This window comes from Carya illinoinensis, chromosome 7, assembly GCF_018687715.1.
Source record: "Carya illinoinensis cultivar Pawnee chromosome 7, C.illinoinensisPawnee_v1, whole genome shotgun sequence".
Classification (NCBI taxonomy): domain Eukaryota; kingdom Viridiplantae; phylum Streptophyta; class Magnoliopsida; order Fagales; family Juglandaceae; genus Carya; species Carya illinoinensis.
The window spans coordinates 12,110,299-12,182,387 of NC_056758.1; the positions used below are offsets into that span (position 1 = coordinate 12,110,299).

A 72,089-nucleotide genomic window follows, 5' to 3' on the forward strand; every position below is an offset into this window, starting at 1 on the left:
CGTTTTCCCAGCCTAGATCGGATCGAACTCCTTAAGGACCGAGCCAATCCGGTCTAGTTAGCCAACCCTAAGTTTTTTTTTTATTATTTTTTATTTTTTTTAATTTCATCCAATGACATTTTTTTAATACTTATGTAATTATATTGTAATATATTTAATATATATACATATAGTATATTATATATATTAGTAATATGCTAATACTATTAGTCTACTAGTATATAGTAAATTAGTAATAGTTATTAACTTATTTACTATAACTAATAATACACTAGTACTAATACTATAACTATATGTAATAATAGTAATACTATAAGTAATATACTAGTTTTACTATATCTCTTCAAACTCCACACATTTATTAATACTCTATGTAATATTATATTAAATAATAGTAATACTTTTAATCTACATTATTAGTATTAATATAGATATTAGTATTAGTTATAGTTATATAGCCTATATTAGAATTGAGAGTCTTAGACTATAAAATAGACTAATAGTATTAGTACAACTGTATAAGTATACTGTATAGCTATATATTAGTATTAGTTATACTATTATAGTGATTTAGTATATTATAATTTATACTATAACTCTTATAATATATTAATACATTCTAGTACTATATATTATAGTTGTACATTAAATAATATAATAATACATTCATACTAAATATATATAGTTATATTTCTAGTGATTTAGTTATTAACTTATTATGATTAGTACAACGATATAAATTATAATAGTATTAGACAATTAATATAACTATACGTTAGTAATATTAGTTATAGTGAATCGGTGATTTAGTATAACTATATAAGTATTAATTATAGTGATTAGTATAATTATATAAATTATAGTATAGTGATAATTAAATTATATTAATTATAGTGATAAGTATACTATATAGCTATACATAGTATTAATTATAGTTATTAATATAACTATATAAATTATATAATAGTATATTAGCATTCATAGTAGACTATTAGTATAGTTATTGTTGAAGTATATGGTTTATACAGTGAAAGTAGGTAGATGTTGGAGCGAGAGGAGCTTCATGGCATTTGCCTTTCTGGGATGCTGATTAAGTTAGGGGTGCGAGGGCAACTCCCTTGCGGTTTGGTACTGGGGTATTTTTGTAATTTTTTTTAAATAAGTCCATACATTTCACAAAAACTATATATTAGTATTAATTATAGTAGAACTATATTAGTATAAGTATAACTACAGTTTATATTAGACTATTAGTATTTTTTTATACCATATATAATTGTATAATTAATTATTATATATAACTATTATATAAATAATATATATAAATAATAAATTATTTTTTTTTAATTTCCATTCTATCTGGTCCGTGATGAAAACCCCTAGACCGGGACCAGACCGAATGGGTTTAGTCCCTTGAAAATTGGACCGGTCTAGACCAGTCGATTCTCAGCCCTAATATGGATATCCCAAATGTGAGAGATGATGAAAAAGTAATGTTGGGGAATGATGATGATAATGTGGTTTTAGAGCCAACACAGGAAAATGATGATGATAGGGTTTCAGAGCCAACGCCAAGAAATGATGATGATGGGGTTTCAGAGCCAACGCTAGAGATATTTTTTAAAATTAAGATAGAACTCATTTATTATTACAAGCAATATGGGAGATAGACTAGATTCGGCATGATGGCCTAAAGAAGTAAAAGGGAAGAAGATGAGAGTGTTAGATATGTAACACTTGGTTGTGCTTGTGGTGGTAAGACAAGAAAACATATTACCAACCTTTCTAAACCATGCCTGACAACGAAAACTAATTGTAAGGTGAGAATTAATGCAATTTTCATTGATAGTGTCTTACGCATAACTATTGTCCATAATGCGCATAACCATGGGTTAAGTCTACAAAAGGCAAGATTTTTTAAATGTAATCGCGCAATTGATGATTCTATGAAGAGGAAGTTAGATATTAACAACAAGGTAGGCATAGGTATGACCAAAAGTTTTAATGCATTAGTTGTTGAGGGTTGTGGCTGAGAAACTTCCATTTATTGAAAAAGATGTAAGGAATTATATTCACAAGGCTCGGCACTTTAGACTTAGCCAAGGAGGTGTTGATGCACTTTGTGGTTATTTTGAGAGGATGCAGTATAAGAATGATGGGTTTTACTCATCGATAGATTTGGATGATGATGGTCGATTAAAAAATGTCTTTTAGGCCGATGCACACAGCAGAGCGGCATATGAGTATTTTAGAAATGTTGTAACATTTGATACAATATATCTAACAAATAAATGTAGCATGCCATTTGCCTCATTTGTTGGTGTTAACCACCATGAACAGTTAATACTTTTGGGAGCCGGCTTCATATCAAGTGAAAATACTAAAATATTTGTTTGGTTATTTGACACTTGGTTGAAATGTATGGATGGGAGCGTGCCAAAAGCTATCATCATTGATCAAGATAGAGCCATGAAAAATGCTATTACAACAGTCTTTCCAAATTCTCGGCATAGATACTGTTTGTGGCACATAATGACAAAACTGCCAGAGAAGTTGGGCTCACATGCTAAATTTAAGTGTGGTTTGAAAAGTGCATTGCAGCGATGTGTTTATGATTCTCAGACTTCTGACGAGTTTGAGAAGTCTTGGGAGGTATTTATTGACACTTACAATTTGCATAAAAATGCATGGCTTGAGAGTCTCTATAGCGAGCACAGGCATTAGGTTCCTGTATACTTGAAAAATACATTTTGGACTGGGATAAGCACAACTCAGAGAAGTGAGAGTATGAATGCCTTTTTTTTTTTTTTTTTTTTTTTTTTTTTTTTTTTTTATGGATATGTACATTCAGGGACTACGTTAAAAGAATTCATCGATCAATTTAATAATGCATTGAGGAAGAAAGTAGAGGATGAGATGGCAGCAAATTTTCACTCATTTAATTGCACAATCCATTGTATATCTCATTTACCCATGGAGAAAAAATTTCAAGCAGTATACACGAATGTTAAATTTAAGGAAGTGCAGTCAAAAGTAATTGGGTTTATCTATTCTCATTATGTTATCATAAAAGCAGAAGGGGCAATTACCACATATCAAGTTAATGACCAAAGGGAAGTTGAAAATGACATCAAGAAGTCAACTTTCCAAGCGTACTTCAGTGAAGATGAGTGTGAGGCAAAGTGCATGTGTGGACTATTTGAGATGAGAGGAATTATATGTAGGCACATTCTTTCAATTTTCACCACAAGCGATGTCCAAGTGTTGCTAAAAAAGTACATTATGGAGAGATGGAGTAAGGACGTTAAATGTAGATATGCTCTCATTCAAAGAAGTTACGATAACTTGAGTGGTAAACCAGATGTTAGTCGGTACTTTGGTTTGAGAAAATTATGTTACGAAGTAGCTACAAATCCATGTAAAAAAGAAGGTAATTCCCTGAACATGACACAAAAGCTAAAGGCAATGAATTTGATTTACACTAAATCAATACCCCAGGCCACAGTTGCAAGCATACATACTTCCATTAATGCCTAAACTAGAAGTTCCAAAAAATTGTTGAGTCTTCATGTTGTTAAGGCAAAGGGAGGCCCCCATCAAAGAGGAGACAACCTATAATAGAGAAATTGTAAACCAAAAATAAAAAGGCTAGTGGCAAGTAGCAAAAAAACAATGTTGGAATATTTAAATAATGTGATTTTGATATAGTTCTAATACATTTATTTTTAAGTTATGTAATTTGTTTATATATTCAAATGTATGTAACATCACGTACGGAAGATGTATTAAACTCTCGAGAATAGGTAATACTACATGGCATACCAGAAGGTGTTGTTTCGCAACTACCTGGTACACAACAAAGCTTTATTTCTCAGGTAAATGTTAAATAATATTCCCTTTTCTCTATATTTTGAACAACTAATGCCAAGTTTGCATGAGTTTCACAAAATATTTCAAACTACTTGTAGGTGAACTTCACATGTCATGGCCCTCTCGATGATTGATGAAAGACATGGTAGATTGCTACATTTCAAACTATTTGAGATTTGAAGACGTTGTAGACTGTTCATGATGACTATATTCATAACTTTAGTTGTATAACTGTATTTTGTATTCTTGCAAACTTGGTGTATTATTGTGACGTTGGATATTTTAACCATTTTATGGGTATGGAGTTATGTTATGGTTATGAGATATGTTTCCTCATTCTCAAATTTTTATAGGTTGGTCATGTTAGTATTGAAAACATAGCATATCAAATTGTCTGAAAGTATAACAACATTTACAACGCAGATTCAAAGAGTTTCATACACAACTATTGGGTTTGAATATTACAATACTAATAAAGGTTGTAAATCTATCTATTACAACCTACTTAACAACATTACACAGTTTGATACACATTTGCTTAATTTGTAATTGTACTTAATCTTATCCAACAACAAAATATTAGAATTGTAAGTCTCAAATACATGCAGGGTTGCATGCATGTATGATCAATATCTTTCATTATACCATGAAGCTCATTCTGATTATTTTGGATGTCATCTTCCAATTTCTGAACCTATACCCTTGCACATTGGAGTCTTCCTCCCTCTTTTGGAGCAGTTAAGGCCTTCTTGCAACAAACATCTAATTAGTGTGGAAAATTACAATTAATACAAAAATATCTAAAAGTTTTGCACAAACAGGACTAATTAATGTTTGCCTCTCTATTGTAATTTGGACAGGAATAAAAATGTTGGATTGGATTTCTTGGTGTTTTCGATAATTTTAAACGTGTCATCTCTCTACATAAACATTTTGGAGCATGATTCGAGGAACGATTAACCAAAGAAGATGAAGAATGAAATGAAGACATTGCATTTCAAAAATAGAAACAATTTTTGAGACTGTGTTATGCCTACAACGAATAAGAAAACGTGACTCTAAATCATTAAAACAAGCAGGTGAAAAGCAAGCAAATGAGAAGAAAAAAAAACATGTAGTTTAATATATTTGTACATAAAGGCATTAAAACAAGGAAAAAAAAATTAGGATACAAGGAAAATTTCATTCTGGGTTAATATTTTCTAGATTCTATCAAGTTTTTTGTTCTAACTAGGTAGTTTATAATAGATTTGTATATAAGTGCATAAACGGATGAAGGGTAACCCATTAAATAGAAGAAGATAGCCAACAAATCATACAAATGCAATGCAATATTGTATCTTACAAACTTGTCAAAAAAAATATATATATTGTATCATACAAATCATACATAAACTTCAAGCCTGTATATATTTAAAAATTAAATATATATTTTATTCTATATAAATTAATTCTTTTACTTATCAAAAATAAAAATCGATAGTTGCATGTGCATAAACATAACACTCGAGAGATATCTTGGGATATATTCAACTCTTTACATTTATTGTTTTGAATGTTCTATTTTTCCTAGTGTAGGTTGACAAGAAGCTTTTGAAGAAATATTCTATAGAGCATCCTTACCAGAACCTTCCAGATTTTGCTGATAAGGTATTGTTTTAAATTTACCAAAGAAGATTGCAAGCTATTGGAAGATGAGTGTAAGGCAATGACTTGCAAAATTTCATATTGCAGATTTATAAGATCGCTCGAGCTGAGGCTTTTGGCCGCTCGAGCGAATTCAGGCAGATTCAAATGCTTGACTGCCGCTCGATAGTGAGCTCGAGCGGGTTGTGGGAAAACAAAGATCGCTCGAGTGGAGGCTTTTGGCTACTCAAGCGAAGTCAGGTAGAGTTGAACGCTTGATGTGCGCTCGACAAGCCGCTCGAGCGAATTTAGGTAGAGTCGAATGCTCGATGCTCGCTCGACACATCGCTTGAGCGAATACCGTATTTTTCCAGATCTAAGGTTTTCCGCCGTCAGAACATATAAAAGAGATTTTTCACCATTTGGCCGAACTTTTGGACTGGAGAACACTTTTGGGACAGAAAAACACAGCTAGAAGGATTCAAATTATCTGTTTTGGTTAGGGAATTCCATATATTGCACGTACGTTGGAATCATACACGAGCACAGACAGGAGAAAAGTATTGAAATATTTCCTTGAGTTTTTGAAGACGAGTTGCGGCTGCGAGGAGTATTTTTCAGCGTTTATTTTCTTCCAATATTTTCAAAACAATTATGATGAATTCGTTTATGTTGAATTCCCTTTCTAGCATGAGCTAAATTTTATTTATTTTAGGAAAACGATGTAACCTAGTTCCGAACTATGCTTGATCGTTTATGCTAATTTAAGGCAATTCTCTCTTTGTTTATCTGATTTATTCTGAGTTTATTGCTTCTAATTAACTGGCCATTAATTAGATGATGTTTAATCTTGTGATTTGCTATCGAAAGAGAGAATCATAGGGTAGATCTTGGATATTTCAGCATAGGTAAGTATAGAGATCGAAAGACTTGTATGAACCTATGTAGTAATTAAATCATTGGTCTTATTGCTTTCTTGATTATTTAATTTGAATATTCTTGTGCGAATTGATAAACAAGAATAATTTCCAATTGACTATTGAAAGAGGCTTTTGGATGAATTAGAGATTTGCTAATAGATAAAAAGAATTAAATTAAATTAGTTGGATGAGTAAAGCATAGTGAATAATTAGGTAAAATCGATTTCCTAGAAGTTTTCTTTCCCATTAATTTGATCTTCGAACATCAGTTTTATTTCCTTTGCGTATTTCTCTTTGAGTCGATTTTAATTTAAATTGCAACTACAAAAATCTTAGTGATTCCTCTAGATAAAATCAAGATTAGTATAATTTTGGTATTTGACAAAAGTAAGGTACCAATCCTTGAGGACGATACTCTTCTTATCACTTTATTATAAAACTATGATACTGTGCACTTGCAGTTTTGCATCGGTCAAGTTTTTGGCGGCGTTGCCGGGGATTGGTTTATTCTTATTCTTTTTGTCAATATCGATACTAAGTAATCTTGGTTTTAATTTAGAATTTTATTTTAAGTTGTTCTTATATTTTATTGTTCTACAGGTGTGTTTTTTATGTTGGATGCGCCGTGCTAAATCTCGTGATATTATTCCTTTTGATCTAGAGATTGAAAGAACTCTTAGATCATGAAGAAAAAATAAGATACTAGCCATGGCTGAAGAAGAAAATGAGGCACTGCCACGCACCTTGAAGGGCTATGTACGTCCAGTTGTGAATGGAAATTACTCGAGTATAAGGCGCCAGACTATCAATGCCAACAACTTTGAGCTCAAACCAGCTTTGATTAGCATGGTGCAGCAGGCTCAATTCAGCGGATCACCACTTGATGATCCCAATATTCATTTGGCAATGTTCCTGAAGATTTGCGACACTGTAAAGATTAATGGTGTTACTGAAGACACCATTAGATTGGGATTGTTTCCTTTGTCTTTGAGGGACAAGGCTAGAGGTTGGCTACAATCTCTACAATCAAGAAGCATCACTAGTTGGCAAGACATGGTTGAGAAGTTTCTTGATAAATTCTTTCCTCCTGCAAAAACAGCCCAACTCAGGAGTGAGATTGGTCAATTCAAGCAAAATGATTTTGAGTCACTCTATGAAGCGTGGGAAAGGTATAAAGACTTGGTTCGACGTTGCCCACAACATGGATTGCCAGATTGGTTACAAGTTCAGATGTTCTATAATGGGTTAAATGGGCAAACTCAAACTATAGTTGATGCTGCTTCTGGTGGAACTTTAATTTCAAAGACAGCTGAGGGTGCTACTGCCCTTTTGGAAGAAATGGCCTCAAACAACTATCAATGGCTAACTGAGAGGATTTTGGCTAAGAAAGTTGCTGGAATTCATGACTTGGAGCCGATAGCAGCCCTTTCAGCTCAAGTTGCTACTCTATCTCATCAGATTTCAGCCTTGACAACACAAAGGATACCACAAAATACCAAATATGTTGCATCTACAAGTATGATAGTTCCAAGTAATGAAGTGAGTCAAGAACAAGTTCAATACGTCAACAATCGGAACTACAACTATCGTGGTAATCATATGCCAAATTACTATCATCCAGGGCTTCGAAATCATAAGAATTTGTCATATGGAAATATAAAGAACGTGTTGCAACCTCAACCTCCTCCAGGATTTGATAGCCAACCAAGCGAGAAGAAGATGTCACTTGAGGATGCCATGGTTTCCTTTGTTCAGGAGACCAATGCAAGATTTAAAAAGACTGATTCACGGTTGGATAACATTGAGAATCATTGTAGCAATATGGGAGCTACTATGAAGAATCTTGAAGTGTAAATTGGGCAACTAGCCACTACCATTAATGCCCAATAAAGAGGAGCTTTTCCTAGCAACACTGAAGTGAATCCAAAGGAACAATGCAAAGTCATCACACTTAGGAGTGAAAAAGAAATTGAGAGGTCACCATTAAAGGAGAGCAAGTCCACCCCTACCGCTGCGAACAATGGCCAAATCAAAGATCAAGTAGAAGAAGAGGAGATTGTCAATGATACACTAAGAGAAACAGACTTGCCTCTAGCAATTTCATTTCCTGACAATCCTCATATTCTTGCTCCTCCACTTCCTTATCCTCAGCGTTTTCAAAAGCAAAAATTAGATAAGCAATTTTTTAAGTTTTTGGATATTTTTAAGAAAATTCACATAAATATTCCTTTTGCAGATGCCTTGGAACAAATGCTAAATTATGTCAAATTTCTAAAGGACATCATTTTCAAGAAGAGAAGGTTGGAGGAGTTTGAAATAGTAAAACTTTCTGATAAATGCAATGCCATTCTTCAAAAGAAATTACCTCAAAAATTAAAAGATCTGGGCAGTTTCACTTTGCCTTGCACTATTGAAAATTCATTTTTTGATAGAGTTTTATATGATCTTAGTGCTAGCATTAATCTTATGTCACTTTCTGTTTGCAGGAAATTAGGACTTGGAGAGATAAAGCAAACAACAATTTTTTTGCAACTAGAGGATCGGTCCATCAAGTATCCACGTGGAATCATAGAAGACGTATTGGTAAAGGTGGATAAATTTATCTTCCCTGCTGATTTTGTGGTGTTAGACATGGAAGAAGATGAAGAAGTCCCTCTAATTCTTGGCCGACCATTCTTGGCTACGGGAAGAGCTTTGATTGATGTTCAAAATGGTGAATTAACATTGAGAGTTAATAAGGAAGAAGTTATGTTCAATATCTACCAAGCCATGAAATTTCCAGAAGATTCAAGTACTTGCTTCCAGGTTGATGTCATTAAGCAATGTGTAGAAGAGGCCTTTCAAGAAGATATGCCATCCGATCACTTAGAACGATCATTACAGCAGGTTACATCACTTAATAATGAAGTGGGGAAGTTAGAGCCGGTGGTACCAAAAATTGATTCTATGAAGCGGAAGAAAAGATTCAGCAAAATACAACTCCGGAGTTGAAGCAATTACCTGAGCATCTTCGTTATGCATTCTTAGGTGATAGTAATATATTTTCACTGATTGTTGCTACATCACTCACACCCGAAGAAAAGGAAAAGTTGCTGCGTGTATTGAGGGAGCATAGAACAGCCTTGGGATAGACTATTTCTGACATAAAAGGAATAAGTCCCTCCATTTGCAAGCATAAAATTTTAATAAAGGAGCTTTACAAACCAATGATCGAGCACCAAAGAAGATTAAATCCAGCAATGAAGGAAGTCGTGAGAGCTGAAATTTTGAAACTCCTTAATGCTGGAATCATTTATGCTATTTCAGACAGCTCATAGGTAAGTTCAGTGCAAGTTGTACCAAAGAAGGGTGGAATGACGGTGGTGAAAAATGACAATAATGAGTTCATTCCTATAAGAACGGTCACGAGATGGTGTGTATGCATGGATTACTGCAAGTTGAATAAAGCAACAAGGAATGATCATTTTTCGCTTCCATTCATTGATCAAATGTTGGATCGATTGGCTGGGTACTCCTACTATTGCTTTGTAGATGGTTATCCGGGGTATAATCAAATTGTCATAGCTTCTAAAGATTAAGAGAAAACTACATTCACATGCCCCTATGGAACATTTGCTTTTAGGAGGATGCCCTTTGGATTGTGCAACGCCCCTGCGACATTTCAACGTTGCATGATGGCTATCTTTTCTGATATGGTGGAAGATATAATGGAAGTTTTTATGGATGACTTTTCAGTTTTTGGTACATCTTTTGATCATTGTTTGCATAACTTAGCACTTGTTTTGCAGAGATGTGAAGATAAAAATCTAGTCCTGAACTGGGAGAAGTGTCATTTCATAGTTCAAGAAGGGATCGTGCTTGGCCATAGAGTTTCATCTAAAGGAATTGAGGTGGATCGAGCCAAAATTGCAACCATAGAAAAACTACCACCTCCAAAGAATGTAAAGGGAATCAGAAGCTTTTTGGGACATGCGGGATTTTATAGAAGATTTATCAAGGATTTTTCTAAACTCTCTAAACCTTTATGTAATCTTCTTGAGAAAAATTCTGCATGTGACTTTGATGCTATTTGCGCAGGCATTTAATGCAATCAAGGAGAAACTAATTTCAGCACCAATTGTGATTGTGCCTGATTGGAGTCAGCCTTTTGAAATTATGTGCGATGTAAGTGACTATGCAATTGGAGCAGTGTTGGGACAAAGGCGAGACAAACTGTTTAGAGCCATCTATTATGCAAGCCGGACATTGAATGAAACTCAATTGAATTATATGACAACTGAGAAAGAGATGCTTGCTGTGGTGTTTGCCTGTGACAAATTTCGATCCTACCTCATTGGTACAAAAGTAATAGTGTTCACTGATTATGCAGCATTTCGTTATTTGTTTGGCAAGAAGGATGCTAAGCCGAGGCTAATTCGTTGGATCCTCCTTCTTCAAGAATTTGATTTGGAGATTCGAGATAAGAAAGAAAGTGAAAATTTAGTGGCTGACCATCTCTCTCGGTTAGAGCAAGAGGAAAAAAGACCAGATTCAATGGTCCAAGAGGCTTTCCCTGATGAGCAGTTGTTTGCATGTGAGATCAACCTTCCATGGTATGCTGATATTGTTAACTATCTAGCTTGTAAAGTTTTACCACCTGATCTTACTTACCATCAATGCAAGAAGTTTTTTCATGATGTGAATTATTATCTTTGGGATGAGTCTTTGTTGTTCAAAAGATGCCCAGATCAAATCATTCGAAGATGTGTGCCGAAGAAGAGATGCAAGACATCCTCCATCATTACCATTCCTCATCATATAGAGGACACTTTGGAGCCATCCGTACAACAGCTAAGGTACTTCAAAGTGGGTTATTTTGGCCTTCTATTTTTTGTGACAGTTACACTTTGGTGAAAACTTGTGACCAGTGCCAACGTATGGGAATATTTCAAAGCATCATGAATTACCACTGAAAGATATTTTAGAAGTTGAGTTGTTTAATGTTTGGGGAATAGATTTTATGGGGCCTTTTCCTCCTTCTTTTGGTTTTGCTTATATCTTATTAGCAGTTGACTATATGTCAAAATGAGTGAAAGCAATTGCTACAATAACAAATGATACAAAGGTAGTGCTCAAATTTCTGTACAAGAATATATTCACAAGATTTGGCACTCCACGAGCTATTATTAGTGATGAAGGGACTCACTTTTGCAACAAGTTGTTTGATAATCTTCTTTCTAAATATGGTGTAAAGCACAAGATAGCACTTGCTTATCATCATCAAACTAATGGCCAAGCTGAAATTTCAAACAGAGAAATCAAGAACATCCTTGAAAAGACAGTCAAAACCAATAGAAAGGATTGAGTGAAGAAGCTTGATGATGCTTTGTGGGCATACCTTACAGCCTTTAAAACACCTATCGGGATGTCTCCATACCGATTAGTGTTTGAAAAGGCATGTCATCTTTCTGTGGAGTTGGAGCATAGAGCTTATTGGGCTGTGAAAAAATTTAACTTTGATTTGAAGGCAGCAGGTGAAAAGCGATTTCTTTAATTGAATGAGATGGAGGAGTTTCGGAATGATGCATATGAAAATGCAAAGATCTATAAAGAAAGGACGAAGAAGTGGCATGACAAACAGATTCTTAGGCTAGAGTTTGCACCAGGACAACAAGTTTTACTCTTCAATTCATGACTCAAACTCTTCCCAGGAAAGTTAAAATCAAGATGGACAAGTCCTTATACAATTCATGAAGTTTTCTCTTTTAGAGCAGTAGATTTGAAGGACAAGACAAGGAATATTTTCAAAGTTAATGGTCAGAGATTGAAGCACTACTATGGAGAACAAGTGGAGAGGAACTATGCATTTATTCCTCTTGGAGATCCTAATTGATGAAAATTGAAAAGTCTGGCTGTAGACTTTAAAACAAGCGCTTATGGGAGGCAACCCATAGATCTATCTTTCATTCTTTCATTTATTTTATTATCTTTACTTATTTAGTTTTAATAATTTGGTTTTTGATGCAGGTTTATTTAGCATGAATAAAGAGCTGAAAAATTTTAAACTACGGAAGATTCATCATGAAACCAGGGAAGTTCCTTTTATTTCTTCAATCCTTTTTACTTTTGCATTACAATGAGGACATTGTTTAGTTTAAGTTTGGGGGTGTAAACTCCTATAGTCATTTGATCCTTTTGTTTTCTAAGTCTTGGGTTGTTGATGGGTTATCTGATTCTCTTACCAAGCATGCTTGGAGTAAGATTTAATTCTCTATGACTCTGAAATTTGTGATTGAAGATGGTTTTGAGAAAAATTTTCAAAATTTACCAAAGAAGATTGCAAGCTATTGGAAGATGAGTGTAAGGCAATGACTGGTTTGTGTGTCAATTATATGTAGAGCAAAGGTTATCTATATGTGGGTTAGAAGAATAGAGGGCAAATGGGGAAGAATTTAATGGCTAATATGCTGATTTCAATATGCTATTATCCATTAAGAAAAAAAAAAAAAAAACTCATTTTTGGTCCCCCCCCCCATCCAATATTGTATCATACAAATCACTTAAACAGTTGGACTTAAATGCAGTGCAATTTACTGAAAATGAATACAACTACAAATACAAACCGGTTGCCCCTAACAAGAAAAACAAGTGAGTGAGTTGATAGCATTCAACTACAACTACAAATTATGGACAACACTTGTAATACGTAAATGATAGTATTCAAGTAATAAGTGAGTTGCAAGAAGACTATCAACAAGTCTGAAAGTTCAAACACATACACTGCAAGCATGAATTACATAGAATCAATTCACAAATTTTATCAAACAAGTAGAGTGCACATAATCAAAATTAGAAATTTTTTAAAAACAATTAAAGATCTAAACACAAATTCACAAAGGAATAATTCTTATTACAATCTCCATTCGGGGTCTGCAGCAAAAATAACAATTTTATCCAAGGTAATATTGAGCAACAATGCAAAACCAATTCAAGGTTCAAACTTAAATAGAATTACATGCACAAGAAGATACTGAAGGATCCTTAAAATCATTATCAGACTTTGGTACTCAGTTCATAACCCATATTGTTGGTTTACTAAGAATGCACCAATGGAATTCCACAGGGAACTTCATTCCCCTTCACTCAGAATTCGGACAATGAGTGGTTTCATCTATACAAGGTATACGATTGCCCACGTAACAAAGCAAAAGAAGAATACAACATTATAACAAAGAAACAACTACATGTCGACAATCTCGATTTATAATTGCACCCAACAAGAAAGGAAAAAAGTATCAGATTATTAGGGATTTCCTCACCAATCGCAAAGAAGGGATTTCCTCACCAAAAACAAAGGCTAGTGAATAGTTAATTAGTGACGACGTTAGACGTAGATTGCGATGGGAAGCAGTGATGGCGATGCTCAATGGGGCAAGCTCTGGGTATGGAAACTTCAATTGGTTTATGGGGCAAGGGCCAGAAGACCTCTAAGAGGTCTGTTTTGTTTCCTGCAATGCAGATCCTGAATGGAGACTGCAATAAGAATTATTCTAATTCAAATTATCTCAAGAAATGGAATTCTCACAAGACCAGAACTTTGCTTGTCTAACAACCCATGGCAAATTATGGTGATTGCAACTTTACGTCGCTTAGGATGTTACTAGAGAGGGAAAGATAGGAGAGTCTTTGTTTTGTATGTTCACTTTTCACTCTTTTTAAGAGTATGTAAAACTTTTATTTAAAGAGTTTTCTATTGGGGTAGTTAATTAATTTCCCTAAAGTTAAGTGATAATTGTGGGGAGTTAATTAACTCAAATGGTGGGGAGTTAATTAATAACTTCCCCATCCCATGTGGACACGACATAAATAATAGGGTACCCACTATTAACAGTTTCAAATCCCGAAATATATTTTATTATCCTAAGTATCATTCTAAGTTCTTCTTAAATAATATTTTTATTCTCGCGATATTTTTATACCCTCCCTTATCTTTTTGTTATGTTTTTGTTTATCTTTACTCTTATTTTCTCAATTCTTCATTACATTGTCCACATTTGGAGATGACACGTTACAATGACAGCTCCCCCCATCCAATTGCCATTTCGAGGGCATGTGATTGTACTGAAATATTACATATTTTTATACATTTAGAACTAATATATTTTAATTCTTTCATTACATTATTATTAATTTTAGATGGAAAAATGATTAATATGCATAAATCTGAGTTGTAATTTAAATTGATTAATAACACGATTTTATGCTTACTTTTATAACTTGTGATTTAATTGGGTAATATTGTTTTACATGCATAACACAATTTTGATATTCTATTCTTTCTTTTTTATTTTTTTTTCTTATTTCTATTTTTTTTAGGTCCAAGGACTATATAAATTAAAAATGAGAAAAGTCAAAAAAGTCAAAAAGCAAAAAAGCACGGGTACAATTTCAATTGGGATTTGAGTAGGACTTTAAGACTTGGACGGCAACCATTATCCTATGGAGACTTTGACGTAGGGGAAAAAGAGAATATTATCATTATTGAAAGCATTAGAACACTGTGGTCATCTTCAGCCACACACTACTATTCTATTTAACATTTTCACACCACACAGGAGAAAAAAAAATTGCTTTTTTTAGTTTCTGATTCAATTCACGCCGCACGTATTTTTTCTTTTGGAGATCCAATTCACGCCGCATGGCAACACACACTTTGAGGAATTGAAGTGTGTTGAAGAGCTCCTTGAGGGGTCTATTTTTGCTATAGTCCAGCATCTTCCACTGCTTTCAATCTCCATCCCCATTCATTTGACTTTCTCTTTCCATTATTTACTTTTTATTTAATTTCAATTTGGAATTTATGGTGTATTCTTGATATTTTTGGATTAAAAATAGGGCATTTTATTTTCTGTTTATTTTATTCTATGTCAGTTATTTTTCTTGTTTCTTTAAACTTCTATTAAATATGCATTACAATTACATTTTAGATTAATTTCAGTTTATTATTTAATTTTCAGACTAATTAAAATTGTTTAGTGTAGTTGAATTTTTAATTGTTAATTTCAATTTATTAGTCTTTTACGTTCCATTTTGATACTAAAAAAAATCTAAAAGTATGAATCTAATTTATGACTAGTGTCATTTTTATTTCCATTGCACTCTTGTATTCATTGCATATATCATCACTTTTGTTTGTGAAACTTTTCACCATTATATACCAGTTTGGATTTAAGCAACTTTCTCCGAGGAGATGATTTAGGAATTTTATTCCTAATTATTACATGACATCCTCCTGCACTTGGGATATCCTTTGTGTTACTCATTTTTTAGTGAGTCAAGTTTTTGGCGACGTTGCCGGGGATAGTTGTCTAACTTAAATTTAAACTCTTTATTTTTTATTTTCATTATCTTATCTCTGATTACATATTTCATTTGCCATCTACCACTTAATCACTTGGACCTTATATATGCTATTTAGACTAATATTTCATGTCATGGGTGAGAGACAATTCAAAAAGGTTGCTTAGAGTTGCATCGAGTATTGAAAGTAGTTTACACAGTTCAGTAATAGATAGCTCTTCTGTCACTTCTATGAGCGAGGATATTGAAATTGAACAAACTATGACTGCACCTGCACCATGCACTCTTAAGGATTATTTACAACCCATTCGCACCACTACACTTTCATGCATTGTTTTATCCGAAACTGCACCTAATTTTTCTATTAAGCATGGTATGATGTTGGTGATACCTAAGTTCTACAGGATGGATTCTGAGAGTTTTTACCAGCACCTAACAGATTTTGAGTTGGCTTGCACTACTTTTATTACTAGGGTCATTACTGATTAATTTATTATACTTCATTTAGTTTAATTCTTTAAGGCCTAATTCTATCTCTAGTTGGTATGATATGCAACGAGAATTCTTACAAAAAAATTTTCCTTTTCAGAGAACTTAGTTTTTACAAGAGCAAATCGGTCAATTCAATCATAAACCTGATGAGACTTTTCAGGGCAGTTGGGAAAAATTTAAAGATTCGGTAAACATCTGTACACATCATGGTTACGAATCTTGGAGGTTGGTGAACTATTTTTACACTGGTCATACTCCAGAATGCAAGCAGTTTGTTCAAATGATGTGCAATGGGAAATTCTTTAGTAAGGAACCTAATGAAGCATTATCATTTTTTGACTATCTTGCCGAGAGCGCACAACAGTGGAACACTCGTATTGATTGAGTGTCGTTAACAGCACAACCACTAAAGGCTATTTCTAGAGGGGGCATATATGAGATTAAGGAGGAAACTGATATTCAAGCCTGAATAGCACATTAACTGAAAGACTAGAGGTTATGGAAATGAAAAAAGTGAAAGCTGTGAAGGTAATAGAGGCATGTTCTATATGTGTTGATTTGAATCATAAGACCCAAGATTGCCCGATTATACCAATATTTCAAGAAAGTGGGTCTGAGTAGATGCAATTAGCTAATTGCGTTAACAAAACATAGAATCAGCTTTTTTTCAATACATAATCTGAGGTGGAGGAATCACCCAAAATTCTTATGGAGAAATGATTAGCCTGGCCGGTCTCCAACATCTTCGCAGCAGCCATTTCATCAATGTGCTCTTCAGCACCAGTATCAGCCATGTCAGAGTTCTCAGAGCTATCCTTATGTAGTGTCCCTTGGATTTTAGCCTCATGTAGCTGCACAGAGTTCTCAGCCTTTATCGTCTCCAAAGAAATCTCTAAACGACAGTATGGCACAATTGGCTAATATACTTCAGCAATTCATAAATATTCAGGCCACCACAAACAATCAGAACACTCAGGCCATAAATGAGTTGTGTGGCACTATTAATAAGATGAGCACAACATTGATCACTCTAGAGAAAGGAAAATTTACAGCACAACTTCAGCCTAATCCTCAAATATACAGGCAACAACAACAGCAAGTGCATAACGTCTCAAGGGACGTTATTGAAACAACAAAGATTGTTCTTACATGGATAGACAGGTAGTTAATTCTAAACCTGAAGATGTAACAGAGACTGATGAAGCTGAGATAGAACCAGATGAAGTGATTATAGAGTCAAAAAAGCCTGTGGGTGGAGAGGTCGAAACTAGTAGGGGGTACCAACTTGTGATTCCCTATCCTCAGAGATTGACAACTGGGCAAAAGAACAAATATCACACTGAGATTCAAAAGATCTTCAAGCAATTAAAGATTAATATTCCACTTTTAGATGCCATACAACAAGTGCCTTCATATGCAAAATTTTTTAAGGACTTATGCATAGTGAAGAGGAAGTTGAATGTGAAGAAGAAAACTTTCCTAACAGATCAAGTTAATGCATTGATATTGAGCGAGACTCCTCCAAAATTTGGAGATCCCGACTCTCCCCACATTTCCATTATGATTGGTGAGTCAAGCATTGGGAGAGCTCTACTTGATTTGGGGAGTAGTGTGAACTTGCTACCATTCTCAGTGTATGAGCAGTTAGGATTGACTGAGTTGAAAAAGACATCCATCATGCTACAGTTGGTTGACAGATCAGTTAAAGTGCCGAGAGGTATAGTTGAAGATGTTCTAGTCCAAGTGGACAAAGTTTATTACTCAGTGAATTTTGTAGTTCTTGACATGCAGCAGCCAGTCTCCACTAGTCACCAAGCGTCTGTCATCCTTGGTCGCCTATTCCTTGCGACTTCCAATGCACTTATCAATTGTCAAAGTGGAGTATTGAAGCTCACTTTTGGAAATATGACATTGGAGATGAATGTGTTCAATGCTTGCAAGATGCCTAGTGGATGCGACGATTTAGATATGCAAGTTGTTGATATGGTGTATGATTTTGACGTTTCGGAGTTGTTATCAGCATTTGATTCTGAGAGTTCATCTGAGAATGGCTTTCCTGAGTAGTATGAGGTTCTTTGTGAGACAATTCCTACGTCATTCAGAGTTGATATAATCAGATGGGCAGTTGACAGAGACAATTGGGTCTCTTCAGTTATCAGATATGAGTTACATAAGAAATTGGCGTAGGCCAGTCTTTGAAGCTCTTGATTTACCAGGAGCCATGAAGTCATCAAAAGAAGAAACCCCAATACTAGAGTTGAAGCCACTACCCAAGAACTTGAAGTATGTTTTTCTGGGCCCAATTGAGGATACATTTCTAGCGGTCATTTCTTTTTAGCTCACTTTGAAGTAGGATTAACAGTGTTGAGACATCATCGAGGAGTGATAGGCTGGAATATTGCAGATATCAAAGGTATTGACCCTTCAATTTGTACGCACAATATTTTTCTGGAAGGAGATGTGAGACCAATTCGTGATGCACAGCGAAGGTTAATCCTACCATGAAGGAGGTGGTGAAGAATGAAGTGCTGAAATTGTTAGTTGTGGGTATCATCTATCCTATCTCCGACAGCAAGTGGGTAAGTCTGACACAGGTAGTACAAAAAAAATCTGGTTTAACTATTATTGAAAATGCTAATGGTGAGTTGATCTTGACTAAGAAGGTAACGGGTTGGAGAATGTGTATTGACTACCGAAAGTTGAATTCGGTCAGTCGATAGATCACTTCCCATTACCTTTCCTAGATCAGATTTTAGAAAAAGTACATGGTAATGCTTTTTATTGTTTTTTGGATGGCTTATCTGGTTATTATCAGATTGCCATAGCACCAGAGGATCAAGAGAAAACCACATTCACTTGCCCCTTTGGTACTTTTGCTTTTAGAAGAATGTCATTTAATTTATGTAATGCACCTGTTACTTTTCAGCGCTGCATGATGAGCATTTTTTCTGATATACTTGATGATATGTGTGAGGTTTTTATGGATGATTTTTCTATGCTTGGTAAATCTTTTGATGTCTGTTTAAAAAATCTTGCTGTTGTGTTGAAGAGATGTGAAGAGAAGAATTTATTGCTGAATTGGGAGCAATGTCAGTTTATGGCTACTAGTAGTTTGGTACTTGGGAATTTAGTTTTTGAATGTGGTATAGAGGTTGACAGGGCCAAGATAAAATTAATATCTCAACTGTCTATTCTTAAGATAGTGAAGGATATTCGTTCTTTTCTTGGTAATGTTGGCTTCTATGGGCGTTTCATTCAAGCCTTTAGTAGTATTGCAAAACCATTATGTACTTTATTGCAAAATGATACTACTTTTGTTTGGACTGATGAGTGTCAGCATGCTTTTGAGACCCTAAAGGAACACTTAACAGTTGCACCTATTATGCAAACTTCTCGATGGGATTTGTCGTTTGAGATTATGACTGATGTTAGTGATTTTGCTCTTGGTGCCTTTCTTGGCCAAAGAGTAGACAATAAGCCTTCAGTCATTTATTATGTAAGTCAAACTTTGAATGATGCACAGAAAAATTACACCATCATCGAGAAGGAGTTATTAGCTGTTGTGTTTGCCTTGGATAAATTTCATTCTTATATTATTGGGTCTCATGTTATCATTTTTACTGATCATTCTGCTCTTAAGTATTTGTTAGCAAAGAATGATGCTAAACCCAAGTCGATATGTTGGATCCTTTTACTCCGAGAATTTGACATCACTATTCGGGATAAGAAGGGAGTTGAAAATGTGGTAGCTGATCACTTGTCACGACTGCAGCTACCTGATTTATCTATATCTATTCCTCCCTTAATAAAATTTCTCTGATGAGCATCTTTTTGCAGTGTCACGCACTCCATGGTTCGCAGACATTGTGAATTACTTGGTCACTGACCGGATGCCAGAGCATTAGACAGCCCAAGACAAGCGTAAGTTCCTTGCAAAGGTACGATTTTATTACTTTGACACTCCTTATCTTTTTAAGTATTGTGCTGATTAGTTGGTGCGTCGATGTATTCCTGATGATGAGTTTATCTCTATTTTTCTCTTTGTCATATTGGGGCTTATGGAGGCGCCATTTTGCAACTAAGAAAATTGTTGCCAAAATTTTGCAAAGTGGACTCTATTGGCCCACTATTTTTAGAGATGTGGAGTCTTTTTGTAAGGCATGTGAGCCTTGTCAGAAACTTGAAAAAATCACAGCACGTAATATGATGCCCCTTTCCCCTATTCTTACACTTGAGATATTTGATTGTTAGGGGATTAACTTTATGGAACCATTACGAAATTCATTTGGGAATTCTTATATTTTAGTTGTTGTGGATTATGTTTCAAAATAGGTAGAGGTCATACCTTGTAGAACAAATAATCATAAGGTTGTTATCCATTTCTTGAAAGAATTGTTTGCATGTTTTTGCATACCCAATGCGATTATTAGTGATGGGGGTTCATATTTTGTAACAAACATTTTTAAAAACATATGCAGAAATATGGAGTGACCCACAAAATCTCTACTCCATATCACCCCCAGACTAATGGTCAAGCTGAGTTGGCAAATAGAGAGATCAAACTTATTTTTGAAAAAACAGTCTGTCCCACTCAGAAGGAATGATCTAAAAAACTGGTTGATGCTCTCTGGGCTTATAGGACTGCATTCAAAACTAACTTAGGGATGTCACCTTATAGATTGGTTTATAGTCGGGCTTGTCATTTACCTATTGAGATTTAGTATCGTGCTTTATGGGCTATTAAGCAAATTAACTTTTCACTTGATGTTGCCAAAAGTTTAAGAAAGTTGTAGAGTTCAGAGCTTCATGAAGTAAGAAGGGAGGCCTACGATAATTCTCACTTGGCAAAGGAGCGAATGAAAGTCTTGCATGACAAGAAGATCCATGATAAACATCTTGTCCCTGATCAGAAAGTGCTCCTCTATAATTCAAGATTATATATTTTTTTCGGGAAGTTAAAATCCCGATGGAGTGGGCAGTACATTGTAAAGGAGGTTTATCCTCACGGGGTTGTAGATATTGTCAATCCGAAGAATGGCAATAGCTTCACTGTCAATGAACAACATTTAAAGCCGTTTATGACTGTCTTTTATCCAAACGAAGAGATCTTGCTTGTGCAAGATTCCAAGGAAGTTTTTTTTTTTTTATTTTGATTGATTGATTTATTTATTTCTTTAATTGTATTTTATCTTTTATTTATATTTGTTATTTTGCTCTCATTTATATCACATGATTGGTTGTCTGTGTTGCTTACTTATTCTTGTGCACTTTGTTTTCTTTCATTCGATTCATTGAAGACCATGTCTCTCACTAGTTGGGGATAGCGTGTGTGCACAGATTTAAAAAATAAATTGCATTAATATGATGTGCCTTGATACATATATGATTGACACACACTTCATTTCTAGTACTTTGTGAAATTTGAGTACTTTTGTGGAGTGGTTGAACAGAATTATTTTGTAAAGATTTATTTTCAAGCTTGAGCATAGAGCATGATTTCTGATGCATCATGTTTGTTGATATATGGTTTGAAACATCGGGCTGCTATACTTATTGAGATGAGATTCGGTAAGATTTATATAGAACAAAGTGAAAAGTTTGAAGGGCATTTTGCACATGCTTACATATGTAGTGTTCATCATTTACTATCCACTGATTTAACATAGGAGAAGTAAACTACAAGAGTATCAAGCCATGCTAAAAAAAATGAAAGAAAAAAAAAAGGAAAAAGAATAAAAAAAGGATTTGAAAAGAATCGAGAAAAAAGAAGAAGAAGAAAATAAATGCAGCTTAGTGAACTTTCCTAAGTAAAGGACTAGAAACAGTTACCCTAACTTTGGGGGTTGAGTGTTTAACCTTTAAACAGAATTGGCGTAAAAACTGTTAATCTCTTGGGTTTTGAGGTAGTTAGAATCAGTAATGATTAATCTTATTGTTGAAGAATCCTATGACAAATCCTGGCTATTACTGAAGAACACACAACCGTGTAGCTACACACAAATCTGAATTCTGAGACATTTTCCCCAATTTTATGTGAATGATTGTTGAGACTGTCTTAGTGGGTATAGCTCCTGGGGTTGAGTAGTCATGGATCACCTTTTGTGAGAATTAAGAATTATGTTTGATTGGTTTTGTTTGAATTTCAATCTTTATGCAATGTTTATCTCAACTAATTTTCATTATTTTGCTCGAGGATTAGCAAACTGCTAGTTGGGAGGTGTGATTGAGCTGAAATATTGCATATTTTTATACATTTATAACCAATATATTTTAATTCTTTCATTACATTATTATTAGTTTTAGATGAAAAGATGATTAAGATGCATAAATCCGAGTTGTGATTTAAATTGGTTAATAGTATGATTTTATGCTTAATTTTATAACTTGTAATTTAATTGGGTAATATTTTTTTACATGCATAACACAATTTTGATATTCTATTCTTTCTTTTTATTTTATTTTATTTTTTTTCTTATTTCTATTTTTTTTAGGTCTAAGGAATACACAAATTAGAAATGAGAAAAATCAAAAAAGTCAAAAAGCAAAAAAGGCACGGGTACAATTTCAATTGGGATTTGAGTAAGACTTTAAAACTTGGACAGCAACCATTATCCTATGGAGACTTTGACCTGGGGCAAAAAGAGAATATTATCATTATTGAGAGCATTAGAGCGACGTGGGCATCTTCAACCACACACTACTATTCTATTTAGCATTTTCATGCTGCGCAGGAAAAAAAAATTGCTTCTTTTAGTTTCTGATTAAATTCATGCCGCACGTATTTTTTCTTTTAGAGATTCAATTCACGCCACATGGCAACACACACTTTGAGGAATTGCAGTGTGTTGAAGAGCTCATTGAGGGGTCCAATTGTTGCTACATTCCAGACTCTTTCACTGTGTTAAACCCAAGGTTTCAAGATTTGTGTAATTATATATCTACACATGGATTTTGATGATAACAAATGAATTCAAAAAATAAAGAAGTCTCAAGCTCAAGTTATCTACACAATGGAGTCAAGCATAGAAGGAAACAAGCATGAGCAAAAAGGGAACAAGTTCACATTAAAGTCATAGAGTAATGTTGTAAATCTCTTAAAAATTTGAAATTAGGATTAAGGCTCAAAATTAATATTTTATCATAAAGTATTAAAATACATTTTCTACATTTGTATGAATATTTTGAAAATTAAAGTTGAAAATTTTGAAAGATGATTGATTATCATCTTTCACATATGCATACCTTGATTAAATGATTGAACTTTGAAAATATTGAAGATGATTGATTGTCATCTTTTACATGTGTATGTTTTATTTAAATATTTTTAAAAATGATTGATGCTTTTTTTGACTTATGCAAAAGGTAGATGATTTTGTTTGAAAAATTTAAAAAGTCAAGTGTGCTCCTTTTATCGTATGTCAAAAGTAAAAGATTAGGTTTGAAGTATTTGAAAAATGAATGATGTTGCCTTTGACAATTGAAAAAGAAGAACATTTTATTTGATTTTTTTGAAAAAGTGAATGATATTGTCTTTGACATGTGAATCTTTTTAAATTTGAATATGAAGTCTTATATGCCTATAAATAGATCATTTGAGAGCTTCACATTTACTACACCAAGAGTATACAATATTCATTCAAAACTTTCATTCTCTATTCTCTAAGCATTGAGCCTTAATTCTTGTTCATTTTGAGAGATATAGTTTGCACTGTATTATTCTTATTCCACTCATTGAATAGTGTTTTCTGATAACCTACCCACTATCAGCTTTTATATCAGTAAAAGGGTGTGTATAACCCTTGTGTGTGTAGAAAGTGTTCTACACAGGGAATAGTTGAATCAACGTGTAAGGTGATTGTAAGTGTAGAAGGTGTTCTACACGGATCCTTTGTAGCGGTGTTGTTCAAAGGTGTAATAGATTTCTATCTCCACCTGAAAGAGGTTGAATAGTGAATTTGAGAATTCTCAAAGGGTAGCTTGAGGCGAGGACGTAGGCAGTGGAGCCGAACCTCGTTAACATATTGAGTTTGCTTCTCTCTTACCCTTACTCTTTATATTTATTACTATTTTGTATTTTGTTTATATTTTATATTATATATTTAATTTATAGTTGTTATTTTTTTTAATACAACTCAATTCACCTCCCCTCTTGTGTTAGTCATCTGGGTAACAATTGGTATTAGAGCTAAGAGCTCTATTATAAGATTAACTATCTTTTGAGTTAAGATCTTATGGCTAATATTGCAGCTTCATTTGATGAAGGTCAATCTAGTAGTCGACATCCACTCTTTTGTGGAGATAATTACTCATTCTGGAAAGTTAGAATGAGAATATTCATTCACGCTCAAGGTCGAGAAATATGAAAATGCATTGTAAATGGATCTTATATTCCAACAAAAGTGGTTGATGGAGTAAAGGTCAAAAAGGAAGAAGAAGAATTTGATCGTGAAAACGATAGACTTTATATTTTAAATTTAACTGCTATGAATTTAGTATTTAATGCTCTCAATGGAAATGAGTTTAATAGAATAATGACTTGTGCTACGGCAAAAGAAATTTGGAATAACTTGGAAGTTACTTATGAAATCAAAAATTTATATTTTTACTCATGAATATAAAATGTTTAAAAAAAATGATAATGAATCTATTTTTAGTATGCACACTCGTTTTACTAACATCATAAACAGCTTGACAGCTCTTGGCAAAGTTTATTTCAAAGTGGAGATAGTAAGAAAAATTCTCAACTCTTTACCAAAACACTGAGAATCAAAAGAGACAACGATTCTTGAAGCTAGAGACCTCAAGAAACTCGAAGTGAATGAATTCATCGGGTCACTTATCACCCATGAATACACATTGAAAAGAGGAGAAGAAGAAGGAAAGTCAAAGAAGAGCTTGGCACTTAAAACTGTTCCTCATAAAGTGAAAGTGATGAAGATGAGGAAGTTACGATGATAACAAGAAGAATTCAGAGGTTCTTAAAGAAAAATAAAACTCTTCTCAGGAAATCCTTCAAAAAGTTTTCCAAGAAATATTCAGGTAAAAATGACACTTTAATTTGTTATAAATGCAATAAGCCTGGTCATATCAATCCAGATTGTCCTATGCTAAAGAAAGATCGAAACAAGGACAAGAAAACAATGAAAACTACATGGGATGATGATTCAAGTAGCTCAGATAGTGAAACAAGTAATGGAGAATCAGCAAATTTTTGTCTTATGGCTAAAGATGACATTGAGTTAACAAATCTTGATAATATTGAAAATCTTTCATATGAAGAATTGCAAAATATTTTAGAAGAGGTACATGAGGAATTTGAAAAATTGGGTATCAAGTATACTATTTTGAAAAAGAAAAATTCTTCTTTAACAAACGAAATTGATATTTTAAGAAAAGAAAATATCATTTTGAAAGATGAAAATCTTGAGTTGAATAAGAAGAAAACCAATTTAGAAAATATTTTTGAAAACTTTACGAATGGAGAAAGAAATTTTGAAAAACTTCTTGGTAGTCAAAGATGTGTTTTTGACAAGGCAGGTTTGAGATATATGCCAAAACAAAAATACAAACCTTATAAAAATTTCTTTGATAATCCTTCTACATCAAAGACTAATATTCAAAATTCTTTTCATAAAAATAATTTTGTCAAAAAGAGATATTATTATAATCATTCAAGTTCTTCATATATGTCACATGCTATTTGCAATTTCTGTAATAGAAATGGTCATAATTATCATACTTGTCCTATTAGAAGAAATCATACAATGACTATTAGGGCCATATGGGTACCTAAAAATCTTGTTTTTTCTACTACTAATAAATAAAGGACCCAAAGAACTTGGGTACCAAGAAAAATCATTTTAATTGTTTTTATAGGTATGCATGAAGTCATTCACAAGAAAAAACAAATGGTTTTTAGATAGTGGATGTTCAAGACACATGGCGGGAGACAAGACTAAGTTCTTTGATCTTAGATCTAAAGTAAAAGGACAAGTGACATTTAGAGACAACTTGAAAGAGAAGATTGTGGGAATATGTAAAATTGGTAATGAATCTTCTCTTATAATTGAAGATGTTCTACTTGTTGAAGGTCTAAAACATAATCTTTTAAGTATAAGTCAATAATGTGACAAAAGATTTACAGTTACTTTCAAAATGGATAAGTGCATTATTTTGAATGATCATGATTGTAATATTTGTTTTATTGCTTTTAGAAACAATTATGTTTATACAATCGATTTTGAAGAAATTATCTTACAAGATGCTATTTACTTTTCAGTTCAAAATGAAACTAGTTGGCTATGGCATAGAAGATTAGGTTATGCCAATATGGAACTTATTTCAAAACTTTCAAAAAATAATCTTGTGAGAGATTTACCAAAAACAAATTTTTTTAAAGACAAAATTTGTGATGCATGCTAATTTGGTAAACAAACAAAAACTTCTTTTAAAACCAAGAAATATATTTTCACTACTAGACTATTGCAACTGATACACATGGATCTTTTTGGACCAAATAGAGTTGTAAGTCTAGGAGGAAAATATTATGCATTTTTTATTGTTGATGATTTTTCTAGATATACTTGGATCATCTTTCTTGCTCATAAAGATGAGGTAGTACCTTTACCAAGTTATCCAAGAGAATTCAAAATGAAAAGAATTATACTATTTCAAGTATCTGAAATGATAGGGGAAAAGAATTTGTTAATAAAAATATTGAAACATTTTGTGATGAAAATGGTTTTGTGCATAATTTTTCTGCTCCTCGAACTCCTCAACAAAATGGGATAGTAGGGAGGAAAAATAGATCTCTTCAAGAGATGGCAATAACAATGCTCAATGAGAATAACTTGACTAGTTATTTTTGGGCTGAGGCGGTAAGTACTGCATGTTATGTTATAAATAGAGTTATGCTAAGATCTAAGTTAGATAAAACCCCCTATGAGCTTTGGAATGAGAAAAAGCCCAACATTGGTTACTTTCATGTATTTAGATGCAAATGTTTTATTTTGAATGACAAGGATAATTTAGGCAAGTTTGATGCAAAATCTGATGAAGGTATCTTTTTCGGGTATTCTACTAATAGTAAAACTTATAAAGTATTCAATAAAAAGACTTTGACTGTACAAGAATCTATGCATGTAGTATTTGATGAATCTAATTCTCCACTCTCCAAGAAATCTATTGATGAAGAAACAGGAGGTATAAATAACATAGAAAATCTCCATCTCAATAAAGAGAACACAATAGAGGAAGTTCAACATAGAACCATCAGGAAAGATCATCAAAATTTAATACAAGATGCAACCAAACAGTGAAAATTTGTGAAAGATCATCCAGTGGAACAAATTTTGGGAGAACCTTCACGAGGTGTAAGTACTCGATCATCTCTTAGAAATATTTGCAATCATAGTGCTTTTCTATCTCAGATTGAACCCAATAATATTGATGAAGCACTTCTTGATGAATCTTGAATTCTAGCTATGCAAGAAGAGTTGAATCAATTTGAAAGAAATGATATTTGGACACTTATTTCTAAACCTAAAAATCATACTATTATTGGAACAAAATGGGTTTTTAAAAACAAGAAAGATGAGTCCGGAATCATTACTAGAAATAAATCTCGACTTGTAGCCCAAGGTTTTAATTAAGAAGAAGGAATCGATTATAATGAGACATATGCACTAGTCCCAAGATTAGAAGCTATTCGAATGCTACTTGCATATGCTTGTTATAAGGATTTCAAACTTTTTCAAATAGATGTTAAAAGTGTTTTCTTAAATGGTTTTATAAATGAAGAGATATATGTTGAGTAACCTTTAGATTTTGAAAATCATATTTCCCCAAATCATGTTTTCAAATTCACAAAAGCACTATATGGACTCAAATAAGCTCACAGAGCTTGGTACAAGAGACTCAGTGGTTTCTTGATTGAAAAAGGTTGATGTGAACCCCAATCGACTCTCTTTGAGACCCAACAACAATATTGGAAAACCAAACCCAAGAACGCAAAACTCAAGTCTATGGATGGAGAATTTAGACCCATTGAGATCTCGTTTCAAGAACCTAGATTATATTAAAATCTAGACCCAATGAAATCCTGTCTCAAGAACCCAAATTATAAGGAGGAACGCCACAAAGGTTGTGATTTACCTTTGATAAGTTCAAGAGTTCAATTAAGAAAAAGAGGAGAAAACTCACTCACAATGAAAATTCAATAAAAAATGTCTTACCTTGAAATGGCTGATTACATCCTTTAAATACCCTCCCCAAAACATGATAAAACCCTAGACTAAAATTTGAGACCCTTTTTCTCAAAAATGCCCTTAGCGAACAGTAGCCGCGGGTACTGTAGCATGAATAGTGTCATGCTACAGTACTTCTAAACCCTAGTTCAAATAAGTAAGACATATGTGGGTTAAGCATCCTCAAACCCACTTATTCAAAACTAATAATAAAAATCCTTTAAACAAATTGAAAATCTTAATATCTAAAGGCCATATTTCTAAGTCAAGTCTTCCACAACTTGGATCAAATGGATCAAAGCTGGTTCTTCTTCTTTCAAGCCCATCTTAAGTGTTGGGCTCTTACTAGCTTCTTCCCAAGTAGTTTGTATTAATCCTTGTATTGCTTCCTTGATCTTCTTGGCTCTCGATCTTATAATTGACTCATCTGGAACTTGCAAAAGATCTTTAAGAGTAGGCCTGCCTTGGTTCCCATCATTCCCCCTCTCCTTAAAAGGATTCGACTTCGAATCTTCACCTACATCAAAAGGAGAAAGATCAGAAATATTGAAGGTAGCAGACACATTATACTCACCTGGGAGATCCACTTTATAGGCATTGTCATTAATTTTCTCAAGGATTTGGAAAGGTCCATCTCCTCGAGGATGCAACTTAGCCCTCCAATGAGCTGGGAATCTTTCTTTGCGCATGTGAACTGATGAAACACTAAAACTGCATGATTAAGTTACTTAAGTGAATAAATTGTTTAATAAAAAATGATTTAAGTACTTAATTATGCAATAGATCACAATACTTGAGTCAATTGATAAATTCTAGTATTTTTGTGCTTAAAAAGATTTATAATACAATTGTTTCACATGACAATAAATATTTCATTTTTATTCCTCTCATAACAGGGGTAGTTTGGGCGATACACAGCAAAGATATCATTCAAGTGTGAATGTACACGTGCTGACCATTGCAAGACATGCAATACACGTGCAGCATGAGCTGCACATTTGCTGTGAATTGTATAAAATGACAGCACACACTCGGCATGCTGGAGCATATCACGTTGAGCAGCAGAGGAACGGAGGCTACAACAGGAGAAGAGAACTTACACATGCAGCAACAAACCCACTCGGGCAGCACGTTACAGTAGACTCACACATGCAGAAAAGTGCAAACACAGCAGACAGCAGCATTCGGACAGCACTCATTCGAAATGCACACATGTAGAAAACGTGGGACCAGCTCACACATGCAGACCAGCATGCAATACACATGCAAACCAACAAACTCATTCGGATTCACACATGCAGGGAGCACATCACACATGCAGAAAAGTGACACAGCCGGACTCACACATGCACACATGCAAACCAAACTCACATGGACAGCACACAACCTGCACGTTACAGAACAGAACTTACACATGCAGCAACACGACCACTCGGATGTGCAGCAGCTGGAACAGCAGGCCCTCAGTTTTGACAGAAGAGATCATGCTGGCACCAAATAGAGATCGGATGCTGACTGCTGAAGCATTGAGGATTCGGTTTTAGCTTTTGCATGGAAGCACGTTGAAGACAACAGGTTTTATTCCTTTTGATTGGTTCTACAAAAGCACATGGGTATGCGCTGGAACGTGGAAGATGCTGGGCGGAAGCTTTTATTGATGATTTTCTCTGTTTCTTTGGTGATGGATTCAGACAATAGAGTAGCTTTTGGAGTTATTTTTTTCTTTCTTTCCTTTTTCGTTTCAAACGTTGGGTTGTTTATTTAGTTTTCTTTCCTACTTCATTTGGGATTCATTCGGCTACAGCAGAACCTAGCTTAGCTTAGAGTTGTTAGTTTGTTCTTTCATTTTTGCTTTCTTTTTTCGTTTAAGCTGGAAAACAGCAGAGTGGAGTTTCAGTTTCTATTTTATTTTCTTTCTTTCATTCAGACAAAGAAGAGGGGCGGAAGCTCCCATTTTCGGATTTGTTTCTGTTGTTTTACGTTATTAGTGCAGATGGTAGACGGCTGGTGTTGTTTTTATTTTCATTCTTGCTTTGCTTTTAGATGGAGACCTAGCAGTAGAGTTTTAGTTTGAAGTTTATTTATTTTCTCTTCTTTAGTTAGACGGAAGCAGTAGTTTTTACTATCCTTTCTTTTTCGTTTGGTAGGATTGCCGGCTGGTTTTGTTCTTTTTCTTCTTTTATTTGTTTTGCTTTTCGTTTGAGACGCTGGCTGGATTATTTATTTTATTTCTTCTTCTTTTCGTTTTGGTTCGTCAGTAGTTAGTTCTTAAGAGTTTTTATTTTCTTTCTTTACATTGCAGAGTAGAAAGCGGCTTATTTATTTTATTTTCTTCTTCTTATCATTTCGTTCGGCGCAGCAGAGGCTTGAGATTTGTTTTATTTTTCCTGTGCTGCGATTCCTCATTCGTTTAGGCTCATCTTTATTTTGAGTTTATTTTTTTTGCTCTCAGATTTTGTTATGGCTTTAATTAGATTAATTTTTGTTGCTAGAAATATCATGAGTAGATAATTTTAGAAACTTGGGTTGTGGAATGAGATTTAATTTATTTTAGGTTCTAGTTTAATGCAATATTTTGTGATTGATTGTTGATTTCACTATATTACTAGTCGGATTTAAATTGAAAAATAGATTGTGGCTCTTGCTCTTGTTTTGTTGTTGACTTAAGGCACAACAAAAGCTTGAAAATTATCAAAGCCTCTCTCAGTTGTTTGTTAATGTGTGTTTAACTAGTAAAGTAGAGAATCCCTTAGGAAAATATTGCAAAACTTGAGCTTAGCTTTTTATCTTCCGATTAGCAATGCCTTGATTGGATTGTTAATCGAGAAAATTATCTAGAATCCGAAATAAAGAGAGTCTCATACCCAACCCAAGTATTCATTAATTTGTTTTTTTTTTAGAAACTCTAATTTCAACTTCGATTATCTTTTTTGCATTGCTATTGAATTTTATTTTCATCTCTCATACTAGATTCATTTGTTACTCACAAATCTCTTATACGCTTTGATAACCCATTGTCCCTGTGGAATATGATTCTGGACTTATCCTTGATACAACTTGACACTTCTACACTTTGAAGCACATTCGACCACGAGTCAAGTTTTGGCGCCGTTGCCGGGGACAACTGGTGCTTATTAGAGCATTCCTCTACTGCTGAGAGGACGTTGTGGAGCTGTGAACCTTTTTACAGCCTGGGTGACATCTATTTTTTTCCTTCTCTCTGTTTATTTTTCATGGTCTTTGATTATCTGCTCTTGTTTGTATGACTGGTTGGACTAGAGACCATACATCTCGACTGTTTAGGACAGAATCATTGACATCGTTTAGCTCTGCATCATCTTCTGTTGAATCATCATCAGACACTGATAGCATCATGGCTGAAAATGAGCATCATGATAGGGAAGTGGAGAATCCAAACAGGACTCTTAGAGAATATCTTCAGCCTGTTAGGACTAGCACACCTTCTTGCATCATTTTACCTATTAATGCAAATGCTTTTAATTTCAAACCCGGGATGATTCCATTATTACCACACTTTCATGGTATGGAATCTGAAAACCCCTATTTGCATATGAAAGAGTTTGAAGAAGTATGTTCCACATTCATGGATAGAACATGCACTGATGAGGTCATAAGATTGAAACTGTTTCCATTTTCCTTAAAAGACAAGGCTAAGACATGGTTGAATTCCTTAAGACCAAGATCCATTGGGACTTGGCAAGAAATGCAAACTGAATTTTTAAAGAAATTTTTTCCCATGCATAGAACCAATGCCTTGAAAAGACAGATCATGAATTTTGGCCAAAAGGATGTGGAAATATTTTATCATTGTTGGGAACGATTCAAAGACCTTTTAAATGCATGTCCTCATCATGGATATGAGAATTGGAGGGTCATTAGTTTTTTTTTATGAGGGGTTGCAACAAAAAATGAGACAATTTGTGGAGACCACGTGTAATGGAGCGTTTTTTAACAAAGAATCTGAGGAAGCTTTTGAATATTTTGATTATCTAGCTGAAAATGCACAATCATGGGATACATCTGATGTTCATGATAGGTCAGAAAGTTCAATGACAATTTCAGGGGGTGGGAAATATAATCTGAGAGAAGTAGATGATTTGAATGCTAGGTTGGCTATGATTTCTAAGAAATTAGAAACCATAGAACTGAAAAAAGTGAATGAAGTACAAGCTGTACCTCAGATTACCTTGAGCTGTAATATTTGTGAAGGCCAATGGCATTCAACTAATGATTGCCCAACCATTCCAGCTTTTAAAATAGTTCTTTTGGATCAATCTAATGCTGTTAATATGGTTGCTAAATCTTTTTCAGGTCCTTATTCCAACACCTACAATTCGGGATGGAGAAATCACCCTAATTTCAATTGGAGAGGTGATCAAGCTGCTTTACCTGCACCCAACATAGCTGGTCCTTCACAAATTGTACCCTACACTACTCCAGGAGGTCCAGGACCATCGCAATATGCCAACCACATGGTCCCAGCTCAGAAAAAGAACCTTGAAGAAAATTTCCAGCAATTATCCACCAACTTCCAGCAGTTGTTCACCAATTTTCAGCAATTCATGCAAAGCCAAGCTGCTATCAACAGTCAAAATTCACAAGCCATTGCTGAGATTCGTGGGTCAGTCACAAGGTTGACTACAACCATGAGTGCTCAAGAGAAAGGGAAGTTCCCTGCACAATTTCAGCCTAATCCCCAAGGTCAAAACCACCAATTTCAAAGTATGGCAGGAGATTCAAATGTCAAGCAAGTCAAGGCTATTACAACCTTGAGAAGTGGTAAGGTGATTGGCATCCCAACTCAAGAGGTAGAAAAGAATGGTAACACTTCTAAACCTCCTTCTGAAAATGAGGAACATGATCCTTTGGAATCTGAAAGTGTCCCAAGCACTACACTTGCACCTTTTCCTCAAAGGCTAGCCCCTTTACACAAAGATAAGCATCACGTTGAAATTCTTGAAATTTTTAAGCAAGTTAGGATTAATATACCATTGTTAGATGCTATTCAACAGATTCCTACCTATGCTAAATTTTTAAAGGATTTATGTACCGTAAAAAGAAAATTGAATGTGCAAAAGAAAGCTTTTCTTACTGAGCAGGTTAGTGCTATTATCCAAACCAACACTCCTCCCAAATACAAGGACCCAGGATCCCCTACCATAGCTTGCATGATAGGGAGCTCAAAAATAGGCCAAGCATTATTAGACTTAGGTTCAAGTGTGAACTTATTGCCTTATAATGTTTATGTTCAGCTTGGATTGGGTGAGTTGAAATCTACTTCTATCACATTATAGTTGGCTGATAGGTCTATTAAGATTCCAAGGGGTGTCGTGGAAGATGTTTTGGTTCAAGTAGACAAATTCTACTATCCAGTAGACTTTGTCGTACTCGACATGCAATTGACTAATCATTCTACTTTCCAAGCACCTGTTATCTTAGGAAGACCCTTTTTGGCTACTTCTAATGCACTCATAAATTGTAGAAGTGGAGTTTTAAAGTTGAGTTTTGGAAATATGACCTTGGAGCTAAATATTTTTAATCTTTGCAGGCAACCGCAAGAAGTTGAAGAAGTTCATGAAGTGAATTTGCTGGAAAATTTCATTGATGAAAATTCTGCACATTACTTTCAACTTATTGATTCTTTAGAGGAATTTGAAGAAGATTTGAAAATATTTGATAATGTTAATAACTTATCTCTTGTTTCCTCAATAGGTCAGCAAGTTACACCACCATGGAGGCCAAAATTTGAGCAACTTCTACCATTGACATCAACCCTCAAGCCTTCGGAGGAGCAATCCCCAACTTTGGACTTCAAACCTCTTCCATTGGAGTTGAAGTATGTTTTCTTAGGACCACAAAGCACCTTCCCTGTGGTAATTTCTTCTCACTTAACTAGTGAACAAGAAGATAAATTGCTAGAGGTCCTTAAGAAGCATAAAAAGTCTATTGGGTAGACAATGGCTGATATAAAAGGTATAAGTCCCTTGGAGTGTACCCATAGGATTTATTTAGAAGATGATGCAAAGCCTTCTAGGGAAATGCAAAGAAGGTTGAATCCCACAATGAAGGAAGTGGTTGAAGGTGAGGTGTTGAAATTGCTTGATGTGGGTATCATTTACCCCATCTCGGATAGCAAATGGGTAAGTCTTATTCATGTAGTTCCAAAAAAATCTGGGCTTACCATTGTTAAAAATGAGCAAAATGAATTGATTCCCACCAGAATTCCTACTGGTTGGCGCATGTGTATAGATTATAGGAAGTTGAATGCCGCCACTAGGAAAGATCATTTTCCTTTGCCTTTTCTTGATCAAGTGTTAGAAAAAGTTGCTAGACATGCCTTTTATTGTTTCTTAGATGGATTCTCCAGTTACTATCAATTAGAAATAGCACCAGAGGATCAAGAAAAGACCACCTTTACTTGTCCTTTTGGTACTTTTGCTTTTAGGAGAATGCCTTTTGGTTTATGCAATGCACCAGCAACTTTTCAAAGATGCATGCTTAGCATTTTTAGTGACATGATTGAGAACACCCTAGAAGTGTTTATGGACGATTTTTCTGTATTTAGTGATTCATTTGAGAGTTGTTTAACCAATTTACAAGCTGTTTTGGCCAGGTGTGAAGAGAAGCAATTGCTACTTAATTGGGAGAAGTGCCATTTCATGGTACAACAGGGCATTGTTCTGGGATATATTGTTTCATCTAGAGGACTTGAAGTAGATAGAGCAAAAATTGAGTTGATTTCTAAACTTCCTATACCTAAGTCAATAAAAGACATTAGATCTTTTCTTGGGCATGCGGGTTTTTATAGGAGATTTATCAAAGACTTTAGCTCTACTTCTAAGCCTCTATGTAAGCTATTGATGAATGATGTAAAATTTGATTGGACACCCGAGTGTCAAGAAGTTTTTTGTCGGCTTAAAACTTTGCTAACCACTGCTCCTATTCTTCAACCTCCTGATTGGTCACTTTCTTTTGAAATCATGTGTGATGCAAGTGATTTTGTTATAGGAGCTGTTCTTGGACAGCGTAGGAACAAACTTCCCTATGTCATTTACTATGCAAGTAAAACTTTGAATTTTGCTCAAAAAAATTATTCTACTACTGAAAAAGAATTACTTGCTGTGGTATTTGCTTTAGAGAAGTTTCGTGCATATATTCTTGGTTCTCCTATAGTCATCTTTACTGACCATGTAGCTCTCAAGTATTTATTGACAAAGAAAGATGCAAAACCAAGGTTGATTAGATGGATACTTTTACTCCAGGAGTTCAATATTATCATTAAGGACAAGAAAGGAGTAGAGAATGTGGTAGCCGACCATTTGTCTAGGCTCACAGTTGCTGAAACTGAACAACCGACACCTGTTCTTGATTCTTTTCCTGATGAACATCTTATTTTAGTTGAAAATTTGCCTTGGTTTGCTGATATAGTAAATTTCTTGGTGGCAGGACAAACACCACCTCATTGGAGCGCTCAAGATATACGGAAATTCATGCATGAGGTGAGATCGTTCTTCTATGATGATCCTTACCTTTTCAAGTATTGTTCATATCAAATCATTAGGAAGTGTGTGCCCAATGATGAAATTTCTGGTGTCTTAAATTTTTGCCATATGGAAGCTTGTGGTGGGCATTTTTTAGCCCACAAAACAGTGGCCAAAATTCTTCAAAGCGGATTTTATTGGCCAACCATGTTCAAGGATGCCTTTAGTTTTTGTAAAACTTGTGAACCTTGTCAAAAATTAGGAGGAATCACTAAGAGAAATATGATGCCTATGCAATCCATACTAGTGATTGAAATTTTTGATTGTTGGGGGATAGGTTTTATGGGACCATTTCCTTCTTCTTATGGCTATTTATACATTTTGCTTGCTGTTGACTATGTTTCTAAGTGGGTTGAGGCAATTCCTTGCAAATCTAATGATCATCAAGTTGTTTTAAAATTTTTGAAAGAAAATATTTTTGCAAGGTTTGGCATGCCTAAAGCCATAATCAGTGATAATGGCACCCACTTTTGTAACAAGCATTTCTCAGCCTTAATGAAGAAGTATGGTATCTATCACAAAATCTCTACTCCCTATCATCCTCAAACCAATGGACAAGCTGAACTAGCAAATAGGGAGATTAAAAACATTCTTGAAAAAACAGTTAACCCAAACAAGAAGGATTGGTCTTTGAGATTGTTTGATGCCTTGTGGGCTTATAGAACAGCCTTTAAAACCATTTTGGGCATGTCTCCATATAGACTAGTGTATGGTAAGGCTTTCCATTTGCCTGTAGAGTTGGAACATAGAGCGTATTGGGCCATTAAGCAATGCAATTTTAACATTAATAAAGCTGGTTGTGTGAGAAAATTGCAGTTGTCTGAGTTGGATGAGTTGAGGATGGATGCCTACAACAACTCTAAGTTGTCCAAAGAAAGAATGAAGAACTTCCATGACAAACACATCCAACGTAAGACTTTTGAGTCTAATAAAAAAGTGTTATTGTACAACTCTCGGTTACACTTGTTCCCTAGTAAGTTAAGGTCTCAATGGAATGGGCCTTATGTGGTACAAACTGTTTTTCCTCATGGTACTATAGAGATAATGAATCCTCTCAATGGTAACATTTTGAAGGTTAATGATCAAAGGCTCAAGCCTTTTATTTCTAATTTTGCACCTGAGGAATTTACTCTACATTTGCTTGATCCCAATTGATGGTTCTTGATCTATCCATTTCTTTTCATTGTTTTCTTTTGTTCTTCAGTTTTTATTTTTATTTTGGCTGCATTCCTTTCAAAGCTATCCAGGTACTTCCTTTTCCTCTTTCCTTCAGTTTTTCTTTGAATTTTCGGTTCTTCTTTTAGTTGTTTTACCCCTTAACTGCTCCCTTTGTGTAAATTCTTTCGTTTCTCTTGCATCATTGAGGACAATGCTACAATCTAGTTGGGGGGTGGAAGAGAATTTATTTCTCTGTTTGCATGCCTTAGACATATTTTGGTCCACTTTGGGGGAGTGTTAGTAATGAGTTGAAAGTAGATTAAATCCCTCATTCTTGAAGTTTACACGCTGGAAAGTGATTCAAAAAAAAAAAATTGTTGAGGTCATGGAACATGTGGAATGTAGTGCAAATATGAGTATATGTCAAAAGAGAGACTTATCCAGTTTATTTAGTTGTTAAACCAAGGGAAAGATGTTAAAAGTTTTGCTAAAACACACAACACATACCCGGAAGGCCTAGAAAGACTACATTGAGTCATTGTTGGTTGATTTACACTTCAATTGTTTGAGACTCTAATGAACCATATCCTAATGGCTTAGGAAGAAATTTGAAATGAATTAAATGAGAAAAGGGACAAGCCAGGGATCCATAAAAAAAACAAAAAACAAAAAATAATCCTTTAGGTAGACTAGTGGTAAGGGCTGACTTGTGAAAGTGTGGGTAGGCGCACATTCATAGGTCTGATTCCCCCACTAGGAAATCTAAAAACATAAATTACATCTGTGTAGTGGAAAAGGCTGCCTACTACCGGGGTCCTTACGAAAAAAAAAAAAAAAGTAGGCGCCTTTCAAAGTGTAATAGCGTGAAAGGCGCCACTACAATGGTTTTGAATTAGAGTAAGACCATGTGGTTTTCGCAGATTGGTTGTTGTGATTGAAACTGTTAATGTCTCTTGGTAGTCGATCTTGGAATTCTAACCCCATTTCCATGCACTTGAAAGAAAGCAAGCTTTGTTACATGTAATTCCCTTGGTTGATTAACTAAATTGTGTATAAATCTCTCAGTTGATACAAAATTCATATTAATCTATCTCCAGTGTTCTTAAACTCATCAAGTCTATTTCATGCCATGTGATACTCGAACTTCTTTGGAAATTGTAGTTGGAAATCTCACCTTCACATGAATTCATTCACTTTATTTGCTAGAGTCTAGCAAAAAGCTAGTTGGGGGCTGTGATGAAGCACTAAAACTGCATGATTAAGTTACTTAAGTGAATAAATTGTTTAATAAAAAATGATTTAAGTACTTAATTATGCAATAGATCACAATACTTGAGTCAATTGATAAATTCTGGTATTTTTGTGCTTAAAAAGATTTATAATACAATTGTTTCACATGACAATAAATATTTCATTTTTATTCCTCTCATAATAGGGGTAGTTTGGGCAATACACAGCAAAGATATCATTCAAGTGTGAATGTACACGTGGTGACCATTGCAAGACATGCAATACACGTGCAGCATGAGCTGCACATTTGCTGTGAATTGTATAAAATGACAGCACACACTCGGCATGCTGGAGCATATCACGTTGAGCAGAGGAACGGAGGCTACAGCAGGAGAAGAGAACTTACACATGCAGCAACAAACCCACTCGGGCAGCACGTTACAGTAGACTCACACATGCAAAAAAGTGCAAACACAACAGACAGCAGCATTCGGACAGCACTCATTCAAAATGCACACATGTAGAAAACGTGGGACCAGCTCACACATGCAGACCAGCATGCAATACACATGCAAACCAACAAACTCATTCGGATTCACACATGCAGGAGCACATCACACATGCAGAAAAGTGACACAGCCGGACTCACACATGCACACATGCAGACCAAACTCACATGGACAACACACAACCTGCACGTTACAGAACAGAACTTACACATGCAGCAACACGACCACTCGGATGTGCAGCAGCTGGAACAGCAGGCCCTCAATTTTGACAGAAGAGATCACGCTGGCACCAAATAGAGATCGGATGCTGACTGCTGAAGCATTGAGGATTCGGTTTTAGCTTTTGCATGGAAGCACGTTGAAGACAGCAGGTTTTATTCCTTTTGATTGGTTCTACAAAAGCACATGGGTATGCGCTGGAACGTGGAAGATGCTGGGCGGAAGCTTTTATTGATGATTTTCTCTGTTTATTTGGTGATGGATTCGGACAGCAGAGTAGCTTTTGGAGTTATTTTTTTCTTTCTTTCCTTTTTCGTTTCAAACGTTGGGTAGTTTATTTAGTTTTCTTTCCTACTTCATTTGGGATTCATTCGGCTACAGCAGAACCTAGCTTAGCTTAGAGTTGTTAGTTTGTTCTTTCATTTTTGCTTTCTTTTTTCGTTTAAGCTAGAAAATAGCAGAGTGGAGTTTCGGTTTCTATTTTATTTTCTTTCTTTCGTTCAGACAAAGAAGAGGGGCGGAAGCTCCCATTTTTGGATTTGTTTATGTTGTTTTACGTTCTTTCTGTTGTTTTACGTTATTAGTGCAGATGGTAGACGGCTGATGTTGTTTTTATTTTCATTCTTGCTTTGCTTTCAGATGGAGACCTAGCAGTAGAGTTTTAGTTTGAAGTTTATTTATTTTCTCTTCTTCAATTAGACGGAAGCAGCAGTTTTTACTATCCTTTCTTTTTCGTTGGGTAGGATTGCCGACTGGTTTTGTTCTTTTTCTTCTTTTATTTGTTTTGCTTTTCGTTTGAGACGCTGGCTGGATTATTTATTTTATTTCTTCTTCTTTTCGTTTTGGTTCGTCAGTTGTTGGTTCTTAAGAGTTTTTATTTTCTTTCTTTACGTTGCAGAGTAGAAAGCGGCTTATTTATTTTATTTTCTTCTTCTTTTCATTTCGTTCGGCGCAGCAGAGGCTTGAGATTTGTTTTATTTTTCTTGTGCTGCGATTCCTCATTCGTTTAGGCTCATCTTTATTTTGAGTTTATTTTTTTTGCTCTCAGATTTTGTTATGGCTTTAATTAGATTAATTTTTGTTGCTAGAAATATCATGAGTAGATAATTTTAGAAACTTGGGTTGTGGAATGAGATTTAATTTATTTTAGGTTCTAGTTTAATGCAATATTTTGTGATTAATTGTTGATTTCACTATATTACTAGTCGGATTTAAATTGAAAAATAGATTGCGGCTCTTGCTCTTGTTTTGTTGTTGACGTAAGGCACAACAAAAGCTTGAAAATTATCAAGGCCTCTCTTAGTTGTTTGTTAATATGTGTTTGACTAGTAAAGTAGAGAATCCCTTAGGAAAATATTGCAAAAATTGAGCTTAGCTTTTTATCTTCTGATTAGCAATGCCTTGATTGGATTGTTAATCGAGAAAATTCTCTAGAATCCGAAATAAAGAGAGTCTCATACCCAACCCAAGTGTTCATTAATTTGTTTTTTTTAGAAACTCTAATTTCAACTTCGATTATCTTTTTTGCATTACTATTGAATTTTATTTTCATCTCTCATACTAGATTCATTTGTTACTCACAAATCTCTTATACGATTTGATAACCCATTGTCCCTGTGGAATACGATTATAGACTTATCCTTGATACAACTTGACACTTCTACACTTGGAAGCACATTCGACCACGAGTCATGAACCCAAACCCAATCTCCAGGTTCAAAGATGACACGCCTTCACCCTTTATTGGCTTGGGAAGTAACCCTTTCATTCTTTTGCACAATTTGAAGCCGTACCCTCTCATGGAGTGACTTCACCAACTCCGCCTTCTTTTGTCCATCCAAGCTACTCCTGCCATCAACCGGTAAAAGCATCAAATCTAAAGGGGTAAGCGGATTGAATCCATAAAAAATTTCAAAAGGAGAATATGAAGTAGTAGTATGCATGGTCCTATTATATGCAAACTCTATGAATGTCAAACAATCCTCCCAAGTTTTTAAATTCTTATGAACAACAGTGCGTAAAAGCTGAGTTAAGGTCCTATTAACTACTTCAATCTAACCATCAGTCTGCGGATGACAAGTAGTGGAAAATAAGAGCTTGGTACCCAATTTCCCCCATAACACCTTCCAAAAGTAGCTAAGGAATTTAACATCCCTATCAGAAACAATACTCCTGGGAATACCATAGAGTCGCACTATCTCCCTGAAAAACAAGTCAGCTATGTTTGTGGCATCATCTATTTTATGGCATGGAATGAAATGTGCCGTCTTACTAAATCTATCCACAACCACAAAAATAGAATCTCTACCCCTTTTTGTCCTAGGTAACCCCAAAACAAAGTCCATAGATATGTCGACCCATGATTCACTAGGAATGGGTAAGGGTGTATACAACCCATGTGGCAACACTTTAGATTTGGCCTTCCTACATGTAATGCATCTGCCACAAATACGAGTGACATCTCTCTTCATCTTAGGCCAAACGAAATGTTCATGCAAAATATCCAAAGTCTTCTTAACACCAAAGTGTCCCATTAATCCCCCACCATGTGCCTCACGCACTAGTAATTCACGCATAGAACAACTTGGCACACAAAGTTTGTTTTCTTTAAACAAATAACCTTCATCCTTGTAAAACTTACCAAATGCCGCCTTATCACATGCCATGTACACATTAGAGAAGTCAGCGTCATCGGCATATAGGTTTTTCACATATTCAAACCCAAGCATCTTAGCACTCATAGAAGTAAGAAGTACATACCTTCGAGATAAAGCAACAGCAACAATGTTCTCCTTACCTTGCTTGTAACAGATGACATATGGAAATGTCTCAATGTATTCCATCCAACGAGCATGCCTTTTATTCAACTTATCTTGACCTTTGAGATGCTTCAATGATTCATGATCGGTGTGGATCACAAATTCCCTAGGCCATAGGTAGTGCTGCCAAGTCTCCAATGCACGAACAAGAGCATAAAGCTCTTTGTTATAAGTAGGGTACTTGAGTGAGGCCCCACTTAACTTTTTACTAAAGAAGGCTATGGGCCGCCTATCCTGCATCAAAACAGCTCCAATCCCTATACCTGAGGCATCACATTCAATCTCAAAAGTTTTGTTAAAATCAGGTAATGCTAGTATAGGTGCAGAGCACAACCTTTCTTTAATGGTGGCAAAAGCATTCTCTTGAGTAGCCCCCCAATGAAACCCAGCATTCTTTTTAATGACTTCAGTGAGTGGTGCAGCAATGGTGCTAAAGTCTTTAACAAAACGCCGATAAAAGCTAGCTAAGCCATGAAAGCTTCTTACCTCAGTGATGCTCTTTGGCGTTGGCCACTCCTTGATGGCCTTGACTTTCTCTTCATCGACCTCAATACCCTTTGTATTAACAACATATCCAAGAAAAACAACTCTTTTCATGCAAAAGGTACATTTCTTGAAATTAGCATACAACTTTTCACATCTCAACACATCAAACACACATCTCAAATGCTCAATATGCTCATTTAAGTCCTTGTTGTATACTAGGATATCATCAAAATATACAACCACAAACTTGCCAATGAATGCACGTAGGACATGGTTCATCAATCTCATGAAAGTACTGAGCGCATTTGTAAGTCCAAATGGCATAACCAACCATTCATAAAAGCCATACTTGGTCTTAAAAGCAGTTTTCCATTCATCACCCTCTTTCATTCTAATTTGATGGTACCCACTTTTAAGATTAATTTTACTAAAAATACAAGAGCCATGCAATTCATCAAGTATATCATCTAATCTAGGAATGGGATGCCGATACTTTACCGTAATATTGTTGACCGCCTTGCAATCAACACACATTCTCCACATCCCATTCTTCTTTGGCACTAATAGCACTGGTACTGCACATGGGCTCATGCTCTCCCTCACGTACCCCTTGTTCATCAAGTCCTCAACTTGCCTCTGAAGCTCCTTTGTCTCCTCTGGATTACTCCTATAGGCTAGTCGGTTTGGAATAGCAGCTCCAGGTACAAAATCAATCTGATGCTCAATGCCTCTAATGGGTGACAACTCATTAGGCATCTCCTCTGGGAATACATCATCAAACTCCTACAACAAGGAAATAGCCAAACTAGGAAGAGACTGGTGAGTGTCATCAAGAGTGAGATAAAACTCTTTATAGACAAGAAAAATCATAGGGCGATCTGCGAAGAAAGCCCTCTTAACCTCACTCTCTCTGGCATAGAAACTCACTTTTGTCTTTCCTTTCCTCTCTGCAGACTCTCTTTCTTTTTTCTCTCGTGACTCTACTCTTTTTTCTCTACTCTCAGCCACATCTCTACTTTCTTTTTCACTCTTTTTGTTGTGCTTATTTTCACTATCACTCTTTCTTTTCTGCACAATCTCTTTTTCACTCATTCTTTTTTTATCACTCTCATTTTCACTCTTTCTTTTCTAAGCAACCTCACTTTCAGTTTCAGTTGGTCTTCATAGACCTAGCTTGGAGTTAAAGGAGCAAACTTGATTGTTTTGCCCTCCTTTACAAAGCTGTACATGTTTTTGAACCCATCATGTGTCACCCTCCTATCATACTGCCACAGCCTCCCCAACAAAATATGGCCAGCATGCATAGGCACAACATCACAAAGCACCTCATCTTGATACCTTCCAATTGAAAAAGGAACTAACACTTGTCTATCCACCTTAATTTCCCCACAATCATTCAACCACTGCAATTTGTATGGTCTAGAGTGTTTTAAGGTTGGTAAATTCAATTTCTCAACCAAAGTAGTGCTAGCCACATTAGTACAACTCCCTCCATCAATGATCATACTACATACTTTGCTGTTGACGTGGCATCTAGTATGAAAAATGTTCTCTCTCTGTTGCTCGGCATCATCCACCTTAATGTGTGTGTTGAGAGCACGCCTAGCAACAAGAGACTCACTCACAGCGTATATCACTCCTTCGTCATCACTAGCATCAACCAACTCAGGCACTCCATCACGATCATCCTCACTCTCAGTCATCACCTCCCCATTGTCATGCATAATCATCACTCGCCTATTTGGACATTGAGAAGCAATGTGCCCTAAACCCAAACACTTAAAACATTTAATATCTCTATTCCTTGAAGGTTAAGATTCTACCTTGGCTTTGCTGCTAGGTCCCTCATCTTTGTCCTTAGGTGGTTTGATCTTTTTCTTTGCTTCAGCAGGATTATTCCTATCCCACTTTGATTTCCAAGTAGTGCTAGAAACCGAAGTGTACCTTGCTGTCCCTTTTCTCTTTAATTGCCTCCCCACCTTCATAGCCATGTGCACCATGTCCTCTATCTCCACATAATGTTGCAATTCAACCACATTGGGTATATCTCTATTCAAACCACTCAAAAATCTATCCATGGTGGCCTCCCGGTCCTCCTCTACGTTAGCCCGAATCATAGCCACCTCCATCTCCTTATGGTAATCCTCCACACTCCTAGACCCCTGTGTAAGATTTTGGAGCTTTTGATAAAGGTCCCTATAGTAGTGACTAGGTACAAATCTCCGCCTCATGAGAGCTTTCAACTCTCCCCATGTCTCTATAGGCCTCTCATGATTCCTCCTCCTAGTGGTCACTAATTGATCCCACCAAATAATAGCATAATCAGTGAATTCAATTACTGCCAACTTTACTTTCTTCTCCTCAGAGTAATTATGACAATCAAATACCAAATCTATTTTTTTCTCCCACTCTAGATAAACCTCTGGGTCAGTTCTACCTTGGAAAGATGATATTGTTATTTTGATGCTCCCCAAGTCTCTATCGACACCATCCCGACCCCCTAGGTTCCCCTCAAATCCTCTTTCACGCCTAACTCCTCTATGTCTACCCAACCCAATTTCAGATGTTAAGTCTTCCTCATCCTCATCATCTCCTTCATTCTCATATGCATTTTCAACCCTAGGCTCACGTCGCCTCCGATTTCTCCCACCTTGCAGATTTCTAATTTCTGCTTGTTGTTGATTCATCCTATCCTCCATTTGCCCCTATAGCATGTTCATCCGCTCAAACTGTTGTTGCATGGCTTGCAATACAAATGAGTTATCTGCTATCCCCTTAGGTCATGAGCTACTGCGGTGAGACATTGTAATGTGCAGTAAAAAGAAAATGTTAGTAGAAAAAGAAAGGACCTCACACGCTCCCTTACGTGTTTACACTCAAATGATGGCACTCCACTCGTGTTTCACTCTAAATTGGCTTTTTTTTCGATAATAATCTCACACTCTCTTGCTTTTTACCTCGAGTTTTCCCACCCAAGTTCTTTCAGAACTAATTGAACTCAATCAAGACAAAGCAACCTTATTTAATCCCAACTAGCAATTAGATCCAAGAAACAACAACAAGAGAAACACGTAAGGAAAGAAACGACGCGAGAATCACGGAAATCATACGAATGGAAGAGTGATTGTAACACAAGATACCAACTATAATGAAGGATGCACAACCCCTATAATGAAAGGCTCAAGAAAAAATTTTTGGATTTTTCTACACCCTTTTTTTTTTTCTGGACGATTTTTTTTTTCTTTTTTTTTTCTTTTTTTTTCTTTTCTTTTCCTTTCTTTTCTTTTCTTTCCTCAACAATTCATCCACAAACAGAAATATTCAATTGAGATAATCAAACAATTGAATTCAAACACATAAAAATTGACAAGGAAATAGATGGGAATTAATGAAACCATAGAAATTTTAACTCTAAATGGTGCAAATTTTCGCAGCCCTAGGAAAAACGAATTTCTGCACTTTTTTTTTTTGAACCTTAGAACAATGAAACTCTAGAATTAAAGATGCAATAAACAAAAGATAGAATTAGACCTGAATGGAAACCTTGCTCTGAATACCAAATAATGTGAACCCCAATCGACTTGCTTTGAGACCCAACAACAATATTGGAAAACCAAACCCAAGAACGCCAAACTCAAGTCTATGGATGAAGAATTTAGACCTGTTGAGATCTCGTTTCAAGAACCTAGATTATATTAAAATCTAAACCCAATGAAATCCTGTCTCAAGAACCCAAATTACAAGGAGGAACGCCACAAAGGTTGTGATTTACCTTTGATAAGTTCAAGAGTTTAATTAAGAACAAGAGGAGAAAACTCACTCACAATGAAAATTCAATAAAAAAATATCTTACCTTGAAATGGCTGATTACATCCTTTAAATACCCTCCCCAAAATATGATAAAACCCTAGACTAAAATTTGAGACCTTTTTTCTCAAAAATGCCCTTAGTGAACAGTAGCCGAGGGTACTATAGCGTGAACAGTGTCATGCTACAGTACTTCTAAACCCTAGTTCAAATAAGTAAGACATATGTGGATTAAGCATCCTCAAACCCACTTATTCAAAACTAATAATAAAAATCCTTTAAACAAATTGAAAACCTTAATATCTAAAGGCCATATTCCTAAGTCAAGTCTTCCACAACTCGGATCAAATGGATAAAAGCTGGTTCTTCTTCTTTCAAGCCCATCTTGAGTGTTGGGCTCTTGCTAGCTTCTTCACAAGTGGTTTGTACTAATCATTGCATTGCTTCCTTGATCTTCTTGGCTCTCGATCTTGTAATTGGCCCATCTGGAACTTGCAAAGAATCTTTAAGAGTAGGCCTGCCTTGGTTCCCATCAAAGGTTTTGCAAGAGGAAAAATCGACACAACTCTTTTCATTAAATATGAAAATGATGATATTCTTTTAATTCAGATTTATGTTGATAATATAATATTCGGTGCTACTAATGAAAATATGTGTCAAGTTTTTGCTAAGACTATGTAGGAAGAATTTGAAATGAGCATGATAGGAGAACTTACATTCTTTCTCGGATTGCAAATTAAGCAAGTAAAAAGTGGGACATTTATCAATCAATCAAAATGTATTAAGGAAATACTGAAGAAGTTTGGGATGGAAGGTACTAAGGAAATTGGAACACCAATGAGCCCATCCACTAAATTTGATAAAGATGAATCCGGTAAGTCAGTTGACTCGAAGGTATATCGAGGTATGATTGGTAGCTTATTATATTTGACAGCCAGTAGGCCAGATATTATGTTTAGTGTGTACTTGTATGCACGCTTTCAATAATCTCCAAAAGAATCACATTTAATTGCAGTTAAGCGCATTCTTAGATATCTTAGTGTTTTCTGATAACCTACACACTATCAGCTCTTGTATCAGTAAAATGGTGTGTATAATTCTTGTGCGTGTAGAAAGTGTTCTACACAGGGAATAGTTAAATCACCACGTATAAGGTGATTGTAAGTGTAGAGGGTGTTCTACAAGGATCCTTTGTAGCTGTGTTGTTCAAAAGTGTAATAGGTTTCTATCTCCACCTGAAGGAGGTTGAATAGTGAATTTGAGAATTTTTAAGAGATAGATTGAGGCGATGACGTAGGCAGTGAGGCCGAACCTCGTTAACATACTGAGTTTGCTTCTCTCTTACCCTTACTCTTTATATTTATTGCTATTTCGTATTTTGTTTATATTTTATATTGTATATTTGATTTATAATTATTTTTTTTAATACAACTCAATGTACCCCCCTCTTATGTTACTCATTTAGGCAACACACTGCTTTCAATCTCCATCTCTATTCATTTAACTTGCTCTTTCCATTCTTTACTTTTATTTAATTTCAATTTGAAGTTTATGGTATATTCTTGATATTTTTGGATTAAAAGTTAGGCATTTTATTTGCTATTTATTTTATTCTATGTCAGTTATTTTGTTGTTTATTTAAGTTTCTATTAAATATGCATTACAATTACATTTAGATTAATTTAAGTTTATTATTTAATTTTCAGATTAATTAAAATTGTTTAGCGTAGTTGAATTTTTAATTGTTAATTTCAATTTGTTAGTATTTTACGTTCCATTTCGATACTAAAAGAAATCCAAAAATATGAATCTAGTCTATGACTAGTGCCATTTTTTATTTTTGTTGCACTCTTCCATTCATTGTACATATCACTACTTTTGTTTGTGAAACTTTTCATCATTTCATACGACTTTGGATTTAAGCAACTTTTTCCAAGTAAATGATTTAACAATTTTATTTCTAATTATTACATGACATCCTCTTACACTTGGAATAGCCTTTGTGCTACTCATTTTTGAGTGAGTCAGTATGTGTCAAGCTCATGAGAGACATGTGTTTTCTTTTTTTCCTCGACAAGTCAAGCTTTGCATAGATAAACTAAACAGTTACAAGGATACAAGATTTAGTTGGGTGGGAGTTCCTAACAATCATTTCAAAATAAGCAAAAGCAACACCGAAACTAAAAATAAAAAAGTGGGTTATTAAGCCAAAATATTAACTCCAACCCATTCCCACAGGGGGAAGCCGCTTTAAAGTAATTTTAACATAGTCTGATAAACAGACTATAAACCTACAACTAAAAGCTGTAGTTGAAAGAGGTGCATTACATTTTGTTGATCTGGTCCAACTGTAGGAGACTATTACAATCATATCATTTGGATCGTTGGTTAGGAAAAGCAGGAACATAAGAAAATAGCAACTTGAAGATGACCCGATACATCAGCGAAAGACTACCATTGACAGTGGTGACACGCGCCACACATAGGAAAAAAGGAGCACACGAATCTGAAAGATTTGAAGCCATTGGCCCCGATGGTGTTGTGCGTGGCAACAGGAAACTCCCAATGGCACGGCGGTGCCTGAGGCCCACACCCACTGTAAGCCGCGCGTGAGCCACACCCGCCACCCATTTGGACAGATTTCTTTCACCATCCGACAGATCGACGGCTGAGGAGTCCGTAGAAGGGGCGCATGGCAGTCGAAGATGATCGGAAAGCAGCAAATCGGATCATCTCGATACAATCGCCAGAAAATTTAAAAAGAAACTAGAAATAAACCTAAAAATAGAGGCTAAACAAGCAGGGGGGAGACGAAGGGTGGAGACGTTGTGATGGCAAGCTGTGGGTAGAGAGAAAACTCTGTGGAGAGAAAAGAGAGAAAAGTTATACTAAATCCTTTTTTCTAACATGTGTTTGTTGCATAGATATATTCATTATCCATCTTCACTAGTAGTGTAAGGGCAACGTGCACTACACGTATGCCCAGTTTATAAAAATGAGAAGAAAAATAAAAATAGTAAACGAAAAGGAGAGAAAGGAAATTTTAAAGAAAAATTGAACAAAAAATAAGAAAAATTAATGTTGTGGGTTGTCGTGGGTAGAATCGGTAGGGTAGAGCTTTGGTCGTTTTTTATTTTTTATTTTCTGATTTCATGTTTGGACCTCAAACCGCACCACCCTCCCTCTCCCTCTCCTCCTTCGTAGATGTGCATTGCCTCTCACTCTCTTTGTAATTAACACATGTTGGACTGACAAAAGAAATAATGAAAAGCATACCTAGAGAATGGTCAATTAACACATGTTGGACTGACAAAAGTTATAGCTGTGCACATGTATTAAACATTTTGTTTGGATAAATTTTCTTTACTCTCTCGTCTATATGCATATGATGTATTTGATGATAGTGTAAAAATTCACAAATGTTGGACTGACAGAAGAAAGAATGGAAAGCATACCCAGGGAATGCGCAGATTGAGAAGCATGAAGAGCAATCTGAAAGGCATGGATAATTTTGCGTGGAAAAGTTAGGAAGACAGAAGGTAAATGAAAATATTAAAGTCGATGGTTTCAGTCGGTGAGAAGAAGCAAGAATTTCCCATATTTCAATCAATTTCAGTTGGAAGCGATAAGTTTATAAATATAAAAAGGCAATAATAGTTAGGTGATAAAGGAAAAAGAGAAACAAAAATGGTTGAATTTGGAGACAAAACTGAAAAGAAATGAGTAGAGAAGACATACATCTAGAAATATAGAAAGATGAAAACATTAGGTGGCAAAAGAAGGGAAAAAAGCAATAGACGAAATTTTGAAATATAAGCTGAGACAAAATTGAAAAAAAAAATATTTGATGAAAATTATATTCAAGCTTCAATCACACTTTTATATATACATATAGAAGATATCATTTTTATGGCATAATTTATTTTATAAAAATTAAATTTTAAATTTTTTTTTTAAATTAAATGATTTCAAATAAATAATACATAGTGTAAATATTTTTAAATAGAATTATTGTAAACTATTTTATAGAAATAGTGTGTTCAAAACTGAAATAAGGCCCAGAAAGGAGTCGAGAAAGGCCCAGAAAGGCCTGGGAACTACTCTTACAAGTACATCATCATTATATTCTATTCAAAATGACTGGGAATTGACATACGATGGGTCGTCGCGACAACAAAATGATAGAAAGTAAAATGACGAAATGGCTGAAGGCGGCGTTCCACTTGACAAATGTCATAAAAATAGATGTAAAAGCATGAAATTTACAGCAAGTTTCGAAGCATAGGTCTCTTCATATATTCTCAAATTACTATTTCAAAATTTATTATTATTATTTACAGATTATTTTATAAAAATTACGTTTCATACCACTAACCGTACGAAGCAGCTGCAATAGATGAAATGACAGCACATGGTACCAAAACGAACTCCAAGGACTAAATTAGAGAGAAGTTGTCTCCGTATAAATATATAAATGAATTAGAAATACTTGTTATCTTAGGTAGGTTTGGTAATTAAAAATTTTCATCTCTATTCTTAAAGCTCTCCTTATTTATATGAATACGAAGATAGTGATAATAACTAATTCTAGAGTTTATTTTGAAGACCCCTCGAATAAATTGATAAGATAACTATCTTAATTAATCGGAGCCATTATCTATTTTTTATATTATCCAACATATATCAATAATTTCAAACCTTGGACTTGCAAATCGGTCCCTGCCCTTGAAGCCTCAGTCTTGAGCCCTTTAATACATGGACTTATTCTTACGAGACCCTAAATATGTCTTTTATATTTTACTATTATTTATTAATATTTTTTAATATCAAACGAGGCTTTAAAAAAATTTCGCAGTCTTTGGTTGTTAATTGGTTGAACCAATAAAAAAAAAATACAGTTCAGCCTAAGTACTACTTTAGCGTCGGACCTTTTCCGTGCCGACCATTGTTGACCAATGGCTATTAGCTCTGCTCGCCCTTTTTCTTGATTAGTCACCAATCCACACGCGGCATCATGTACAACGTTCTCATAAGTTCTTAACCGTGGAGGGATTCGTAATTGTGGCAAGCAGTCATTCATCATTTTGACTCTAACACGCATAACTTCACGAGAATTACTTATTTGGAAATTACTTTGGGCCATTTGTTATATTTTGCTAGTCTTATTAATATAAATTGAAAAAAAAAAAAAAGAAAGAAAATGCAATAGAGGACAGTACGGAAATTAACAGTGTACTGCAGAAAAAGATGCATGAGAGGATGACCAAACAACAGCACTGTAATCTGACTGCTGAGAAAGTGTACTATCGGCATCGACCTCTTAATGTCACACGTGTGTGTCTCCCAGCTGACTTCTATATACAGTGAATATAGATAGAGACAGTGAGGCTGAAAGGGAGAGGGCATGGGGGCAGAGGATGGGCGTTGACGGTCTGCGGTAAGGGTCCAGCCCCGCACGAGGGCTAGCTGTGAATGTGTATCGGTTGGCACTGGGGCCTGTCTTTTTGTTTGGAGTCCAAGGCGATGTCCCTTTCGTCCTTGCTTTCTGTACATGTTTTGTCTACTTTTAATTTGCAAAATTTGTGAAAGAAAATTGCAATAATTTTGGCTCTCTTAAAAACTATGTCTAGCCGTGAAACCCCACACAAACACTTACCCTTTAATTAATTAACCTGTTCATGTCATGCACCATCCATTTTTAATGGAATAGGTACAAAGACAGACTCAGAGCCATGAAGCAGTACTCTTTATCTGTAAGACGCAGCACATGCATGGGGAAGTTGGATGGGGGAAGCTGGTTGACATGAAAACTCGATCTGGTTGCCTTGAGCCTTACTGCATCCCAAGTGGGTCAGTGCCCGGCCAATAAAATCCGGCACATGCTTGTATGGTTCTGCTTATTATCGTTCTCAACGCATTTCATTAGTGGCCGGACTGTGCTCCGGCTCATATTCCATCTTCCTTTTCTGTTGATTCCTGATTTAAATTAAAGACCCTGAATCATGTGGAGATCTAGGATCATCCTTTCCTATTATTCTCTATTTTACTCGGTATAGATTCTCAATGCAATAATAACAACATTAATAATTAATAATAAAGGCAATACCCCTATGCCTATACCATCGAAGGTATCCCAATTGATACGAATTGATATTCTATGACTCAAAGTCAGGAGTTCGAGTCAGGGCATAAATTAAAATTATGGCTAATAATAAAACTTGAACTTTAGGCCATGTGAATAGGTTTTAGATGAGTTGAATATTTTGGAAATACTTTTTTATTTCTTTAGTATTGCAAATTAAAAAAAATACTATTGGGTACCAAATGCATTTTCTTGATATTATTATTATTATTATTGCTAGCCATTAATATTTTCAACTTTTAAATTTACATGATTAAACTCCTTTCACATCAAGCTTTGAAAATTTGTTTGATTAATTGGAGAGGAGGAGAAATGAAAAAAACAACTACCACTTTACCATTTTTCCACAACTTTCTAATAAAATAATATTCTTTTTCTTAAATTTATTTTAGTTTTGATTTTGATTTGATGTGCTTGAGAGAGTGTGGTACTGAAATACAAATTAATCGAGATCCGTTGTAATTATCTATCCAAATTAAATGGCCCAACTTGGACAGAGATGGACACGATGTTAATTATACATTTTTGTAGGGTCTTCATGACTCACATATCAAATACGTCCAACACTAACTAATCCATCATCTGATAATGAAGGCTATGATCTTAGTCATGTAATTAAAAGACTATTATGTATTGAATAATATGTAAAAATCACACGCATGCGCACACATATATATAGAGAAATTTTATATAGAAGTAATCTTACACCGTACACTTCTACATTTTGTTATGTTAATTCTATCTTAATTTCTAAATATGTATATGTTTAAGTAAAATGACATAAATGATAACTCACATATTTGTTAAAAGGGACGAGAGTGATGCAAGGCTTACTTGTAACATTTCTTTATATATATATATATATAGTTGTATAGTGTAAATTATGATCTAAAACCAATTAACAAAGCTAGTGTACTGATCTAACTAGTTAGTAACTGGTCATGATACTTATATAATATAAAAAACCTCGTTAGTTGTCAATGTTCCAAAGTATTAATATTAAGATGTTTTGAATTTGTGAAAGCTGTCGCTCTCTCGACGCTTTCTCCTATCATTTCCATGGGAAAATCAAAGAGTCCTACTTTTTAACACGAAGTGATGAATGACATGGTTGTATATAAGTCATGTATTGCACGCGCAATTTTTAATTTATTGATTATTTGTGAACAGTTATTTACAATAAAAATAGTCATTTAAGGCTATAATTAATAGACTCATTCTCAATGTAGAGTTAGGAAACCCTCTCCACATTATTATCATGTCATATTAAAAATTCTAAGAATTCAAAATTTTAAGCTCCTCTTCTAAATCAACTCTTACAACATCATCACTTTAGACCAATATACTTTTTTTTAGTTGTAGGAATTAGTTAATTAATTTCAAAATTTTATATGCAGTCACTTTTACATATTTTATTAATGTGATTGACTGCATCATTTTTTTTAATATAAAATAACTATTTGATCAATCACATCAGTAGAATATATAAAAAGTATGTAAAAATGACTATATATATCAAATTTCTAATTAATTAGTTCAAAATTCAAAAGGAACTCTTGAATCTAGAAAGCAATTCAAGGATTGATATCAAGATAGACACTAGAGAAGATATATAGATAGCCCAATTGATAGCTAGGTTATCTGCATGTAGCATTCATGAGATCACGTTTGTTTCAACTTTCAATCACTTCGCAATCTTTCTTCAGATCAATCTTACTTTTATACAAAATTTTACTATATATGCTTTGACAGTTTGTGGGATGTTAAATTGGAAATAGATCAATCTTATTGGTAAAAGAAGGAAGGGGGAAAAATTAAAAAACCCAAAAGAACTTGAGATTGCAAAACCTTATCTATCTAGATCGAGCTTTAACTATGCTTGATAGTGATTTTGCCATAATGTATTGATGGGCTGTATGCAAGTGATAAAGGTTTTAATGTTTTGCCATTTTGTGAAGGAACATTTGGACCCATTCGTGAAATGGTGAAGGTGCTTCGATTTCTAGCCACTCATAGTGACCGAGGGGATAAGAATACAGAGAATAAAGGTAATCCTGAAAGATCCTTATCTCCTCTCTAAGTAATTATTTTGATTTGATTGGAGCGCCTATTTATCAATAACAATAATCCGAGAAGACATCATTAAAGTAATCACATTCAACCATAAATGTTATGTTTTTGGTGATGGATATTTATGTAGAGTAATGTTATTTATAATATAGTTATAAAATATGTAAATATTGTATAATTATTTTAAAAAAAAAAGTAAAATTTATTATTAAAAAATTAATTTTATTTATATAAATCTTATATTTATTTATTTTTTAAAAAATAATTATATGACAACTTTAACTATAATTTTTCTTATGAATAGAAGTATCTTAATTTTATAAAAGATTTCATTTATGTCATGCTGCCGACATGCAAAGCAAAAATTATAGTGTAATGATATACATATAACTCTCTTATTATTATTATTATTATTATTATTATTATTATTATTATTATTATTATTATTATTATTATTATTATTCCTTCAATATAGAATTGTAAAAATGTTGTGAATAGTAGATAAATCAATTTTTAAAATCATATATGATCATGAGAATAAAAAGAATATTCAGCAAATATTATTGCTTAGAGTGATGATATACACGCGGAACTTATTATTATTATTATTATATTTTTTTAAATATGGATAATTGATTAATATGGTTGGTTTTAAAATCAAATTATTTCTTATGCTTTTAATCGAACATTTTAATCATATGATCTGATTTTAAAGATAAACATAAAATTTGTCAGTTTTTCAAAATTCTATTAGCAAATTATTAAAAACACCATTTCAATACCAATGATAGTTTGCCACATGTTACTTGATTGGCCATGTATAAAAGATTTCACAAAATTTAAATAATTTAAACAATAAAAATTGAAGAAAATCAAACAAATTAAATTAAAAGAATTAAAATTAAAAAATGTAAGGCCACAAAAAATACAAATACAATATATATATATATATATATATTTATATATAAATCCATTATAATCTAAAAACATTAAACTAAGAAAACCTAAAATTTAACCCAAAAAAATATACATTTTAGTTTTTTAGTTTGTTAATATAGTCACTCTTTTCCACTCCTGAATGAGAAAAAGTGGAACCACATCAACAATTGGAAATGAAATATTAATATTAACTTAAATGATTCAAAAATATCATAAGTGATTTAAACTTTTAAAATAGAAATATATTAGATGAGTTATGCTATACAATCATTTTTACGTATTCTTTCTATATTTCATTGATGTGATTGGTTAAAATAATTATTTTATATTAAAAAAATAACTTAATTAATCATATTAGTGAAGTGTTTAAAGAATACGTAAAAGTAACTGCATATAAAATTTTTGTTTTATAACAATATTATAGGCTCATAATATACTAATCAGATAAAGTTTAAATCAATAATATTTACTGTATGAATAAATAAATTCGTAAATAAATATTTTTTATAAAAATTACAAATAAAATATATAAAGAATCTTTATGATTTCTAAACAATTAAAATTAAAATATGTTACTCATCATCTCACATTATATATTTTATATGTTTTAATATTAATTTTTATTTTATTTTATTCTTATGAAAATAATTGAGTTGATGTATTTATCATTTATATATCATATATTTATTATAAACAAATAAAAAAATTAAAATAAATATGAAATATAAAGATAATAAATAGAATTATTGACTATAGGAAGATGATTACTGAAGCTGTTAGGAGGTAACCATGAACAAATGCATTCTTGGATGGGTTTGTCCACTTGCCTTGCCACAATCATTCTGAGCATGACATCATCCATGACATCAATCTCCCGACCAAAGACGGACGGTCCAACTAACGATAACAACTCTACGTGGCAAAATCAGCACCGTCAAAAACGCCCCTCAAACCCGACATCATCACCACCCCCACAACAATATAATTATCCCACAATACCCCTGCTCCGGGCCTTCTTCCAACACTCATATTTCCCATACTTCATATGTACCCTCTCTACCGACATCAGCAAGAGAATAAGAAACGCTGCGACGAAGAAAATAAACGCCAGAGACAGACAGAGAGAGAGGGGGAGAGAGAGAGACGAAGGAAAAAAAGAAAAGAAAAAAAGGAGAGGATCATCGAACTAGCTAGCTAGAGAGGATTCATTTGGTATTGGGTGTAAAAATGAGTAGCATTTTGGAGGTGGATCATCGCGACAAGTATAGCACGATTAATTTCGAAGAGACGGAACTGCGCCTCGGATTACCCGGTGGAAGTGGAAATGATGGCGATGCAGTCAAGAATAGTTCGAAAAGAGGGTTTTCCGAAACCGTTGATTTGAAGCTTAATCTTTCCTCCAAAGAGTCTTCCGCGGCCAAGAACGAAGTTGAAAAGATGAAGGAGAAGACTGCTCTACCACGCTCTACTACTGCTGATCCTGCAAAGCCCCCAGCAGCCAAGTACGTACACAGATCGACACACATCTGTTCTTCAAATTTCGTAGCTTTGTTGTCTGTTTAATTTTTTTTGGGTACATGGCTTTGAAATCCTCACTTTTCGTAAATAAATGCATATGTGTATCCGAAATCCAGATTGTTTTAATCGAATTTAGAGGATCGTTGTTGAAAATCAATTAACAATGTCCTTTCTGATTCCAATAAAATTATAGGCAGACTTGTTATTATCTGTTTGTTTCGAAGAATAAGGTTGAGAATTCCTGAGGTGTTAATTCATGAAATCGACCTTTGTGCCATTATTGCAATTATTATAATAAAATTTATTATTGGTATTTAAAGATGATTATTCTTATTAAATTATTACTGAATTATCGGTTATCTATGTAGTTACGTTTTGTTTTTTTTCCTTAATCATCTATGTACTTGCATCTGGACTCGTGACAGTTCAAAGGCCTTTTTCAAGGCATTGGTGGGTTGTCGGCCAGATGTAGGAAGAAAACAAAACATTTGGAATCTTTTTACTTTTCTCGACAGCCAAACAATTTGAAGGCGTGAAGCAACGACAAGAGAGAAGATAGTCAAAACACAAATACAGGCTATGCAACTAGGTCGTCGCACGTTGTTTATCTAATTAGTAATTAACCAATTAATTGAAGTACAAGACTTAAAAAGAGTACTGGGAAAAAAGTTCAGACCAATAAAAAAAAAAAAATGATTATGAATAAACTAGAATTTTTAATTTAGTTGAAAAAATAACTTTATATTAATCTTGTTTATTACGTACTGATCTGGATCTCAGGGCACAAGTTGTGGGTTGGCCACCCGTACGAACATTCCGAAAGAACATTGTGGGCGTCCAGAAGAACAGTACCACTAGAGACGAAGCAGCCGAGAAGGGCAGCATGAGCAGTGCTGCCGCCTTTGTTAAGGTTAGCATGGATGGTGCACCATATTTACGTAAGGTGGACTTGAAGCTGTACAAGAGCTACCAGGAACTGTCTGATGCCTTGGGCAAAATGTTCAGCTCCTTTACGATTGGTAATTAACTTAAGGATATTTATTTATTTATGAGTAGTATAAACTGAATTAATTTGATTAATGATGGTGTATTTTGGTTTTGGAATGAAGGTAATTGTGGGTCACAAGGATTAATGAAGGATTTCATGAACGAGAGCAAGTTGATAGATCTCTTGAATGGTTCCGAGTACGTGCCCACTTATGAGGACAAGGACGGAGATTGGATGCTTGTAGGCGATGTGCCATGGGAGTAAGTTCTCTTTGTGGAGTGATCTTGATCTTAAATAAAGGAATACGGTACTAAAATTGATCTGGTTTTGTACTTGTGCAGGATGTTTGTTGATTCTTGCAAGCGTTTGCGAATAATGAAAGGATCCGAAGCCATTGGACTTGGTTAGTTGTAACTCACAAGCATTTGGTACATAAACATTTAGAGAAACTTTAAATTACCCAAAACTTGTCACTAATATTTCATTTCAATTATCAAAATTTCTGCAGCACCGAGAGCAGTAGAGAAATGCAAGAACAGAAGCTGAACATTTTTTTCCCCTTTTTTCCAAACCTGTGCTATGATCAAAAGGAAGGAAGCTCTGGAGAGAGGTCAAGCACTTGAGTTTGGATAATTCTGTACCATGTTTTTTGTTTTTTTTTGTTTTTTTCTTTTTTGTCTTCCTTTATATGAGAGACGTATTCGAGAACTTTTAGGAACATGAAGCAATAATATAGAAGATGTTCATAAGACCTTTCCTAGTGTTCATGTGTAAGTTTGTTTATTTTGAATGGATTGTATGATTAATAATGTCAACGTTTTTCTTGTTGTCATGACTCAACGAATGCATGATGAGATTCTATATATGTACTGTGCTTGCCTTTATTATTAAGGCAATTATTTGGGGAGTGATAGATAAGGTGGAGCATGGCCATGTGCATGTTGTTGGGAGCATTATTGATTCCATCAAAATTATGTCTTATCCGCCTTTTATTTTTTTAACTTTCATTCAAATATTAAACTCTACACATTACCTTCCCACCCCATCCAACCTAATAAGGGAAGGTACGTAGGTGTCAAAATACAAATTATTTTAGCTTAATCCTTCAATAATTTTGGTAATGGGTTAGTTAACCCTCTTTCTTTTTTATTGTTTTATAATTGACGTGGCTTGATGTAGTACGTCAAATTGTAAAATTATTTTAAGTGTTAAATAGATCTAATGGATCACGTAAAGTTATGTCAATTTGTAAGTTTACTTTTATGTGATCTCCTTGTGTCTGTAGTAGTTTTCAATCAATAAACTAATTTTATGCAAAAGAACTACGTTTTATTTTGTTGAATCGTTAAGGGAATTACCTTTTTTTGGGTACTCATAAAGAACAATGAAACAGTAGCTAGGCAAGAAAAATACACACAAAATAAAATTGAAGTTGGAAAGATAAACCAGGGGACGTGCTGTATTTCAATCAAGTGGAAGGGATGGTCATGGTTAATTTTTTGAGTTTTGCTACATACAAGTACAGTTGCGCACTAATTTGTGTATCAATACTGATTTATTCATACTTAAAATTTAAATTAACACTGTTTTCAATAAAATTTACTTTTTGACCAATCACATCACATTGGTGCACAGATTAGTGCACAATTATTCTTGCAACTATATTTTTCCTAACTTTTTATATAATTTAGGGCTTTTTTGATTTTTTGTGAACTAGAATTGGGCTTTGGTTGGAAACATGTGCAAAAGATTCTCTCCAACACGGACTGGGGATTTGTAAAATCTGCACCAAACTTTTCAAAAACTAGATCAGTAAGTACATTATATTATTCTTATTTGATTTGGCAAGTGAATATCTCCTCCATGATCTCCAATATTAAACTAAGGCAAGGATTTGTAAATTAAAGTAGTACTGGTCCCATTCTTTTTACACGATATATTAACTATGGCCATGCCTTTCCTTTTATCAATTCGGTGCTGTAGAGTCTCTTCCTGGTGGTTTCTGCTTTGGTGGGAGTGTATTTTCTTGTCTCTCTACAAGATTATCTGTTTTGATAACTTCAGTTTTTTCCCAAAAACTTACATACTTTGGAGAGCTCTCCATGATCCAAATTTAAGGGCCCCATTATTCCATCTCACTGTAACTCTTACATGGAGGAGGAAATATTGCAAAAAGAAGCTCGGATTGATGAATATTTGCTGAAGGAAGATGCATCAGTTAAGGGGATGAATTGTCTACTAGTGATGTTACAGTCACTGAGATTAAGTATTGGGTGATGGTATCTGTAATCGTGAATTGTATAAAAGCCATGCAGTTACTTTAAAAAAGAGTAGAGTCTATTGTTAAAAAATTAATTTCTTTTTATATGAAACATGATGGATTAAGGATTTTTATTAGGCCTAATAATTTTTTTAAATCCAATTTAACTTTTTTTATGAAACAAGTGGCCCATATTTAACGGGTAAATAGCTCAGAATTTATTTTAGAATCCCATAGATGTTTTTGCACTAGTTGGGCTTTTTTTCTTAAATGATTGGTTCTTGAAAATATAGGCAAGTCAAAGAATTTGGTTAAGCTCAGGGAGATTTCTAAAAGCCCCCAAATAGGCCCATGGACTTTCCACGGATCCAAGTGGAACCATATGACCCACCGTTTAACCTACCACCCAAAAACCACGTGATCAAACCAAACCCGTTTCCTATAAACCAGACCCCATGCAAATGTCCCTCTCCTTCTGCACTAGGGTTGTCGCCCGTACATATATACCACATGACCATCACGCACACCAGCATCCCATTGCCCTTCACGGTTCCTCCGCTCAAGGTCACAACAGCACCACCTGCAACCACCTTCCAAAGCCACGACAGCAACTAAACGTGAAGCTCCACCACAAACCGACTCGGCCCATCCCCTGTTTTTCCCTCACCGAACACAGCAAGCCAGCTCTCTAGCAAAGCAAGTCCCATGTAACGCCTCGTACTCGGAAGTTCAGGGAGTTAGTTCCTGTTACCTAAACCATCTCCCAATAATACAATATATATACTCCATGGATCGTAAGGAAAACAACTCTACAACTCGCCAAAGCTCATTTAATAAATGTACATACTTCCACAACTGAGAACCCGTCCATGATGTCAGAATTTCGACCAATAAGTCTTTGCCAAATATCTTATAAGAACTACTTCAAAATTCTTGCTTTTGAGGTTTTCCACTCTCATGCCTGAATTGGTGTCTATAGGGTATTGTCAAGGCTGTCCATTAAGTAGACCATTCTTGCATCCAAACTACAGACATCGATTATTTTCATAACCAACTCAGCTGAATTAGATTTGGATGGCAATACACTTCTTTGCACACCCCAAAGTTTGTCACAGTGAGGACAATAGTTATCTGATGAAACTCCCTACAATGGAAGAGGCAAGGCAAGCTGTTATAACCATCCCTTTGGGCTCTGCACCTGGTTCTAATGCCTTTTCCTCCTCCTATACCTAGCATATTGTATCTATAGATCTTCAGGAGGCAATATCATGATTTTTCCAAGGTGCCCTTTTGGTTGAGTCCTTCAAACATTCCTTTATAGTCATGGTGCCAAAAACTGAGAACCCATCTATGCTGTCAGACTTTCTACCAATAAGTCTCTATCAAGTATCTTACAAAATCTGCTTCAAAATCCTTGCTTTGAGGCTATCTACTCTCATGCCTAAGTTGGTGTCCATGAAACAGGGTATCGTCAAGGTTGATATGGCAAAGAACCATTACTAAAGTATAGCTCTAGCTCATGAGTTCACATGTAGTTTGGGGAGGAAAGAAAGACGTAGCAATATTATTCAGAAGGTTGATATGGCAAAAGCCATTGATAGGGTGGATTGGAGCGTCCTCTCAAAAGTTCTAAAACTGCTTCCGGAACACAAAATTCTCAATTTTCCATAATGGCACCCATGCTGGATGTCTTCCCTCGAAGTATTTGATGCGCTTCATTGCAGGCTGGCATGAAGATTCCTCGCCTTAGCTTGGTACACCATCGTCAGCAGTAAAAATATATGAGAAATCCTTCAATGGACAGCCTAAATGCTAGAAACATTTACCAGAAAGAGAGTCAGTGTGGCATGCTAAGGTGGGGAGAATAAGTTTCTGGTTTGAAAATTGGGAGGGAAATGGCTCACTTGTGTACAAGGGCGCTATGCTGTCACTCATCTCCACCGCTTGATCAAGGATGTTTGTTCAACCTCGAGCTGGCCGTGCTCTACAAGGCTACATAAAATAGGAAACCCAAAACTTATTCGCGAAGTATGCCTTACTCCAATGAAGCTTAAACTAGGAGAGGATAAAAGAATATGAAAGCTCAAACAAAATGGTAACTTTACTACCACGTTCGCATGCATGGAGTCTACTAAGACAACCATCATTCCCGCTTTCATTTTCATCCCATACTAGGAACTCAGCCATCCCTTTCAAACTAGCAGTAACACCAATGGCGAAGCCAAAACTTAATTCAAAATTCTTTCCTCATATATATATATATATCACACGTTCACGGCCAATGTGAAGTTGCTTAACGAATATCATTCATGATCAATTATAATTTTCTCTCTTCAACCAGAAATCTATTATTTTCATTCGAAATTATGATCAGAAAGAAGACCAATAAAGGAGTTGAAGGAAATAAGAGATAAAAGTGCTGAAAAATCAAAAGTTGTTTGCTCTAGAAAATATATCTTTTGACTTCTAGAAACTTTTTGAGTTCAACTTTTAGTGAAAAACCTCTAGTTTTTGTTTAAGACCAATGCTAATTCTTTAGTTTTATAAAAAATCTCTCTGTATGTTTTTATTAAATTTTTGAAGGGACCTATGAATTATTTAAATATGATATAGTTAGGGTCATTTTGAAATCTTATATAGGGGTGCTACCCGCACCATACGGTGCGGGGTAGCCCCCTCCCCGCACCCCGCCCCGCATGGTGCGGGGGTGGGGTTTTCCCATCCGCCCCGCTAGGCGGGGTGCGGAGCGAATATCCGCCCCGTCCCGCCTCGCTTTATTTTTCTTTTAAAAAATTACTACTTTTTTTTATATTTAAAAATTATTTCTAGATCCAAAAGTGATTAAAAATATATTTTTAGATCTAAATTGTAAATTTAAATTTTGTAAATATGACTATAATTTAAAAATTATGTAATTTTTAAATTTGCTAGTGCATATTTTATGTAAGTTGTAGTGTACTAGTTTTAAACTATATAGTTTTTAAATTTGTTAATGCATACTCTGTAAACAAATCTAACAAATTGTAATATATATATATATATATATATTTATATATACACAATTTGTAAAATATAAAAATATATTTATATTTATATATATAAACATATATTTGTACTTTTGAATATATATAAATATTTATATTTTTATATATAATATATATATGGGGGCGGGGCGGGGGAAATGCGGAGCTGGGTTGGGCCCTTCCCGCCCCCCGCCCCCGCTAGGGGGACTAGATGCCCCGCCCCCGCCCATGCCCAGCCATGGCGGGGGCGGGGTGCGGGGTCCCGCTGCCCACCTCTAATCTTATAGACTTATAAATAAGTTATTTAAAACTTTGGTAGAGGATAGGGGAGAGGGCTGGTTTTTGTTATATTTTGGATTAAGGGTTATTTTAAAAATTTTTGAGAATGATTACAAAGGCAGGATTAGGGTTTATTATTATTATTATTATTATTTAGAAATAATATTTATAATTTTAAAGTGTACAAGTTTCATGCATTCATTATAAAAAAATAAATAAATCTGAGACTTATACAATGAAATTATTATTTTAATAATGAACTCCACTTTTATACAACAAAACTTTCCAAAAATAGATAAATTGCCCGTCATGTTATAGCCTCTAGCACCCAGTTTAGCGAAAAAAATATGCTATTGAATTACTTCCTCTATGTATATATATGTATGTGAAACTAAATTGATAACGGCCTCTTTTTACGTTCAAAATCTCATTCTAAACCTTAATCAACTTTAAATGCACCCAATCAATACCATTTAACCAACCAGCTTTTCTAAACAGAGAATTAGATTCAGCATCAATACTTGCGAAAATCAACAGCTAGCCCACAATATTGCTGCATTATTATTCAAACCCCACCAATAACGTGATGAGAACGAGTTAATTAGAAATTCCCAACCCAGTCTCTAAAAGTCCACCTTCCTCTTTGCTGACCAGGATTCCCAAATGAGCTTAATCCATACTGAACCGAACTCTGCCACAGTTTGGTCGAATCCATCTAGAATCAAACGTGTGTGGCTGTTTATAAGGAATAAGAGGCAATCACATATAACTACTTTATGAGGTAAAAATAGGCCACATAACATAATTTTGATGGTCAGATCCAAATAAATAATGTACATTATAGCATTTTGATAGTTTAAGATCTATATTATAAAGTAAATTTGAGAATGAAAAGTTTACTTTTAAAGAGGCTAAGGCTTCATTTATTTTTGCAGATAAAATGAGATGAATTAAGATAAAAGTTGAAAATTAAATAAAATATTATTAAAATATATATATTTTTAATATTATTATTATTTTAAGATTTGAAAAAGTTAAATTATTTATTTTATTTTATGTAAAAATTTAAAAAAATTGTAATAATTAAATGAGATGAGACGAAATGTATTGTTAAAACATATGCCTTTTGGTCAATGGTACTAGGTGCTATAAACTTTGTGGACAAGGTTTTTTTTTTTTTTTTTTGAGTGAGGAGATTGTTTTGAACCCGAAGATAAAACGGTATCGTGCAGGATTACGAGAATGCGTCGTCGTACGAAGAGTGAAGAAAAATGATGTGATTTGGTTAGCATTAGTGAAGCTGTGCGTTTTGAGCTTTAAGTGTTGCGTTTCATATGTTGTCATTCGGTCATTACTATTTCAGTCATTTTAGTTATTTTTCGTTTCTATTAGAGGGTTGTGGCTGTAGGAATCTGGGGGTATAACCGTATAAGTCAGAGAAGGGACTGGAATGAGGCATCATTTGGAAAATTATCAATAGCTTTGATCTGTAGGGAGGTTGGGTTCCCTTGAAGAATCCCTTGCCAATATAAGTGTCTCTATTTAGCATTTTTACAAACACCTTTCAGCCATCTCTTATTTCCATTACAGCGTCAGCACCCATTGTTACAGCTCCATTCATTTCCTTAGTTACATCACAGCAATTTACAACAGGGTTCTAACATAAATAGGAATGAAAGTTATCTTAAGAAAAACTATATTATTACGTGCCTTTAAAGCAAAAATTCAATTTCGTTTCCAACAGCGTGTAACGTTCAAAAGTTGGGATATCGTCTGCTAATTAATTAAACAAACCCCAAACTCTATAATTAATATGATTTTCTAAGTTTCGCCTTTATTTTACATTTCTTTGTGTCCACCTCACATTATCTTCTCGTCTAGTAAATATTCATAGGGTACCTTTGTTATTAAAGAAACCATTAACTTTTCCTCTTTATTAACATTCATTTGTATGCTTTCATGATTGGTCTGAATGTTCAAAAGTTATCCAAAAAAGGAAGAAAAACATTTATTTATGGCCGCCTCACGTGTCCTTTGACAATAACACGAACATATAGCCGCCTCACATAATTATCTTCCTGACCATGTCCACCTTAGCTCCAGCAGATGCGACAGATCATAAAAAAGTTTTGTTCTTTTCCTCTTTATTGCCATTTATTTATTTGTGTTCTTGTCTTGCACGAATCTTCAAACATGATGAATACGTAGTCTCTGTTGGGGTTGTTGAAAGGATTGGTATTCAACTTCTAATTATAAGGTAAAATTTCATGTTTTGAACTGATTTTTAAGATTGAGATAGCTTTAAAGACTACTTGATATTGGTATTAGAATTTAGGTTTATTAACTTCAGTCTAATAGTTTACAGGAGAAATGAATTGTTATTGCTTTAACCCAAAACTCGATATGTGAGAGAAAGATTATTAAGATTATCCCATATTATTTATGAAAAAAATTGATAATCAATTTATAAATACGAAGAAAAATCTCAACTCTTAAAATTAATTTTTGGAGTTGAGAGAGAGGCGTATGGTCACATAACAATCCCTACTACTATAAAAACATTATTGTTTGTTTGGTTCTTAATCTTTTCTCAACTTGAACATGATCTGAATAAATAAGTAAATAAATCTTATGAATTAGAAAAATATTGGGAAGGCTTGGAGTATATATATATGTGCACGGTGGTGTCATTATCTTAAGCTGCAGCAGCACCCCCAATAAGTTGAACTCGATTATTAATAGTCAAAAAACAGCTAAAACATTAGAATATAATATATGATATGTTGGTGATAGACATCCCTCTTTAATCATGATGTAGATATGCCATATTCCTTTATGTATATCCGACACTTTAAGAAAAACTAATGAAATTGCTCTGCAAGAATATGTAAAGTATGATAGCCTCAATTTATGACCAGGAAGTTGCCCAGCTTGACCCTTTGTAAACCACGTTCCTTGCACCAATTAAGTTTCTGTCACACCACAATATTTCGGACTGCTTTATATTTTAAGGGTGTTTACGTGATTATCCTGCTAACCTCCTCCCTATAAATTCAAGCATTCTCGAGTCATACAACTCAAAACACAAACACAATGGACAGGATTAACGTATGTTTGATGATCTTCTCTCTCTGCCTGCTTGCTGCTGCCGCTGCCCAACAGTGTGGAAGACAAGCCGGTGGCCGAACATGTCCCAACAATCTTTGTTGTAGCCAGTTTGGTTATTGTGGGACAACTGATGACTATTGCTCACCCTCCAAAAACTGTCAGAGCAATTGTCAATCCGGTGGCGGTGGTGGCGGGAGTGGAGGTGAGAGTGCCTCTAATGTGAGAGCAACGTACCACTTCTACAATCCTGAGCAGAATGGTTGGAACTATAACGCTGTTAGTGCATATTGCTCAACATGGGATGCCAACAAGCCGTTGGCATGGCGCAAGAAGTATGGTTGGACTGCCTTTTGTGGACCGGTTGGGCCTCGTGGGCAAGCCGCTTGTGGCAAGTGCCTGAGGGTAAGCACCAAAAATAACTTTAAACAAGTTGCTCCGCTATTTTTTTTTTTTTTTCTTTTTATTTTTCTAGAAAGTGATTTTTGGTTTGCACCTTTCGATTTCAGTTGAAGATTAGAACTTTATTTTATTTTTCTAGAAAGATTGGAATCTGTTCCTTTTTTTTTTTCAAGTACAAACTTGAGAGTTTTGCCGAATTGCCTTTTGGGTACGAATAACTGAACATTTGCTTAAGGGTAGCAAGATATTCTCTCTGTTTTGTCCCTAAATACTTAACGAGGACATGTGAGATTTTTTATTTTTTCAAAAAATAAATAAAAAAGGATAGAAAGACAGGGATGATTAATATGAAATTGCTTCATTTTATAGTATTTTTAAATGATTTTTTTCCCAGGAAAAAGAAAAAAAGGGAAATATATGATTGAAATGATATCACCATATGATTGAAATGCATCACATGTTTCTTTGCAGGTTACAAACAGCAGGACAGGAGCACAGACAACAGTGAGAATTGTAGATCAATGCAGCAATGGAGGTCTAGATTTGGATGCAGGAGTGTTTACTAAACTAGACACTGATGGAAGAGGATATGCCCAAGGCCACCTTATGGTTAACTACCAGTTTGTGAACTGCGGAAATTCGTTGGTTGAATCACTATTCAATTTGTTTTGATGTACAAGCATGATCATTCCAGATAACCAAATCATTTCTGACATTAAATAAAGATTGCTATGTCAGAGAGAGCAATCTGCACTTGACCTCTCTTTTTGGTTTTTTTTTTTACTACTTCCCACTTTTAAATGAAATTCATGCATAGATATGGTGCATTCCGCCATGGTCACTGGACCTGTTGACATGGCAAATTCTTACACATCAGCCCTATTGTGGCACAGATCACACTCCTTGATACGCATGTCCAATGTGTCATGACTGGCAAGAGTGAATCATATGCAAGGAGCTCTACGATTTCGCGGCTACACTCGGGGGACGAACTCAATGAATAGTGACCATCTCAACTTAAAGTTCTATAGACTATTGACTTATAAGGATGACTTTAATGGTAACCGATTCTTTTTGGCTTTTTGACCAAGAAAGCACGAGATTAGACCAATCTGTTAGCACTATTTTGGGTCTTTGTTTGAGTCCCTCTTCCTCCACAGTTTATATCCTACCTCTATTTATATGAGAAGACATTCTTCTACAAAAAAGATAACAGTTCTGTTAATTCAAACACATTTTCACAAATGGTTCCTCTAACCCAAAAGTAACTTAATTTTCCTTTGCGTTATGTGCTAAACTTGTCCCTGTAGATTGTTTTAGAATTAAATTACTATAAGTGCTTTTAAATTCAAATTTTACCCTCTACTTTTAAAATTTAGTACCTTACTTACAGACACTTTCGGACCCAAAGCTAACGTGTCATCTTCCTTGGACGACTTCTTTCTTCATCTATACATCACGTGATTTTAATACTAATTTGCCAATGGGCTCCACCTTCTACACCCATTAAAGAGAATCAGTACCGCTAGCATTAAGTTGATGTACCTCACGCGGCCTCTCACGTACTATTTTAAAGCTTTGGTTTTGGGCTAGCATTAAAGAAATAATATCGCTCGTCTTCTTCTTTCTTCTTCGCCACCATGGTACACGACAAGGACCACGATATCTTTCTTGGGGGAAGACGGGCTGCCGCGGAGTAGCGTGTCACTATCGAGTGGAGTGATAAGGATAAGACCAGTTCAGATTCAAAACTTCAAATGACAGCAACAACTTTGAGTTCAACTTCATCCTAAGGTCTTTGGATACCGTCGTCCCAAGCTCAAATTTATAGGAGATAACGTTATCACTTTTTGAATATTTAAATCCTGTAACTAATTCTATCTTGTAAACAATTTACTATATATATATATATAACCTCTCGGCAGCCATTCAAGGCAGAGAGCAAACCCAAAAATTCATCCTCTGTTTGATGGTATCAAGAGCCAACGTGACTCACACCAATGGCATCCTCTTCCCTTTTTTCTATCACACCCGTTACTCCTCCTAGCATTCAAAGCTTGGTCACTATCAAGCTCAGCAGTGAAAACTACCTATTGTGGAGAGCTCAAATAATGCCATACCTTAGAGGCCAACGTCTTTTTGGCTACGTCAATGGGAGTTGTTTTCAACCCTCCCAACATATCCCAAACCTAGAGGCTGATAAGTCAACTACAGCTCCTCGTCTGCTTCTTAATCCAGAATTTTCTCACTGGTTTGATCAAGACCAGATTGTCTTGAGTATTTTCATGTCATCTTTATCCGAAAGCATTCTTGCCAAAGTAATTGGAGTTACCACGTCTCAGGAGGTCTGGTCTGCACTTGAAAAAATGTATTCCTCTCACTCTCGAGCCCGCCTCTCAACAACTAGGCGTCAACTTTCTACTGTCACAAAGGGTGGCATGTCCATCTCAGATTATTTCCAGACTGTGAAGTCTCTTGCTGACACTCTTGCAGCCATCGGACATCCACTTCCTGACACAGAGATTGTCTCCTATATGTTTGGTGGTCTAGACTCTTCCTATGATCCCATTGTTATGTCCATTCAAACAAGAGAGGATCCAATGGAACTTGAAGATATATTTGGGCATCTTCTCAATTTTGAGTTGTGTTTACAGCAACATACTCAAGTCGTTGAAGCTACTATCGGCTCTGCTAATGTTGCAACCCGCACTGATCACTCTCGTGGTCCTCATGGTAAGACTCAATACTCAAATCGTGCTTCATCTTACTCAGGTTCACATGGTCGTGGCAGGGGCCGAGGCGGTCGTCATGGTTCTTCTGGTGGTAATCATCCCATGTGCCAGATCTGCGGCAAAGTTGGCCATCTCACCATCAAGTGTTTCCACCGCTTTGATCAGGCCTATCAAATCATGCCAAACAACATGTCTGCATTTTTTACATCCCAACAAGCTCCAGCTGATACCAATTGGTATCCCGATACCCGTTCCACCAATCATCTTACTAATGATCTTCAGAACTTGAATCTTCATGCTGAGACTTATGCTGGTTCGGATCAAATTCAAGTGGGCGATGGGGCAAGTTTAGCTATTGCTCACATTGGTTCATCTGAAATTAAATCCTCACAATTTGCTTTTAACCTTCGCAATATTTTACATGTCCCACATTCAAAAGAACCTCATTTCTGTTAGCCAATTTACCAAAGACAATAATGTATTTGTTGAATTTCACTCATCTCATTTTTTTGTGAAGGATGAGGTCACGAAGAAGGTTCTTCTGCAAGGCACGCCTAAAGATGGACTCTATCCATTTCCCTCCTCCATCTCAACTTCGTCACCATCTCAATCTTTTTTCAGTCAGCGTGTCTCTTTGGAAGTCTGGCATTGTCGTTTGGGACATCCCACCTATCAAACAGTAAAGCATCTTGTTTCTAAATTTTCGCTTCCAGTCTCTTCAAATAAAATACCAAGTGTTTGTTCAGCATGTCAACAAGGGAAAAGTCATCGTCTTCCCTTCTCAGTTTCCCAGTCTATTTCAAATTATCCCCTAGACTTAATTTTTTCTGATGTATGGGGTCCATCTCCTATTTTATCTACCAAAGGCAATAAATATTATGTTTCTTTTGTTGATCATTTCAGCAAATTTATTTGGCTCTATCCCCTTGCTAATAAATCCGACGTCTTAACTATTTTTACTCAATTTCAAAAAATGGTTGAACGTTAATTTAGTCGCCAAATAAAATGTGTTCAAACAGACTGGGGTGGTGAATTTCAAACACTTAATCAGTATTTTCGCCAAGTGGGAGTCCAACATCGTGTTTCTTGTCCTCACACCTCTCAACAAAATGGCTCTGTTGAGAGAAAACATCGTCATATTGTTGAAATGGGTTTATCTTTATTATCCCAAAGTTCTACTCCTCATTGTTTTTGGGATGATGTTTTCCTCATGGCAAATTATCTCATTAATCATCTCCCAACTGCTCCTCTCGGCATCTCCCCATTTGAAAAATTATTTAACAAAGCACCCGATTTTTCTACCATGAAGATTTTCGGTTGTGCTTGTTATCCTTACCTTCGACCCTTTAACAAACACAAGTTGGATTTTAGGTCCAAAAAATGTGTCTTCATAGGCATCTGTAATCTCCACAAAGGTTACAAACGCCTTGATCCTGAGTCTGGCAGAGTGTTTGTGTCTCGACATGTCATTTTTGATGAATCGGTGTTTCCGTTTTCATCACCAACGTCTTCCTCTGTTCATGCCGAAACTCCTTCTAAGCGTCGTCTACACTACTGCCATTGTCCCTCATTCATCCCCCCACGTTACGGCATCACATACAGAACCGACAACTACGTCAGCATCTTCCTTATCTTTTTTCTCCTACTGCGTCAACTGCATCTCCTTCCCTGTTTTCGTCATCTCCATCATCGAGAATCTCTCCAGTAGTTCCTGATCCATCCGACGCTGCCTTGCCGTCTGAACCTCTTCCATCTCGTTCTCACCCGATGACCACCCGCTTCCAGAATAATATTGTGAAGCCCAAGCAATTTTTTGATGGCACTACCCGGTATCCTCTGCCCACTACTCTCCTTGTTATTTCCACCATAACCACTGATCCCACATGTTACTCTGAAGCTCAAAAATTCTCAGAATGGCGTGAGGCCATGGATGTAGAATTTTCTGCTCTCATGAAGCAAGGTACGTGGTCTTTAGTCCCTTATAAAGCTGGCATGAACCTGGTTGGCAACAAATAGGTTTACAAAACAAAACTCACCTCTGATGGTACTCGTGAATGAAGGAAGGCCCGTCTAGTGGCAAAGGGCTATCATTAACAGTAAGGGTTAGACCATGATGACACTTTCAGTCCAGTCATTAAGCCTACAACCATTCGGCTTGTTCTCAGTCATGCCGTATCCAACAAATGGTCTGTTCGTCAGATTGACATCAGTAATGCTTTTTTCCATGGTTTTCTCTCTGAAGTTGTACATATGCAACAACCAGTAGGTTATGTTCATCCTCAATATCCTACTCATGTTTGTAAGCTGCACAAGGCCTTATACGGATTAAAACAGACCCCACGGGCGTGG

At 35.0% G+C, this 72,089-nt stretch overlaps 2 protein-coding genes, 2 non-coding genes and 1 pseudogene across 4 annotated transcripts; 2 read left to right on the top strand and 3 right to left on the bottom strand.

Annotated features, from left to right (window-relative positions):
* Positions 1–7,517: 7,517 nt before the first annotated feature.
* LOC122317711 lies at positions 7,518–7,624 on the bottom strand. The gene has a single exon (XR_006244628.1). It is a non-coding gene; the product is annotated as a small nucleolar RNA R71 (small nucleolar RNA).
* A 21,452-nt stretch (positions 7,625–29,076) lies between these two features.
* Positions 29,077–44,838, bottom strand: LOC122314862 (annotated as a pseudogene).
* LOC122317638 lies at positions 32,264–32,371 on the bottom strand. Its single transcript, XR_006244562.1, has one exon. It is a non-coding gene; the product is annotated as a small nucleolar RNA R71 (small nucleolar RNA).
* An 11,598-nt stretch (positions 44,839–56,436) lies between the features above and the next one.
* LOC122317088 (auxin-responsive protein IAA16) lies at positions 56,437–58,802 on the top strand. Its single transcript, XM_043134002.1, has 5 exons — positions 56,437–56,935; positions 57,732–57,970; positions 58,061–58,199; positions 58,281–58,342; positions 58,448–58,802. Exons 1-5 carry the CDS (start codon positions 56,661–56,663, stop codon positions 58,483–58,485), a joined length of 753 nt encoding a protein of 250 aa, XP_042989936.1. The 5' UTR covers positions 56,437–56,660; the 3' UTR covers positions 58,486–58,802.
* A 7,765-nt stretch (positions 58,803–66,567) lies between these two features.
* LOC122315005 (barwin-like) lies at positions 66,568–67,770 on the top strand. The gene is made up of 2 exons (XM_043130679.1): positions 66,568–67,011; positions 67,480–67,770. The coding sequence occupies exons 1-2, from the start codon at positions 66,595–66,597 to the stop codon at positions 67,678–67,680; spliced, it is 618 nt and encodes a 205-aa protein (XP_042986613.1). The 5' UTR covers positions 66,568–66,594; the 3' UTR covers positions 67,681–67,770.
* Positions 67,771–72,089: the final 4,319 nt, after the last annotated feature.

What these genes read in the sequence shown, in the direction of transcription:
- LOC122317088 (XM_043134002.1), top strand. Translation starts at nt 56,661, where the DNA reads ATGAGTAGCATTTTGGAGGTGGATCATCGCGACAAGTATAGCACGATT. An exon ending in GTTCAGCTCCTTTACGATTG is followed by an intron (nt 57,971 to 58,060) that starts GTAATTAACTTA and finishes TTTGGAATGAAG; the next exon opens with GTAATTGTGGGTCACAAGGA. An exon ending in GTAGGCGATGTGCCATGGGA is followed by an intron (nt 58,200 to 58,280) that starts GTAAGTTCTCTT and finishes GTACTTGTGCAG; the next exon opens with GATGTTTGTTGATTCTTGCA.
- LOC122315005 (XM_043130679.1), top strand. Translation starts at nt 66,595, where the DNA reads ATGGACAGGATTAACGTATGTTTGATGATCTTCTCTCTCTGCCTGCTT. An exon ending in CTTGTGGCAAGTGCCTGAGG is followed by an intron (nt 67,012 to 67,479) that starts GTAAGCACCAAA and finishes GTTTCTTTGCAG; the next exon opens with GTTACAAACAGCAGGACAGG.